This window comes from Talpa europaea (genome assembly GCF_964194135.1).
Source record: "Talpa europaea genome assembly, chromosome: 9".
NCBI lineage: Eukaryota > Metazoa > Chordata > Mammalia > Eulipotyphla > Talpidae > Talpa > Talpa europaea.
This window is the reverse complement of record NC_140076.1, coordinates 96,872,861-96,944,949: the sequence shown is the minus strand read 5'-3', so window position 1 is coordinate 96,944,949 and position 72,089 is coordinate 96,872,861. Positions and strand designations below refer to the sequence as shown.

At 37.8% G+C, this 72,089-nt stretch overlaps 1 protein-coding gene and 1 pseudogene across 3 annotated transcripts in view; both read right to left on the bottom strand.

Moving 5' to 3' along the window:
• Window positions 1–58,210: 58,210 nt before the first annotated feature.
• On the bottom strand, window positions 58,211–59,342 carry LOC311176796 (SWI/SNF-related matrix-associated actin-dependent regulator of chromatin subfamily E member 1-like; annotated as a pseudogene). Its single transcript has one exon. The product of its transcript is annotated as an SWI/SNF-related matrix-associated actin-dependent regulator of chromatin subfamily E member 1-like (transcript).
• An 11,626-nt stretch (window positions 59,343–70,968) lies between these two features.
• Window positions 70,969–72,089, bottom strand: part of RWDD3 (RWD domain containing 3) — a gene marked incomplete at both ends in the record, with an annotated part of 15,908 nt that continues 14,787 nt past the window's right edge. Inside the window, 2 exons of one of the 2 annotated variants that reach the window (XM_084243779.1) lie at window positions 70,969–71,083; window positions 71,182–71,297. In XM_084243779.1, coding sequence (XP_084099905.1) covers window positions 70,969–71,083; window positions 71,182–71,297 — 231 coding nt within the window. Of the gene's footprint in view, window positions 71,084–71,181; window positions 71,298–72,089 lie in introns of those variants that run through there. The other variant, XM_084243778.1, reaches the window with a different exon arrangement.

The following is a 72,089-nucleotide window of genomic DNA, read 5'->3' as shown; positions in this document are numbered from 1 at the left end:
AGAAAGTGTGGTACAGGTCTTGGCATGTTATCCTCCAGGCTTGCCCAAATGAGATAATAAAATGGACAAGACTGATGCTGGAATCAGTGCTGATGTTGATGTGTTTCCAGTCAATCTCAATGTCCTGGATTCCAACCCAGAGGATGATGTAGCAAGACATAAACAGTTCATAGGTGGTCCAGCCCAAGGCAGAAACAATGAGATTGTACTCCCCTCCCCCACCATGATCTTGTAGGCATTTCCGGAAATGACAATGTTTCATCCTATCCAGATGACCACATCTACAATGACATTTAGGAATTCCGCAATGAAATTGATGCCAACTGCCCAGATAGGAAAGAAAGTGGCCGTGAAGAGCCTCTTCTACAGCTGCGGGAAGTTAAGTGACCCTGACCTGGAGGCACTGCCTGAAGGCCCTATTCTTTTTTTTTTTTAAGCACTTTCACATAATTTTACTTATATGATACCACTGAGGAACAGATACAAATCCAAAATGCACTGGAAACCTGTTACAGGCAGAGAAAGGGGCACTCCAGAACCCCCACACCTGCCTGCTCTAAATAGATTCTGTCATCTGCTACATCAAGATCTTTAATGGAAAGAAACTTTAATACAATTTGTGAACAATATAGAAAAGACAAAGAATATAGATTCTAAATGAAGCACCCAAGGTTACCCATCCCCTCATGGGTAAATGTCCAGCCAAACAGGATTGACCCAAAGCAAGGCCCAAAAGCCTGCTACAAGTCTAAAGCACCTTCCAGTGGGGACCCATAAAAAAGGGATTGAAGCAGTTAAACAAGTCTTGGAGGAAAAGAGCAAAATCAAGATAAAAGCTGACATTGTTAACCTCCCATGGGTCTCTCACCCACATCTGTTTCAATCAGTCCAGGACCAAGAAGCAAGAGCTGCTTCTTCACAAGTCTCTCTGCTCCATGTGCCTCTTCCAGGTCTCTTTGCTCCCCATCCTGCTTCCTTCCCTCTCCAGCGTTCTCTCCAACTTCTCCCTGCTCAGCTCCACTGAAGGCCCTATTCTTATAATCAGTGAGGTAGGGAAGTTGGCCAGCATGAAGCAGCTCTCAGTGTGGACATTTTCATGGCCCAGGTCTGGCCGGCACTGGGCTCGCTGCACAATCACCAAATGCAGGCTTCTGCCTGATCTGTCCTCTCCACCATTTTAAAGAAAATATCAAGGGATGGTAAAGCTAATGACATTAATAAGGTAGTTGATTAAGAACTTTAGTCCAATGATCTCCAGAATCAAGTCTTTGAATATTAGAATGTTTAGATTATTGAGTTTATCCTGTATTTTTCTGAATTCAAATATGCCTACATTCTTAAAATATGCCATTTGAATTATGTTAAAACTTACAGTAAATATCTGTAGTGGAAGGAGCAATCTGTTCTCCAAGAAATTCATTCAAGAAACTTAGTAGGAACTCAATAAATAATGTTAGAGGAGTAACCAAAGTGTTATTCAGTGAGCATGAATTTGTGCTCAACCTAATCCTTCATCCATGTGCATTAGCTCATCAGGTTTTGCTCTTAAAGAGTTGCCACCAACCTTCTGTGACCTTGACTGTATGTCTTAATTCTTCTTGTTCTATTTCCTGATATTAGGTTCTTGTTCTAAAATCCTATGACTCCATAAATGCATGCCACCCTGCACCTGCATTTCAGTTAAAGATCCTCTCACACAAGTGGCTGGATGAAATTCTCCCAGATGTGATGTAAAACCACGTAATTTTTCTATCGTGCAACACTCTAGTATTAGTCATGCCTTGAGTGCACTACCTCGATTTTCTAATCCATGCAAGTGCTTAATTTGTTGTATGTAATTTGTTCCCTTTCAAGTTAATATCCCTGTATTATAAAAATCAATAAACACACATTGAAAATAATTACAAAGATATAAACCTCTTACTTTGCAAAAATGCGTGGTAATGCATGCATTTTTCTACTCAGCAACATTTACTATGTGTTAAAATGATGCTCTATGCAATCTTAGGCAGAAGAAAATGTTTCCTAGGGAAATTTCAAACATCTACACGAAAAAAGAGAATACACATAATCAACATAACGATCTCAAGAATGGAATCAACAGAAATAAAATCGCCTCCTTTGGTTCTTCTGGGAGAATAGCTAGTTAAAGATAAAATCAATGTTAGCAACAGGAGTGGTTTCATAGCCAGCAAAAACTTACTGCTGTTCAGAGGGTGCATTTGTTTATGGCTTTGCTGTTAAAGCTTTGCAAGATCAATGAAGTTGTGTTGGGGACCTGGGCTTCTTACTCCACAAAACTAGTGACAACCTACATAAGGTGGTGGTGAGGCAGACATCCTGGCAACATGGGCCCACTTCTTTGCAAGTTTATTCCTAGGCCCTGACCACTGCTTCCCAAAGCAAGATTTCAAAGCAAGACTCCAGGGGACTCAGGCATCAGGATCAGCATTTTGGGAAGTGTGCTTCATGAAACAATCATTCAGGTCAATTAAATAAGTCAAAAATGTTGCATCTCTCTCCCCTTTTTGAAAATTCATGAGCCATATTAGCATATTAAAGTCTCTAAGAAGTCCTTTGTAAAAAAATATGCATAAATTGTTTTAGGTCACAATCTCCAAATTTATCTGCCCACAGAACATCCCCTCATCCTGATATCTATTTTCACTTCACAAAGCATTCCAAGGAACACTCTATTTAGCCATTTCTAGGGCAACTGATTCTCTGACTTGAAGGTTAAACAAGAGTGAGGGGAAGAGGGACCCTCATTCATGGGTCTCCTATTGGAAACCTAAATTTTTTCTCTGGGCTTCGCGTGTACAATTTTACTTCATCCTCACAAAAATCCTGTGAAATGATATCCTATTATGTCAGTTTGACAGATAAAGGAACTGAAAACCATGATCCCTATATATGAGCAGTCTGGTCCATACATACACTCAGATCTCATCTAGCAAGATACATAAAGGTCTCAAAATGCTCTAAAAAAATAGTCTGTGATTCTAGTTTACAATCAATCATATCTCCTACCCTCACAGAGCTCATATTCTAGCAGAAAACAGACAACTAAACATGGAATTTCATAAATTTCCTGGGATATGTTAAGAATATAAAGCCAAGAGATACCTTGGGAGATCAAGATACAAGCACAGAGAAGGGGTAATTTTTAAGCAGAGAACTCAAAAATTAATAGGTGGTATGTAAGAAAACAGAAAAGGAGGTAGAGTATTATAGACAGACTCTATCAATAAACATTTATTGAGCCACCTCTGTAAGCTTATTATCAATTGGGCAGACACGATAACATGCCGTCAGAAAGAACACATGACATTGATGATTGGTATTGGAGCTAATGATTTGAAAAGGATATTGAGTCCAGGAAGTGTTCTTCCATAGCAAAGTCACTCAGACTGACAAGAAGACTAAAAAATAATATAATGTGCTAATAAGAGAAGTTTAGCCCCAAGTTCACTGCAAATTCTTGTCCTTATCATGCACAAGTTCCCTGTGTCCAAACATCCCACCAGATGAGCTTGCATAGAAAGAATGTGCTAGTTGAGCATGTGTGAGGAGGTCATGGGGGGTCAAAAGCCTGGGGTGGTAGGGGATGGTAGGACATGGACATGTCAGAACTTTTAAACTCTTCCACCGATCCTGAAAAGTCATGCCCTCCAATCTTTTAGTCATGCTAGGATTTATCTTCTCAACCAAAAATAAGATTGTATTGTGTCTTTTGAGTTTATGACCTCTTAAAATGTTTCAAGAAATATGATGCCTAGAAATAGACATAGACAGACATTAACATATAATCTCATAATGTAACTTAATTACAAAATAGGTAGATGAGCATCCTGGGATTGAGTTTAGGCATTCCCACCCTGAAGCTTATATCCTAAGTCAGCATTTTTCTAACTGTAGATGAAGACCCATTCCTGGATCATTATAATCCATTTAATGATTTTCAATAAGCATTTTTAAGTGAAATAAGATAAAATAGAATAAGCTATTATGCTTCACACATAGTAACATTAAATATTATTTCATGAAGTTTTTGTTGCTGATTTATATGTCTATTGGGTCCCAATGTAAAATTATTTCTTACTATATTTCATGGTTGAAAGGGTTTTAAAGTCATTGTTCCAAGATCTTATAAAGATATATAAAAAAGGAAGTCACACTTCATTTTACATTTAGAAATTGACCATTTTTTAGATAATAAAATTACCCAAAATGAGGTTTCACTGAAAAATTGGTTGATTTATGGTCACTATCTACAGGAGAATGCTGGAGATAAAGATTTAGGAATTATATTATTTAGTAGAAGGCTATGGCTTAAGCTAAACAGACATTTAGCTTAAGTTCACAAAAGTTTATATTTCAAAATCACGACATGTCCAGGTGTTCTGCAGCATATTCATCAGCTGATGGAGGCTCTCCCTAAAAAAGTATTTTCACAATCACTGAGAAGAGAGCATGGAGAATATATTGTCTCTTACACCTCCTCACTGCAGTTACACATATTGCTTCTTATATTTCACTAAGAAAGCAAGTCCCATGTCACACTTAACTTCAAAAAGCCAGCAATTCCAATACCACCGCGTGTTTAGAAAGCAAAATTCCAAAGTACAGGTTGGATAGCACTGATGACTCAGACAACTGTTATGTGGCTGAAGCCATTGACAACATCAAAATTAAAACTTCTGTGCACCAAAGGACATGATCACTACAGTAAAAAAGATAAAGACTCATGGAATGGGAGAAAATATTAACAAATTGTAAATGCAATAAGGGATTCAGATCCAGAATATATAATGACGCCTACAAGTCTCCAACAACCAACCCAAATTAGAAATAGGAAAAAGATTTTAATAGTATTTCTATTAATAGATGCAAATGACTAACTTTCAAGCTATGTATCAGTTGACAGAAATCAAAAACACAAATACCACCTCATACCCATTAGGATGACTGCCATTAAAAAAAAAAAAACCAAAAAACTGAAAATAACATTGTTGGCAAGGACAAGGAGAAATTACATCCAGTGCATGACTGAAGGGCATATAAAATGGTGAAAATGCTATGGAACCCAGTATGGCAGTTTCTCAAAAAAGGAAACTACCATATGATCCAGCAATTCTTCTTCTGGATACTTACTCAAAAGAAATGAAAACCAGGTCCGGAAGAGATATTTGTACACCCCCAATCACAGCCACATTACAACAGTCAAAAGGTAGGAGAACCCAACTGCTCATAATGGATGAAAGGATAAACAAAATGTCACAGACATACACAATTTATTCAGCTTTAAATGGAAGGAAGTGCCTCCCCTGGTGGCACAGTGGTTGAGCACTGGGCTGCGAACCTGCCCGCAGCCTCTGCAGTGCCAGTTCGATTCGCGGCCACCGGGCGAGGGTCCCAAATGGCGCGACAGACCTCTCCTGCCGCCCGCTGCTCCCCTCAGCAGTGTATTTCATCGGTCTGCCTGTTCTGTTCCCCGCTGTCTCTGGTGATTCCTCTCACCCTTCCATGCATCTGGCCTGTACCCTGGTTCTTGTATAAATAAATAAATAAATCTTTAAAAAAAATTATGGGGTGATCACAATGATATATGAACCCAGGGTATTTGACGGTATTAAAGAATTACTTTCTTTTATTTCTTAGTGTGATAATGGTACTGGCATTGTATTTTTAAGTATTCCTTCTATTCCTTTTGTTTTAGAGACACAGGCTAAAGTATTGAGTGATGAATTGACATAGTGGGTTATTACCAGTTGGAGAATTCCTTGAGGTGTAGATGAGGGTTCAACAGATCACTGTTGAAGTTAGGCAATGGGAACATGAGGTTTGGTTACATTATCCTCTCCCCTGTTGCATATTTTGAAATTTTTCCTAATAAAATTTCAGTTCCAGAAGGAGAAAAGAAGTTTAGTCCTTCTACCAGAGTTGTGCAATCCATCTTGGGCCTGGAGGAATCTCCCCTGGAGTAGTTCATTCAAGAAAGACCCTTAGTTTTTTAGGGCCTCTCTCCCTCACATCTCCTCCACTTGGGTCTTCATTCTGTGATTTCATCCCTGAATCTCAGCTCATCTTTCAATTGACTCCAGCCTGTCTCTTATGTGTTTTTTTCCTGCTTCGTGGTCTTCCTTCTTCAAAATAATTGCCTCACTGAGTAGGTTTTTATTTTAACTCATGACAAATTCCAAGGACAAGATTTTCATCTCTGTGTTGCATTTTCTATCACCTGGTTACTTTCTCTGCTCCTTTCCACATTTTTTTTTTTCACATAGGATTTGCCTTTCAAAGGCTTTTCATCACAGAAGTAGTGCCATGACCCCAAGTTAGCTATTAAAGAAGTTCTTCTACTGGAAAGGAACTGGGGTAGCCTCCCAGGTTTCATTCTTCTCTGTTACCCCAGAAATAGACTGCTCCCCCAAAAGACAGCTCCTGTTCATCTTTTCTGTTCAGCCCTCTCCTGTATTTCAGAACCCAGCCAGAAGAGGAACATTTCCACCCCTCCCTTCAGTCTTGCTAATTTGTGTTCCTGAGCGGATTTTGTTAACTTTAGCACTTCAAGTGAGCCCTTCACCTTCAGGATGAGTATTTTTGCCGGCACTTCCTGTGATCTGCAGCTTGCCATTGCTGGGCTCCCTCCCCACCATCTGTGCTGCATCTTTTTGTTTCAGACTCCGCAGCAACTCCACGATTTCAGCTTCTCTTGGCAGCTCTTACAGGTGTTGCAGCGTCTGCAGTTTATATTTGTCTCCTGGTTTTTCTGAAAATGACAGAGACGCTTCCTTTCCCTTTTTTTTTTTCCTTTTGTATGATTCCTAGGACAAGGAGGGGGGGACACGCTGTTGTGTATAGCCTGGTGCATAGCAGAGCCTGACAACATTATTAGAATACACTCTTGAGAAGCTTTATGCTTCCCATTTTATCGTGGTTGACACTGGTTTTGTTACTCTGATTTTAATGAATTTACCCTCTATAAAAAGAGTTCACTTTCTTCTCACTCAGTGTGTGTATAAAACTTGTTTAGTCCATTGGAGACTTTCTTAGCAAGAGTAAACCATCTCATCTGGGAAAGCATAAAAATAATGTAAAGGGAATGATAAGCCCAGATGCAATAGAATTCTTTTACTCAGTCAATCCTGAAATGGAAGCAGGATTATTGCAAACCAACTTATGATGCCTTACCAGCTGCTGAATTGGATCCCGCTTTAACTCTGCAAGATGACAGGATGAACTTATTTTCTTTCCTGTAATGAAACCAGGATCTTTCATGGTCAGTAAGAGTGAGGAAGCATCTGGATTCATTGACTGCAACAGACCTTAATAGTGTGTAACTCGCTGGGGGAAAATTGTGTGTATCATATTGTCATTTTGCATCTGTTACTCTGATTAGGATCATTGTAATACATTCAAATTCATTAATGGTGGCTACTTTGGATCTCTAAATAATTAATGGAATCATAGGTGTTTCCCTAAGCAACAACCTGATGGTTCTCTGTATCAGGTGGTGCTGTGAGCGCTGAATAAACAGTTCTGACACAGCTGCATCTGTTTAGCCAGGCACCTTCTCTGGCACCAGTTTTCCTTCACCACGCCTGGAAAAATAGGCAGAGCCAAGAGTAGAAAAAGGAGATAGAAAAGCCAGCTCTGTATGGCCTGGTGGTTTTATTTTATTTTTACATGGAAGAACTGGGGTCTAGGTCAGAGGTGCAGGGGGTTGAGAGGATTCACCAGAGACAGAGGGGGGAGCAGAACAGGCAGATCTACTGAAATACACTGCGGAGGGGAGCAGCAGGTGACACAGGAGAAGTCAGCTGTGCCAAATGTGGGTTACTTCCCTGGCTAGAGATACAACTCAGGCCATAGCTTGTGATAATGCTGAGACTTAACCATTAGTCTACCTAGGAGGCCCATGTCTGGTGGTTTTAAATGCAAGTAGCCAGGCAGCAACTCATCCAGTAAAACAGAATCCCTGAAATGTGGAACCTGGGAATCAAAGTCTTATAAACTACATGGTGATTCTTAGGTACCCTAAAGACCTCTTATCCAAAAAAAAAAAAAAAAAAACAGCCACAAGATGGAGAAAATATGTTGTAATGCCCATTTCATTGGATGCTTTCACAGCGTGTGAATTTTCCTTACCCCAAATGCCTAATATGTTTCCAAGGTGTTCTGCAACCATCCCAGGCCGGGTTGGTTCATGGTTGGTTCAGGTAGTTTGAAAGAGAATCTTGGAGCCCTTGGCATCATCCCCAAAGGTGAGGGGAAACAAACCAGCAGAGAGATGGCAGCTTGGGTCCCCTGCAAATCCCTATATGTTCTTTCCTCTTTAAGCTGTCCTCTAATGCTCTCCACCGCACTCCGCTGCAAGGGCCTCTGCCATGGCACCTATATGCGCATTCTCTCGGCTCAGGTGCACCCACTTGCGCACGCCCACATCATACTCCAGTGTCAGCCATCAGGAATGCATATAAGACCTCAGGTTTTGATCATTGATGCTAATGGTAGGAGGGCGGGAAAGAACTGATAACTTCCATTCACCCTACATAAGGCCTAAAGGAAATTCTTCTCTTGTTTCTGAATTATAACAAATCTCGTCCTCCCCCACTTTGTGGATGACTTGCCCATTTCAGCATGTGCTCTGTGGATGAACAGTTGACCACAAGTGAAGTAAAAATGTTAATAATAATATTTTTCTAAGAGCAAATTTAAAGAAAAAAAAAAGGAAGCCAATTTATTAGACTACGATTAAAAAAGCACACACAATTAACTGTGGAACTGCTTGTTTCCCAATATCCCGAGGACAACAATTCTTGGCAGATTTTTCAATTTATCCGCATTTCATCAAAGTAGACTATACAAATAAATGGCAGTGGTGTATCCTGGGGCGCTTGCAGAGGTCATGAAAAGATCTATAATCCACACAAATTGAAAACGTTAATAAAGATAATGCCCTAGTCAGGAAGTGTGGAGTTAATGTATATTTGTAAATGTCTCAAGAGTAGATGGAAAGTGGAGGAAGGAGGGAGAAAGGAAAATGGAAAGAAAAAGGGGTGGGGGGGCAGGAAAAAAACAAAACAAGAAACTCTAATGCAATTTATTTTTTATTTTTTTAAAGATTTATTTATACAAGAACTGGGGTACAGGCCAGATACGAGGGAGGGTGAGAGGATTCACCAGAGACAGAGTGGGGAACAGAACAGGCAGACTGATGGAATACACTGCTGAGGGGAGCAGCAGGCAAGACAGGAGAGGTCTGCTTCACCATGTGGAATTCTCGCCGGCAGGCCAGGATCGAACCCGCACTGCAGAGGCTGTGGACAGCTTTACAGTGTGGTGCTCAACCGCCTATGCCTCCAGGGAGGCCCCTCTAATGCAATTAAAATCCCAGAAATCATTCTGCTTGGGTGGAGGAAAGCCAGCCCGGGTTGGCTTTATTCCAGATTGCACCTCAGGGTGCTCGCCAGTAAGTATCCAAAGAACAACTCAGTAGCCCCACCCAAGGCTCCCATTAGAAAACCAAACAATTAACAACATACTAAAGTAATCAAAAAGAGCTAGGGGGATTCATGCAAATACCGGATGTCTAAGTTACTGTTCACACAGCAAAATGTCATGTACACACGGGGTTAATATGCAGTAGGCAAGAGACATCACTTGAAACTGACAAAGGGTATTGAAAGAAATGCAAATTTTAGCTAAATGTTGCTAGTAGCCACCTTTTGCCAGGCCTTACTAGGTGTCACAGTCATGCACCTCATAATATTTTGGTCAGCAATGGACCACAGACACAACCACAGCCCCTCCACTAGCCCAGGATGTGGCAGGCTGTGCCTTCTAGGTTTGCATAATCACACACTCCAGGATGTTCGCACAATGAAATCACCTAGTGGCACATTTCTCAGACAGTATCCCCATCATTAAGCACTGCGTGACTTATTTAAATTTAATCCTTACTGTATCCTTTCCAAATTACACTCGTTTTATTGATGAGGAAACTAAATATGCAATAAGGACACTCATTTAGTGAGGAATGGAGCCAGAATATGAATCACACACCATCTAACTCCAAAGTTCATGCTATTGACAGGTTAGACCTTGACTAAAAGATAAGGACTGGGGCCTTGGGAGACATAACAGGAGGGATAAGGACTGGGATGCCAGGAGACATGGGACCTAGGGGAGCCATAACAAGAGAGAAAAGTCAATAACAAGAAAAAAGCCCATGACAGTATCACCAGTTAATCTATGTTAGGACATTGGCCAAGGGTGACCAATCAAAAACTGCATGATCCTCACAGCTCATCTCTAGACCCAAAACATGAGCATAAACATAAACACCTGAAGTTGTCTTCAGCAGCGACAACCCATTCGGGACACCTCCAGTGTGAGCGGGATCTTCTTATCTGCCCTTGATACACCTTCTCAAGCCAGCTTGCTGCTGGCAGGACTTAGCTTGCTTCTTTAACCTTTGCAGCTTTGCTCCCAGGAGCTGGCCTGTGTCTTGAAATAAACCTCCTTCGGCTTGCTTGCTTAGTGCTATATATGTGCAGTGTTTCAATTCCTTGATACACCAGCCATGGTTCCTGGTTCACATATCAAGGCACGTCACATGATTAACTACATTCCTACTACAGAAAATGCTGCATCCCTTGAGTGGTATGGATTTTTAAAGCTGCCTTGCTGTAAGATCACAGGATACAGAGTCTGTATCTATGAGCTCACAGTTGATTTGGCTATGTGAGAGATGGAGGGAACCTTCACCTGACTTTGGACATTTGCAGCAGAGATGACTTTTCTAGATGATGGCTGACACCTCATCCAGCATCAAGAATCCCTGGTTCCAGATTGTATTTTATACATAGACAATAGATACTCACTTAATAATTTATTTAATTTTGACTCTGTCCATCTGTCCATCTGTCCATCTGCATCTGCATTCCCAATATTAGACATATTACCTGGTGTATAGTAAGTGCCCTATAAATGCATGATGGATGAGTCAATAAACTAGTGAACTGGTGAACTAGTGAATGAATGAATCCGTTTACAAAGAAATAAGTATCCCCACACTCACCTACAGGAAATCACTGCACATACACCAAAACACTAAGTCTACCATTATCAATCCTTTTTACCGGACTTGCCATGCCCCTAGCCAGGGGGTCTAGCCATTGTCATAGCTGCTCATATAACAGACTGCCCTGAACAGTTGTAAATGAGACTCAGACCATGAGTGTTCCCAGACTGATGACTCACACTCCGCCAGGATTTTATCCATGACCATTATTTTTTAGAATTTTCTTGTACTGCCCTTTTACTGCTTGAATCAATCTGGACTTTTAATCATTTGCTCTTTGACCTAAAGCATATGGATTTACAGCATACTTTTCAGGGCAATGGGATCTTTATCTTGGATTTTCCATAGTTTAAAGATCAATCTTAACTAATCGGAGCTAATTAGAGATCAACAAGACCTTCCAATCTCTGTCTAGTACCGATGAAAGCATTTAAAAACCTGTACCACTTACCAACTGAGTCGAAGTTCATTTCATGGGCAAGTATAGAAAGGACCTACATTTAGCAAATAGGGTCTTCAGTTGTGCAACTCTTAATTGACAGATTCCTTAATAATGGAAAAAACAAGGGACAAACAGAGCTTCTGGGTTGGAAATATGATTTCACCACTGTGACATGTGTGACCTTGAGCAAATCACTAAGTTTATCCTAGATCTGTTTGCCCTACTGAAAAATAAATAGTTGAACTCTGCTAGGTTTTATAAAGACATACGTCGTTTCTCACAATGCATTTTATTCTACAATTTTGACTTGTTTATCAACAAGGCTGTCAATTACTTGCACATGTACCATAAAGTTTCTTCTTTCATCTTTTCCACTGCTTCCAGAACACAGTTAAACACAAAAAAAAACCTCATCAGTGGTCAACTGGATAGAGGTAAATCAAGGGTCCCTATCAAGAATATGGAAACCTTCCCAAATTTATGTAAAGAATATGCCTGGTCATCAGAACAATACGCTGCATTTCCTGTTTTATTTCTAACATATGCATGATCCTCTATGTGGGGTGTGTGTGTGTGTGTGTGTGTGTGTGTGTGTGTGTGTGTGTGTGTGAGAGAGAGAGAGAGAGAGAGAGAGAGAGAGAGAGAAAGAAAACAATCCATGCTTCTTTTACTCTTGGTTAAAAATTCTAATGGTTTTGTACATGATTTCCCCAAGTGAAATTTCCAATGAAAATGGAAAATACTCGATTTCTGTTTGCACTAAGTGGTTTAAAGTGCATGACAATTAACAAATGAGTCACAGGCAGCCTCTTCCTGTAACTAATGCACTGCAAGCCAGATTCATCAATTACAGCAAGGATACAATATCCACTTTAGCAAGGATTCAGTTTTCCTAGACTTTTTGCTTTTTGTTTGTTTGTTTGCTTTCCCATTCTCTTTCTGTGTGTTCTATTCATAAATTGTCACCAGCAAATTATAGCAAAGGTGTCTCCCTTCTCTACTGCCACTTGGTAATCTATACTTAACTGCAGGGTAACAGCAATAGGAGCCATAACTAATACGGTCAACTCCAGCCTCCTAAATCTGCAACTACAGCTTTTGAAGAATCTTGTATCAGGGTGTTACATGCTAGATTTAATGTGGATGTTGTAGTGTGAAGCGAAAATTATTTGTACAGCTGGAATATAACATTTGCATAAGTTACAATTAAAAGGGAAAATATAATTACAAATTTTCAACTTAATTTGAATGGTTTTTAAAATGCTCATTTGGCATAGGCAACAGCTTGCAGGCAAACAGAACACACGCTCTGAGTTGCATCCCTTTGTCTGAGTCACAGTCGTGAACTCATTTTGAAGGGTTTACTTTAACCCCTGAATCCCAACAGTAACCAGCACTGAGACCCTAAGGTACAAGGCATAGTGTGTTTTCAAAATAGGATTACAACATACACAGTGATTCATAAATATTTGCATCTTTTAATTGTTTCTAAAAATGAAGTGGCAAGTGGCATCGAACAGGGATGTGATTTCTCCCGTGGAGCGAATGAGCAGCAGAATTTTAACTAGTTTCATTCCCTTTCAGCTCTCAGATCTGAGATCTTTGGTCACATCTCCTGTACAATGTTTCCTCATATCACAGTCTCTTTAATGGCTCCAGATTCTGGTTTTTTCCCCCTCCTTCATTACATGTCTTGTTCTTGTAGCTACTTCATGCTGAAGGCACGTCATCCTTCCTAGACACAGGCTCGGCTCTGCGTCCAGGCACCCAGTCCATTTGTTCATTTGTTTTCAGGCTTCCTTTTCTAAGAAGCAAAGAAATCCTTTTATCATCCTCAAATATGACAATCCAAAATTTCATAAAATACTTGGTACAGCATGTTTACATGAAAACCTGCTTCCCCAAAGTCATGGTAACTGGATATTAGGTAGCCTGAACAGCAATGCATCAATGAGTTTTGAAAAAAAAGAGAAAAATTATTTTATTCAATCTTCCCCAGAAAAAAAAATGCATAAAAAAGACACAAAAACTCAAAAAATGCTATTGTGATGAATGACACAATTAACGACACCTTTCTATTTTCCTGATCCTTCTTTTTCAGAGCTATCTCCAAATAATAACACACCAGCATATACTCTTGGGGAAAAATTAATTATAAAAACCATTCCTTTATTCTATTTACCATGGAATCTGAAAAAGAAATTCTATGGCAAACAGAAAAATATCAAATAGTAATAGAACCTTACTTTACTTTTTTCCTGAAAAACTTGATGAAAGTGAGATAAGATGAAAGATGAAGAGTATCAAGTAGCATAAGAATTTTTTAGTCACAGGTATCCTGCTTATTTACGTAGTCACAAATGCAGGACAGTGAGAGACAGCACCCCAATTCAGGAAAATGCACTATTGCTGAGAAATGACTTGCTAAACTAATAAGGAAACTATCTAAATGATGCTTTTGTGGACAATCTTTTGTGTAACAGATGTAGAATGACTTCATCACTCCAACCTGTGATATAAATTAAATACATATATGATAAGCACATATATATTGTATTTATACTGAAAAAGTGCCAAGATTTTAATAAAGTTCATCTTAGGGTCTATGGGCTCCTGCAAACCTGCTGGCCCACCACCTTTCCTATTTCTTCTCTTTGATATATTGCAGATCATTAGGATCAGACCCTAAGTTTATAAGTCAGAAGGTAAAAGAGGACCATTACTTGGAATTATTTCCCAAACAGTGGACTCTTACCACTGGTGAGATCACTTTAGTTGCCAAATAGCCAAATATATAAGGGACCAGGAAAAAGATAATTATAATAAAGAAAAAAACAAAATCAACAAGCAACTATAAACCAGAGACACACTATGGGGCATGGGGGGAGAAGAGGAAGAATTAGGGTCAAAATAAGGGGGGGGCGGAACCATATGGGGACTATAACCAAAATGAAAATGCACACATTGTACAAAAATGAAAAATGATGTAAGAATTATATAAAATAAAATATATTAATAAAATTTTTTTAATGTAGTATTTTCTTCTTGCATCCTTGTTAACTTTGGGCAACATATGATTTTTCCTCTCAATTGTGGTCACTGTAGTTCTCCCACCACCAAAGCACCCATAGTCCATCACCATATGGTGATGTGCTCCTCCTTCTTCCCTGTTTTTAATTTCTTCCCACTGCGAACCCCTCCCCTCCTCGTTGCCTCATATCCATGGTCCGCTTTCAAGGTTTGTTTTTGTCTGACCCTTTGTTTTCTCAATATTCCACATGTAAGTGAAATCATTCAATATTTATCTTTTTCTTTCTGACTTACTTCACTTAGCATCAACCCTTCTAGCTCCATCCATGTTGCCTCAAATGGCATGAGGTTATCTTTTTTGATCACTGAGTAGTAAAAATATAGCACCATATCAAACATGTGAATTCACCGATTTTGTTGCTGGAATTCCTCTCTTTTAAATTGTTTTAAAGAAAAAATATCAAAGATGGCATGCGGATAGAGCCAAGTCAAAAATGAGGTATATAAGTTACTAAACTTGAGGAAAAAGTATCTTAGAAAATCATTTCTTCATCATGGGCTGATGTCATGAGGAAATAAAACACTTGTTAAAAAAATTTTGGAAGAAAATTAAAACTTCAAAGAAGAACAAAATATTTTCAGTTTCTGCTTGTCTCCTTAATTCATGGAGAATGTGTCTCAAAAAGAGGAAAAATATAATAGCACAGGGACTTTCCTTGAATGCCAAGAGTTAAGAGCAAGCATTCTCAGAAAGGTGAGGGAATTTTTCCAGAAGGAACCTTACCACAAGCTAAGATAATAAAGAAGAGCCTTGGACAAGGCACAGCTTGTTTCTAGTGGGTCACATCCAAGCAGGTTGGAGTGATGCTGGCCATCAGGCAAGGGCTGCTCACAAATGACCCCTGATGGGGTTCCCAGAGGTGAGCAATCAAGGGGACCCACATTGACCAGCCACTACTCTCCCTGTGCCCCGTGTTACCCCACATCTCATGCTGTCTTTCCTTACCCCTCCTTTGCTTCCTTGCCTTTCTTACCTCCTACTCTCTCTCAACTGAATGGACTATAAGAACATAGAAACCTCTTTTCATTATTTAATGTTTTCACATAAAGTTTTTTTGTCTTGTCTTCAGAGTTTTAGATTTGAATGATTTCAAAGTTTTGCATTTTAGGTCCTCCAAAAAGTTAGAATTAGGTTAAAAATAGCCCTAAGTTAGTTTTCATTTGCTTGTGATTTTAGCATATTGTATGTAATTCAGTGTCTATGCACATGCCCAACATTGAAAATAGAGGAATAATTAGTGCCAAAGAAAAAAGGGTCTGGGGTGGGGGGCTCCCTGCTGGTGCAAGGGCTTAAGCATCAGCACTATGAAGCAATCCGCAGCTACTGCAGCACAAATTCAATCCCCGGCCAGGAAGGTGACCCACAAAGCATAGCAGACCTCTCCTGTCTTGCCCGCCACTCCCCTCAGCAGTGGATTTCAATCAGTCCTCCTGTTCTGCTCCCCACTCTGTCTCTGGTGAATCCTCTTACACATCCTCACCCCACACCTCTGGCCTACACCCTAGCTCTTATATGCATAAATAAATAAATCTTAAAAAAAAGAAAAGAAAAAAAAAGGGTCTTTTCCTTCTCTTGGTTGGAAGGGTAATAAATGTGATACATTATAAGACTAACTATGGGAATGAAGACAAAGAAGATCCATAGAGGGATGTTTCTAGGAAGCACCATATTGTTGGTATTCTTTGTAGTATCCAGGGGAGGTCATGCCATTTCCAACCTTGATCAAGGAAAGTTTAGAATGATTCACAATGAAGAGAAAATAAGTAATTCTTAGCATGTTTCTTTACATCCATTTTCACAGAAGTTCTACCTCCTAGAGCAAATGTCAGAATGAAGGGAATGGATAGAACAGGGGTTTTCACACCCAATTGCTCAGGGTCCTGCAGCTGCTGGTATGGGGTATGTGTGTGGGCAGAGCTATAGGGTAAGGTTAAAGGGTATGTCATGGAAATCTTTCCTGGCTCCACCCTCCTTTTCAACCAACACAGCTCCACTATAACCTGTTTCACATATGTGAAGATTTCTTTTTTTTCCAACGATCCCACTGCTTTTAAAATTTGTAAAATCATGGAAATAGTAAAATTTCTGTGGTCTGTTTTCCAATGCACCCTTGGAAAACAAAGAACAGGTTACAAGGATCATGAATGTTTCTTCAGATTCAGTTTCTTTTTAATTCCTAAACAAGTTCTTTAAAGTACATGCTGCTTTTCTGTGACCTTGAACATCATCCCCCACTTCCCATACCTTCCACTGCGGGGCATGGGGACTGTGTGGGGTGGGAGGGTGCATAGATCAGCTTCATTGGGTACTCTCCCTCTGCGTTTATATGCAAACTTGCCAAAGAACTACGATCTCTGTTCTGACAAGAGTCAGGCAAGTCTAAATATTTCTTACAGACAGAGCTGACAAAAATTCAAAAGTAGTTTGGGTAAAAGAGACTCATTAATTTCAAACAGGCATTTGATTCCCAAAGGGAAGACGTACTTCATCAGCAGGAGCACTGTGATGTCATAGAGGAGATTCATTAGTGTGCCAGTTACAAGAGAGTCAGGAGAATAACTAAAAAGAGATGTAAATAACTGCCTAATGGGTGTCCGTGAAAAGAGGAGTGTGTCCAGCTATGTTAGAGATGACCACATTTGACAGGCAGCTTCCTAGACCAAGGTTAATGCTTTCCAGATCTTCACAGCTGGAAGGAGGCTAAAATGTTCCACACAGGTCCCCAAAAGACTGGTCAACCTGGATGAAACTATCCGAGGCATCAGCCATGACACTCTCTTCATATCTCTCTAGAGCAATAGTTCTAGAATTTTGGGGGGCCATTTCAGGAATTTCCTCAATGCCTGTAGGGTCAGGAGTGAGAACAGGCATAGGGAGAGGAATATTTACCACAGGAAATGAGGAAAATGGAACTGATTTTGATAAAGGGAATATAAGTATTTTGTTCACATTAGAATCATGAAGCAAGCCCCATCCTGGTCTATACTATAAGAGGTAAGTCCACACATGACCCACAAACCAAGCTGACATCAAGTATAATCTAGTAGACTTTGATGCATAGATTGAAAACCTCCATTCCATAGGAATATTAGAGAGCTCTGCTACTTTCCCCACTTCCCTACCCTCATTCTTGCCTACAATATAATATCCAAATTCTTCAGTGTGCATCAAGCCCCTTCAAGACCCAGCCCATTCTCTTTTCCCAGCCTTACCTCTCAAATGTCTAATCCTGTTTCCTGTCTTAAGCCTTGAAGTTCATACTGGCCCCTGATCCAGTTATGTCCCTCTGCTAAGTCTCCGACTGGCAAAATCACATTTGTCTTTCAGAATCCAGTTCAAATTTCACTTTCTTCTCTAAAGAGTTTTGACTCTACCTCTGTGCTATAGACACTGTCCAATCATCTATTTTAACACCTTATTCAGGGAGGGTATGGAGAGAGTAGTTTTTTCACTTGAACTCAAAGTCAAACATATCTACAAAACCAGTGGTGTGCATTCAGAAATCTCTACTTGTGGGGCAGGGAGGTTGGTAACTGACTAGGTAGCAGATCCCAAGATGACCAAGTCAAGGAGAGGTAGATCAGTGGTAACGGTCTGTAGTCTAACCCCAGGGACACATGCCCAAGTCCTAATAGACTGGTGATTAAGAATATGAATTCAACACCCAGTGCCTGGATTCAAATCTCAATTCAGTCATTTGCTAATTGCCTTGAGTGAGTCAGTTAACCTCTCTGGATGTGATAATAATACTGTTCCCGCCTCCTGGGTCTAACATGAGGATTATGAAAGTTTCTGATAGTGTCTGGCACACACAAAAAAAAATCATAGAAGGGTCAACAATTCTACTTCGTAAGAGAAATGGTGGTAAATGAAAACTGATGATATTAATACATTAGGGCACACACAGCCTTAATTGTGGGCCACTGAAGTTAGAAAAAACAAAAAGAGGGTGTTCCTCCCAACCTTACCATTAACCAGAGGCATTTAGTGGCACTGGACGGAATGGTAGGTTTGATAGCAGTATTCTGAGAGATCAAGTCTCAGCAGAGGTGGCCACAGTGTTCAGGTGGAACAATGGCTATTATGTGTGGTCTCCATGATACCCAGAAGTGGTATCATAAGACATCCAAGGTATCCAGTGAACACAGAGCAATTCAGTGCAACTGACAGAGGAGGTTGGTGGAAGTAGGGACACACAGTAACTGTGTCAGCAAGGATTGTGGTGACAGCTTCAGGACAGTCAATACGCAATAGACACCATGCAGGGAGACATCAGCCTTGTCCACAGGCCATGGGAGATATTCTTTAAGCATCCAGGGTACAGAGGCCCTCTAGGGGTACCATATGATCAATCCCTCAAATTATCATTGCTATGATCTTGTTTTTATGGAACAGGAATATTGAGAAATCATACAAGCATAAGTTTTGGATTCAGTCAGGCTTATAATCCATTCAGCTGAGAATATTTACTGCTTATCTATTCTGTGCCACAGGCTTTGCCCTAATGGGTGGAAATGCCACAGTGAGCAAAACAAAAAGTTTCCTTCTCACATAGAGCTGACCTTATAGAAGGAATACAGACAATAAACAAGTAAGCAAACAAGTTAATGAAATCTTTCCAGTTTTAAGAGCTGTGGAGGCAACAAAATAGGTGGTATAGTGCGCAGATGGGGAGCTAGAGCTATTTAAATAAGTCTTCCTATAGAGTCTCTCATTCATAGTGAGGGCTATTGACCTGGAAAAGGCAGATCAGGGAAGAATCTGGAGACAGAGTATGGGACCCATGTCAGAAAAGCTTGGCATCTTGGAGGCACAAAAAGAAGAAAAGGAAGTCTAGGCAAGGTTCAGCAAAGTGTATGATCTGCAGGCCAAATTCAAATAAAGTTTTATTGGAACACAGTTGTGCTCATTTGTTCATGTTATTATCTATGGCTACTTTCAAACTATAATAACAGAGTTGAGGAGTTGTAGAGATTGCATGGCCTGCCAAATCTGTGATATTTAAAAACCAAATCAAAATGGATAAAAGACCTGAAACCATATAATATGTAGAAGAAAATATAGGCAAAACACTCCATGACATACATCTTGAAATATCTTTAAAGACTCATCCCCCAAAGCAAAGAAAATAAAAGAAAAGATAAACATCTGGGACGACATCAAACTAAAAAGCTTCTGTACAGCAAAAGAGACAATAACCAAGATGAAGAGACGCCCTACAGATTGTGAGAAAATATTTGCACTCCACACAACTGATAAGGGACTGATATCAAAGATCTACAAAAAGCTTACACAACTCAACCAAAACAAAGAATCCAGTCCAAAAAATGGGCAGAGGAGCTAAAAAGACACTTCTCCAAAGAGGAAATGCAGATGGCAAATAGGCATATGAAAAAATGTTCAACGATACTTATAATTGGGGAAATGCAAATCAAAACCACAATAAGATACAACCTCACACTAGTAGGAGTGGCCCACATTAAAAAAACTAACAACAAATCCTGATGAGGATGTGGAGAAAAAGGAATACTTTTACATTGCTGGTGGGATTGAAAACTGGTCCAGTCACAATGGAAAGCTGTGTGGAGGACCCTCAAATTACTGAAAATAGATCTGCCATATGACCTAGCAATTCCACTGGTAGCAATCTACCCAAAAGACACAAAATCACTAATTCAAAAGGAAACCTGCACTCCTATGTTCATTGCAGCACTATTTATAATAACTAAGATATGGAAACAACCTAAATGTCCAAAAACAGATGACTGGAGCAAGAATATTGGTATATATACACAATGGAATACTAGTGAGAAATCAAAAAGGATAAACTCATGCCATTCCCAGCAACATAGATGGAACTGGAAGGGATTATACTCGGAGAAATAAATCAGAAGGAAAGAAAAATATCAGATGGTTTCACTTAAAGGAGGTATATAGGGAAAGCAAACAAAGGGGAGGGAAAGAAAAAAATGACTAAACTAGCAGGCAAACTATAAATCAGAGACATACAGCAGGGGAGGGGGAGGAAGAAGGTTCAAAACAGGGGAGGTAAAAGCACAAGAGACTGGTGACTATGGTGACGGTTCACAAGTGACTTGGTGGTGGGAATCTTATAGGGACTACACCTGAGAAGAAAAGTAAAACAGTATACAAAAATGAACAATGATCCAATATAAATATATTTAATCAAAAAAATAAAACAAGCCTGTGATATTTACCATCTGGCCCTTTACAGAAAAAGTGATCATCTCTGGTCTAAAGCTCAGTGAATGAACAAGGATGGAAGCAGAAGGAACTAAAGTTTAAGAGGCATGACTATGGAGAGCTGTGTGGAGATTTCTTGACCTACTAAACATAGAGCTTCCATATGATCCAGCAATTCCACTCCTAGGTCTTTACCCAAAGGACACAGAAACATCAATTTCAAAGAGCACCTGCACCCCTATGTTTATAGCAGCACTATTTACAATAGCTAAGCTTTGGAAACAGCCCAAATGCCCAAAAATAGATGACTGGATCAAGAAGATGTGGTACATATACACCATGGAATATTACTCAGCATTCAAAAAAGATAAACACATGCAATTTGCAGCAACATGGATGGCACTGGAAGGGATCATGCTCAGCAAAATAAGCCAGAAAGAAAAAGAAAAATACCGGATGGTCTCACTCATAGCAGGAATCTAGAAAACTTAAATAAGGGACCAGGAAAATGAATAACTATAAGAAAGTAAAAATCAAAATCAACAAACAACTATGAACCAGAGATACTCTATGAGGGGTAGGGGGTGGGGAGGGGAGGGATTGGGGTCAAAATAAGGGGGTTGCAATTGTATGGGGAATATAAAACTAAAATTTATTTTTAAAAAAAAGTTTAAGAGGTATGGCGGGGGGTTGGTGGTTAGGGGAGGTAGGAGGGAGACAAATTCTGCAGGACATGGTAAACTATGGATAGGAGTTTGGATTTACTCTAAGTGTAATTGGAAGCCACTGAAAGTGTCCAAGGAGTGGAGACATGAGATCTCATTTATGTTATCCACTCTGGGAGCTGTGTGGAGATGCACTGTAGGAACAAAGTGGCAGCAAAGAAACCAATCAAACTGCTGCAGAGCCCAGGGAGAGATGAAGGTGACTCGGATGAGGATGGTAGCAGTGCAGATGGGGACAAGTAGTCAAAATATGTTATTTCAGGTGTAACAGGCAAAAGAAACCCAACTCAGTTGTATAACCTTAGGCAAGTTACTCAAACTCTTTAAGCCTTAGTTTCTTGTCAGTAAAACCCTTATAGCACTACTGTGTGGATTAAATTAGAAAATTCCCCTGAGGTACTTGTCAAAAAGTAAGTGTACAATAAATGTTGTCTATTATTGTTGCTGCCGTTGGTGGTGTTGGCTGGTGAGGCCTATGGAAAACCAGGTCACAGCATGCATCTTTACTGTGTTAGTCAGTGATACACTTCTCTCCCTAACTAGATGTGTGAGTTCCCTGGAGACAGGGAAGTCCTCTTTTTCATTTTTATATCCCCAAAACTGTCCCTGGCACATGGCAGATGTTTAATAAATGTTTATTGATTAAACTATTAAGGTTTTTTTTTGGTGAAAAGGAAAAGTTATTATTCATTCTGCCATTTTCGCCAGAAGTGTTATGTTTTTTGGATTGATACAGTATATTTTGATGACACAGACTGTCATGAAGATACAGAGGTAGTTGTCCCGAAGGAGTGCTAGTACCCAGCATCCTGTCCGGTGTGAAAGGAAGCTTGGATGCTGCTCCCCAGGAAACCACCAGCCGATGAAATATGCCTGTGATCTCAGTTATATGTTATACCTTGACACCATGCACAAGAAATTCAATTATATCCGATGCATCTACCTATAAAAAATTTCTGCCATAAAGTAGACCCGGCAAGAATCAAAAACCATTACTCCAAAATGTTGAGTGTTGTTTCAGACACATTCCAAAGCAGTTGAACATTCAGATCCTCTATGCAGCCATGCATATTTTGCATTGCAATCTATTTCTTTCATTGGTTCATTATTCTGCCTATAAAAGTGAAACACCTCTTCTAAAACTGAAATATCAAAATTGTTTGTCAACTCTCTTATTCTCTGATGCTACTACCACTTACCCAAAATAAAAGACAAGAAATATTTTCCTTTACAGAGGAGTTAAATTTTCTGAACAATTATTTCAAATGGAATTACATATGACCCACAGTTTTTCAAATGAAATATGTTATTTATCCGTAAGGTAAGTATCAAGTTCTATGTGACATTTGAATTTCTTAAAGGGGTCAAATGCCATAATAATAGTACAAAAATGCACCAGGTTTAGTGCCCATTGAATTCACAGTAGTTACATGGGTCCTTACTAAACACACACTGCCAAAACTAAAAAAAAAAAAAAAAAAACCTAGAATTTCTTTAAAATTAGCAAAATATGACAAAGTGATAAAATGTTTCAATCTCACTCACCAAATCATGGCAGTACTATGCAAACTTATCAATTTTGCCAACTTTAAAACTTGGGACCCTAAAAATAAGAAAATTATTTAAAATAACAGAACATTAAAGAAGAGATTCTCTTATAGTAAAGAGTAGGTAGAATCCTTGAAACATCAGAGAGAACAGCCACCAGGAGGGAGCTGTTTTTTTTTTTTTTTTTTTAACAGGAAGCCTGGCATCTCACAAATAACGTATGTTCCATATTATGTGGCAGTTGCTATGGTAACAACCTTTATTTTCTGAAACAGTACACAGATGTGTACAACATACTAACTTGCTGGTTATAAATTACGGTTTTCCCATAGTTCAATAACTTAAGAATTCTACGTCTTTGAAATCTCAGAAGTTCTGTTGTTATTAAATTTCTTTTATGAGATAATTTTCCTTGTACTTTCAAAATGAGAGTGTTCCCAAACAGGCCAAAAGAAAGGAGTGAGAAAATGGGTTAGATCTGAGAGGAGCAACAGATTGAGTACTGTTTTCTACAGAGTCTGTATGAAACTCACTGAAATGAGAAGAAAATTATTTTAATCAATTAGGCGTCATGTACAATAGTGATGAGAAATAAGTCACTAAAAAAATGATGTTGCAAACAAAGTTATGAACTGATTTTTTTATTACAAGGTGCCATATTTGCAGTTTTAAAATAAATGAAGTTTATTTCTTAGAAATGTTACAGGAATTAATATACAAAACTACAACAGTGTGGGGGAATGAATTAGCCTGGTTATTTGACTACAAATGAAATTTTTTGAATCTTGGAAAACTTTGAGTCTGGGAGAATACTTATATTACTATGCTTAGTAAGAAGTCAACACCTTTTTTCACGTTACAAAAAAACCCAGATTTTTACTGATTGGAATATTTTCCTTTTTATATTTTAATCTTAACAACTGTCAAGTGGTTCTACATTGTGTGGAGCTGACTGTCCATGCCTACAAGTATGTGTAGAATACAGATTGCAGAAAAATCGAATTCTATAGATGGTTTATTCTGATTCTGAAATTTTACAGAAAGTTTTCCATGTACTAAATACAAATATTTTCCTTAAATAACTCACATTTTAGATTTTAAAAACTTGGCAAAAGATGTTCATCTTGGCAGCATTTATCAGACTAAAGTTTATTACCTGTGAAATACATTTGAAAATAAGAATTCATATTTAGCATTTACAATTAAAAAAAAAACTTCTTTCCAAAATAAGAAAAATATTTCTAAGAAAGGTGTATCTGATATAAAAAGTAAAAAAGCACCCCTAATTTAGAAAGTCCAGAAATTACAATGCTAATGGGTTTTCCTAACAAACATAAAACACTTGGAAATGCTATTTAAAGTCACAATACAGTCACATTCAAATTCAAAATTGTCTTATAGCAGCAATGACAGAATGAGAAACAATTGAATACTGAGCAGATAAGAACAAATCATTTTGAAAAGCTTGTACCATTAAGTGGTTGTTAAAATTTTTGCTAATGCTTTCCACACACACTCCTTTCTGTATCTTTCTGAGATATATTAAAAACAGGACCATGACTAATCCATTCAAATCCTTACCTTATCAGAGAGTTAAGTTATCACCTAATGGGAGCTTAGAGGCTAGAACTCGGAACCCAATCAAAACGAAGCACTTCGTTGCTAGATGCATTTTAAAAGTATTACTTAAATTACATTTAAGTCATCAGATAATTATGAACTTTCTTCTCTCTTATATTTATATGGCATATTTATTGAATTGCACAGTATGCTTTTACAATAAAGTGCTTTTTACGTTGCCGCTTTTGTTCATCCAAAATAAAACTGACAGTTATCCTTTTATAAGCTATTCCGAGAACATTTTCTCTTCTTTGAAGCTGATTGATGCACTACTTTAAATGTTCCTGCAAATATCTTTTCAATTCAAGTTTTTGCATAATGTAATAAGAAGATAAAAGAATTCTATACTTCAACAAGAGACATTACAAAGCAAGTAGAGACATTATCAAGGGCATTAACATGCTCCTAATAGCAATAAAACCTTTTAACTGTCTGATGTAGAACATGCGCCCACCAAACCACCACATATTATGGTAATTGGCTCCAATTTCTGAATCTTGCATTGTAAAGTTACAAAGAGTTAGGTAGAACTGAAAAAACAAATCTCGAATACTCATCTTGTTAGCGTTCCCATTATACAATGTTTGCTTTCTACCTCCAAGGATGACTGGTCTGTTCTGTTGCTCCGTTCTTTACTGTGCTATCATATTTTTGCATCCAGTCTCATTTTTATTTCTACTGACTCTGATATAAATACATATTTTGCCAAATAACCCTTCCTAAGTCCCAAACATCACAGTAACACAAATGGCATTTTCCTCAGAATTTCAGTGTAACAAATGGGTTCCCTGCGCTTGCCTGTGTCACATCTCATTCACTTTATGTGTTCTCTCATCACAGGAAGATACAATAGGGGAAAATATTCCACGAGGACGCTTTTATTTTTCTTTATGACACACTACTAAATTATGTGAGTAGCCTTTCCATCTTGGCTGAAAGGAAATGTAATTTCAAACTAAAGTTGAGTCCAGATTCTGTTAAATTAAATAGGAAAAAAACCCAAAAAAACAAAACCTCAGAGAAAAGACTTCTGGCTTTCTTCCTCATAGATGGGAAGCAGGGCAGTGGGGAATTGACACAAGTCAGTCCTCAATGATTAACCTCCAGTTTATGATTGTGTTTCCAGGTGACGTGCCCTCACACAGGAAGCTTCTAGGAGGCTGTCGAGAACAGCCTGTCTGCTTTGAGAAGTGCAGATCTATCAGGATCCAGAATCGAGCTCTGAAAAAGCTGTCATTTCATGTCTCTAAAACAGCCTCTGATTTAATGTACAAGATGTCAAGAAGTAAAGGACAATAAAATAAAAGCCAAGAAGGAGAACTATTTCAATTAAGAAGCATTTCTATACCAATCCTTGGAAATCACGTAAAATAAAACCTGTCAGAATCAATCTGTCTTTAAAAGGTTGACTTTTGTGGTGCTTACATGCAACCTGCAAGACAGAAAAAAACACAAATTATTAACAGAGCAGCTGAACCTTAAAAATTCCTTTCTCACTAGGTAGATATTTTGCTATTGAAATTTCCTAATAGATGTAGGAAAAGGGTTTGTATGGAGGGTGTGGGGGCTGAAGGGAGAAGGAAAGAAAGAAATCCTCACAGAGAAAAAGTCACCAAAAAAGCTCCAACCCTATAAGAAGATGGAGTTTTGTGCACTTTCCAAGAATCTGATATTTTGATTGCCAAAAATTAAAGGCCCTATAAGGCTCTAGTTTACTTTTCATTGTCCTGAAACCCAATGTTTGAATGTCCTTTTCAGAGAATGATAAATATTTCTTCAAAGACTGCCCTATCACCCTAGCAATTGAATATCTTAAACGTGAATTGAGAAAAAAAAATCTTTATGAAATTTGAGCCAACCTTTTAGCTAGGAATATAATAATATTAAATAAAGATATAAGCATTGCCAAAAATAAATAAAAATTTTCCAAATGTGACCACTTGTTAAGAAGGACCTAACTTTCATTTTCATTTGTTTTAAAAAATATGCTATCTGTGAAACATACATTATAACTCCAACTTACTTCTGTCTTTAGAATTTTTATGATGTTAGGCTTTTTATTTCACATTTTCTATTAAGAGGGCTGTTGGGCAGGGAAAGAAGAGGTGAATTCACTTACTGTCCCTAACTGATTTATATATTTCAGGGATATGCTCCTTTCAATGGTCTGTTTCTTGTTCCTTTATTTAAAAAAAAATCAAGTTTCTCTGAAGGGAATACTTTAAAGAATAAAATTCACTCCCTCATCATCAAATCAAGAACTTTCCTTAAAGTAACCCTTCCACAAGCAGCAAGAGAAACAGCCTGACAACTGCCTCCAATCAAAAGAAGAAAACTAACAAAATCAGTTCACTCATGATTTTCTTAATATGCTTAAAAGAGATAAAATCCCACTGATGCCTCTAAAAATAAAAATGGAGGAAAGGGTGACTTTATTGATTCCCTGCAAACCAACGAATGTGTAGCTTATTGATAACACTAAACACCATCTAAGCCTTTAGTGATTTTCAACCAAAAGTCTGCCTCTGAATGAAGGTTTAAATCATTGTATTAATATATTAGGGGGAAATTGTCATGGGAGACACTTGGAAATTAATTAAAACCCCTGCACTCAGTTTGTTTGTGAGAGAAGATAAATATCACACATGGGAAAAGATGCCTGACAACCGCCATAGTTTTCAGATCCAAAATTAGACCCTGACAGCTATGTCTTTGTATGAGTCTCCTTGGGGTATGATATGTAAAGATATAGAATATGAAGATTTCTGATAGAAGTATTTATTACTGACACTTCCGGAACATTCCATTGTGGCATCAGCAAAGCCTGATCCACCTCAGACAGAAATGTCAGGTTTTCTTCCAAGATTTTTTTTTCTATTCCTCTTCCCCCATTCCCATCCCTCCTCCCCATCCACTACCACCCCCCTTCTTCTCCAAAATATGATTTTTTTCAGAAGTTCAACAGCAGCCCCTGGTGGAACTCAGCTGTTGTTTCAGCCTGAACACAGTCATTCAAGAAACTCCATTTGTTCTGTGAGGAAAATGAAAAGTATGTCCAAGTGTGTATTACCACCTCTACAGGCTGTTCCTTCAGGTCAGAGATGAGAGTATGACCCCAAATATAGAAGTGTAGTGCTCTGTGGTCATAGTGTCAAAGAATTTCAGTAGCCAGAGTTTCGAAATATATATATATGCAAATATATAAATATATATATATATATGCAACAAACAATAAACATCCGTCTCAAATGCCACATTCATTTTATGCATGGAGACTAGTAATTAACCGCTAGTGGAGAATTGCTCAGTACAGAGCATGCTGAAATGAAGTGGCTACACACATGAACACACACATACAAGTCAGCGATCATCATTTTGTTGGCTCATGTTGTGACAGATTCAGCTTTGTCACTTAGCAAATGAGCTATACAAAGTGACAATTCCATGCAAAAAAAAAAAGAGTCTGTGGATCAGAGCTCAGAAAATACCACAGAAAAACACTGTCTGGTCCCAATGAAATGGCAAGGTAGGCTTACTAAGGAAGTCCACTAAAATGTTCTTCAGAGAGACTGTGGCTATTCCTGCTTAGTTGATGGCCACAGCTTATCACATGGGGCAAAGGAGTGCAAATTCCTCTGCATTGAGGAATGTCCTCACCATGGTGCCTGGTGATATCCAATCCAAAAATCTCTTCCTGGGGGCTGTCTCACTAAAAGACAGTCACTTTTTTCTTGGCACAAAAGCATGGTCCTGCTGCTCAGCCCTGAACCTTTTAGGGCTGCATAGCAACAGAGGGGTTGTTTGTCCCTACAAGCAAAGGTGCTTTGTAGCTAGAGGTGACCCTCTAGGCAAGGAGAGTGAGAACTATCTCCTGAAGAAGTCTGCTGTCTTGATAAGAGTCTCACAATTGCCTGCACTGGGGGACACTGTGGACATTCACCCTCCACGAGGCTCATATAATGGCAAAGGAACAGTTGGAAATTTACTCAAAATACCCAAAGGTTTACTTGAATAAATTGACTTAACAGCCTACATTTGGTATTTTTGACTTTTCTTAAATAATGCCATTTGCTAAAAGGAAAAGCAAATATACTTTTAAAGCTTAAAATAGCTCTGATTTTATATGAAAGGGTGGTTTTATAATTTTGAAAGCATTGTACTTTACATTAACCCTTCACTTGCCCCTGAGGTCACTTTGATCTGATGCTTGATCTCAGGTGAAACTGAATGACTGAGTTGAGGGTCCACACTAGAGACAATGCTATGTATGACAGGTGGCTTACTGTTTGTTTAATGGGAGCCAAGCACTGTATTTGACACAGGGGAATAACCGGTATATAAAAAAAATAAGACTTGGTCTCTAAAGAGTTACAGTGTAGTGGAGGAGATAGATCTGGATAGTTTTAATAATATAATGTGGTAGCAGCATGCAGAGACCTAAAAGACACAGTGGGCACTCCGCTGGCTTCCTACAGGGATAACACATGCACTAAGTCTTAAAGATTAGAAATTAGCTACAGAAGTGAGGGAGAGTAGGTAATAGAGGTGGAGATTCACTATGACCCAAGGAATGAAAACATAAAACTACATATACCCAAAGGACTTCAGGCAGTTGATACTGTCAGAGTATAAAGCACAAGATGATAAATGACAAGGTAGAGAATGGAGAGGTAGGTAAGGCCAGTCATGGAGAGCTTTATCTGCTTCCTAATGAAATTGGGGTTGTCCTTTAGGCCTTTAGGGGAATATCAGAAAACTTTAGGGGAATATCAGAAAACTTGGGTATACAAGTTGCTCAACTGGGGGAGGAAGAGAAGAGACTGAAAATCGGAAGACCACGCAAAGTTTATTGTGATTGTCCAAGAAAAAGAATTAAGACCTGAGTCTTGGTGGTAGAAATGGAGTTGGAAAGGAAATGGTAAGTCTTGGAAATGTTCAGAGATAGAAACTGAGAGCGGTTGGTAGCTTACTGAATATGGACAAAGAGGGAGGAATCTTGGATAACTCAGGGCCCAGGTGATGGTGACGCCATCCTCTTAGAGACTACAGGTGTTAGAATAGGCTGCAGGGGATAAGATGGCACCCTGAAAAAGTAAGGACTTCTCAAAATATGCCCTCAAGTATCCTCCATTGGCCTTCAGACATCTCCTTGTAACACTGATTATTAACACTCCCCACAAATGCCATGGCTTGAGAGGACCCCACAGTTCATCAAGTCCAGTGGCTTTCAAAATGTGCTGTAGGGTACAGGGGTGACAGAGCAGATGGGGCTCCAGGATGCCTGCCCTGATTCAACCCAAGAGGGTGTACTTCTACCTATTGTGTATTTTAGAATTCTTTAGAAGATTAATTAAAAAAAAAAAAAACCCTAACCAGAGTTTAGAAACTACTCCCAAACTCTATCTTTTACTGAGACTCAGAGAGATGAGATAACTTGTTCACAGACACGAGTTGGTAGCAGAGGCAGAGCTGGATCTATGCCACTTATTTCAAGCAACTCAATTTCACCAGCCCTCCATGCTATGGCTTCCTACATGAGTGATTATTTACTTTTGCTGTCCTTTTGAGAGGTAGCATTTTAAACCTCCTCAGCCTCAACATGCAGTTAATTTCATCAGTTTCATTCTTTCAATATTTATTGAGCATCTTCCTCATGCCAACACCTCTTTTACCAAGATTACCCGAGCATTTCTGTTTGGATCTCCAGTTGCAGTGTTTGGTTCTTATGTAGAATTTCAGGGGTGCCCCCAGTTAATACTCACCTATGGCCAAATGCAACATGATCCAAGAAATAAATATACAAGGGATTATTTTAGTCCCTAGTAAATAGTATTATTATCAAAGGCATGCATTTTCTAATTCATTAGAGGATTGTTGGTAGATTATTTTTGTAATCTAATTTTTGAAAACACATTTAAAAAAAAAATCTATGAAGCCCCTAAAGTTCAATAAGGCACTATCCCTACTTTTTAAAAGAATTACTTTTCAAATATTATATTAATTTCCATAAACATTCCAGTGCTCACTGCCCCCAAACCCAATAAGCTAAACATTATGAAACTTAGAACTGATATCTGAAATAATTATAGGATAAATTGCTTTCCAAAAGTGAGAATTCAAGCCAAGAAACATGTTAAGTCCCTCCACCCCGTCAGCACCGCATGCTCCACTATTATAGCAGCTACTTGTAGGAAAAAAGTAATTCCTAAAATAGGGAGAAACAAGTCCTTATTCCACCTAGAGAACTAAATAGGGACAGGTATTAGCTATGGGGTTATGGCAGCCTGTTGATCTTTCTCAGAGATGACCCCATCTTGAGAATCTTGTCCCAGAAGATTCTCTAGAAGAAGGAAGCAATGAGTGCTACTTTGTCTGGAGTGTGAGGCAGGATGAGGAACAGGATCTAAGAGCCCTCCTGCTCTGGCCTGCCAGAGCTGACAGCCACCCAGGCCTTTCCAGGCACGTGATATGACATCTGCAGAAAAGAAAACCATTGCTGTCTCTTCTGTTAGACAAGTCATTCTTCATCTTATTTATTTATTTATTTTTTTAGTTTGTTTGTTTTTCCTTCTTACATCATTGTCAATTTTTGGACAGCATTTGGTTTCTCCCCTCAGCTGTAGTCCTTGTAATTCTCCCAACACCACAGCACACCTGATCAATCACCATAGTCCCTTGCGCTCTTCCCAACCCTGTTTTGACCCCTCTTCCTCCCCATCCCTGCTGGATGCCTCATATGTATGGTCAGCTTGCAGGTTTTGTCTTTTTCCTGACCCTTAGTTTGGTTTATCTATATTCTGCATATAAGTGAAACCATCTGTAGTTATCTTTTTTTTTTTTCTGATTCCTTTCCCTTAGCATAATCCCTTCCAGCTCCATCCATGTCGCCACAAATGGTATGCGTTTATTTTTTTTTTGATCACTGAGTAGTATTCTAATTTGTATCTATAACTCTTTAAGTGAAAGGACAGGGAATCCGTCTTTATTCAATTGCCTGTTTACACTTCACCACCCCAGTCATGTCTTCCCATTTGCTCTGAATTTTTTTTCCTTTGTATTGAAGTAGCATTCGTTTATAAGACTGTGTAGGGTTCAGGTACATAGTTCTTCACCTCAGCAACTGTATTTATCATACCACACTCACCATCAAATGTCCAGTTAATTTTTAAAATCATCAATTCTGTACATACCTACTTATGTTAAGAACTTATTTGTGGAGATGGATTTCAAGTATCAGAAGAGGAGAAAGGAAAAAAATCAAGATGGTAGCTCAAACAGATTTTAAGGTTTTCTTATAGATAAGAAATCCAAGTTAAGTGACTCATCTCTGAATATCCCACCATAATATTCCCACATAGTGGTATTATTGTGTATAGGAGGCAAATAAGAAAACAAAAAGTTTTAAAGAACAAACAAAGGTCCAATTGGCTTTACAGGTCCCCCTTTGATACCATTCTCCTCTGTATTGTAAAGTCTATTGGTGGTGGACTCACTAAATCTTGTATTAATCATCTGGTTATCACCTGGCCCCACTAGTCTTCACACTGCCCTTCTCACTTGCACAGGTAAATCCAAAGTTAACACTCTTTGAGATAATTATGTTTTTGGTATTTTGATCTGGTATCCTGAAAATCTCCCTTCATCACAATTTTGTTCATTCATTTAAAAAATTCATTAGAAGCTGACATGGTACAAGTCCTAGACAGTATGAAAAAGAGAGTTCTTTAGCTCTCTTGCTTATCTGATCCAGCTTTGTCACTGTGTGGTTCACTGTGTGAACTATCTTTCATTCCCAAATCCAATAAGACTGCCTATCAGTCTTTTCATACAGATGGGTTTCAAATGGTCTTTAAATCTCTTTAAGTTCACCCCTCTGTGGTAAATAATAATGTTGGTTTATCATATCTCTGTTCCTCCTTTGGGTGTTCTAGCTTCCTTATTTCTGTGATTTTCTTTGCCCTCTGGACTGGCGTTGTCTGAATACAGTGACAGAGTTCCAACTAATGAAATTCCTCATAGCCCATGGAGGGTCCCTGGGAGCATTTAATAGAATGAAGTACCTTGGTAAGCCTTTCAAATTCCTGAACCCAGTGATTGAAGATGTCCTAGAATAGAGAACTGACTGTGGCTTGGAAACCTGAGTAGATGGGCATAGGTTTTCTGGCAGGTCTTTGGAAGTATCTGGTGAATGCTATTTAAAAATCCAAAACCTTACATTTAACTATGAAACTCAGTATAGGGCCTCCCCTGGTGGCTCAGGGGTTGAGCACTGGGCTGCGAAGCTGCCCGCAGCCTCTGCAGTGCTGGTTAGCTCCCCAGCCACCAGCGAGGTTCCCACATGACAGACCTCTCCTGCAGTGACAGACCTCTCCTGCAGTGCCCACTGCTCCCCTCAGCAGTGTACTTCATCAGTCTGCCTGTTCTGCTTCCCGCTCTGGCTCTGGTGAATTCTCTCACCCTCCCACGCTTCTGACTGTACCCAGTGCTTGTATAAATAAATAAAAATAAATCTTAAAAAAAAAAAAAAAGAAAAAGAAAATCAGTATAGACCCACACATCTAGGACTGAAAGAAATTAATCTGGAACTAATTATACTTGGTCACCATTGAGAAAGCAAATTGTTGAATGAAAAATGGAAAATGTGACCCATCTCTGGAAGGCAGTATTCTTAGAAGTTAAGACTTGGTTCATCTATGTATTCAATAAATACTAGCTATTGTTATTACCCTTTCTCTTCTGCAGCCTTTTAACTTACCCCTTATTACTGTGGTTAAAAATATTACACAATTCCTCTAAGTCTGTGAAAATTTGCTTTAATTGCCGTATTTAGATGTAATTTCTTTTTTGGAAAAACAACGCCTTTATATTTTAAAAAATTATTCTTATTAATGCTGTCCCTGCTTCTCAGTTCTTTTATTAAATTTAAGTAGGATGGGGTCAAAAGCCAAAGAAAAACATCCTGTTAGCTAATAGCATCCTACTGACACCAGGAAAGTCCCATTGGTACGAGAAATCAACTGCCAAGTAAAATTGCCTAGAGATTCCTTAAAACACATCCTGAAACAATCCATCTTTTTCTAAACTATCAGGAAGCTGAGTGAGAAGTATTTTTCCAAGCAATATGTTTAATTACACATTTACTGAAAATATTATGCAGGTTGCTGTTACAGGTTAGGTGAACCATGTCCCTATCTTCTGGCATCTTGCTGCTGTGTAGAAAAAGTCATTCCTCAGAAGGCTTTGGGGTTTTTTTGTTTGTTTGTTTAAAGATTATTTTTATTTGTTTTTTTAAAGATTTATTTATTTATGCATACAAGAAATGAGGTACGGGCCAGAAGTGTGGGGGGGTGAGAGGATTCCCCAGGGACAGAGTAGAAAACAGAACAGACTGCCTAGTCTGACTGAAATACACTGCTGAGGGGAGCAGTGGGCGAGACAGGAGAGGTCTGCTGTGCCATGTGGGTGGCTCCCTGGCTGGGGATCGAACTGGTGCTGCAGAGGCTGGGGAATAACTTCATAGTGCTATGCTTAACCCCTTGCTCCACCTCAGAATGTTTTGCGCTCCATACTTGGCTCCATACTTCTCCCAGACTGTTCTGAGTAAAGATGAGGAAAACAGAATTTCTTCCCATACTAAGAAATCTTTGATTAAATCAATGTCTTATCCTATAGCTTAAAGACTATATTTTTCCATTGTGCATTTTGATTGAAAATAATGAATTCAAAACTTATGGGGGAAAGCAGGTCTGTAATTGACCACCTAGGAAATTACATAAAATCCCTTTAAAATTCCCACCAGGAATAGAAGTGGATTCAAACCTGCAATCGGAAACCTTCCCAAGCTCTCTCCACTGGAATTCTAATTAGTAAGACCCCTTTAAGCAATTTTAAAGCTGCTTAATTTAAATACAGGAAGTGTTTCCTTGGGCTCTGTAATACTTCAGCAGAGCTGATCCTATTTCCTCAGATTAAATAAAATTCTTTCCTCGGGAAATTGAACCACACACAATAAGATAATTCATTAGGATGTTCATATAAATTCAAAATATACCATGGGAAGAGTAAAGGCCTTCTCCATAAAAAGCAGCACCCTAGAAATGCTAAGTGGAGTCACGACTGGTTTTACTCTTGAGTTTTGGCCTTTGTGGGATACAAGTTCTCCAGGAAGAACTCTGAGGAGGTAATTCATTTTGACAGTGAAACCAAGGACACAATAACTAGAAAAAATTAAATCCTTTTTCCATTATTAAAAACATCTGTCAATATGATTTGCTTCCCTGAAGTTTTGCCTCCATTCATGAAAATAAAGCTTACTTCTGTGATCTAATTCTTACTCTACTTTGTACTATATAAGACTCAGCAACAGGAAAATCTCAGCAGCTTAGTCCCAAAATCTGCTACTCCAAAATATCTGATTGGCAAGGGGGTTGGGGAAGGCTATGCTCCTAAAACTTTTTTATTGTCCAAGAAAACAAAGGGGAACTCTTTTCAATCTCTTGCCATCCTTCTGTAAATTTACATCATCTCACTAAATTTGAGAGCTAAATCGTGTGCTGACAGTGTTGTTGAGACTTGGGTGTCAGATTCAGAAATGTTATTGTGGAAGCTTACTTTGATGGGGAGATTTTAGAAGCCTATTTCCCTGCTAAACAAATGTATTATAGAGTGATGGATAACAGAGATTCAAAGGATTACAATGAGAGATCAAGGAGTTCACCTGTAATATCTATTGCATTGACAGCCGACTTTATTGAAGTTTCACAATATTAACTGCCTCTCTGTGGACTGGCTTAGCCGGCTAGGTGATTATCAATTTATCACCAGTCAAAACACAGATTGCTTCATGTACAGCGTCTGTGGCATAATCATGTAGCCTGAATCCGATCAAACTGGAATGATCCAACTAGGAAGATTCTTGTAAGAGTGAGGAAGAAACATTAGTTGGGAACTTCTCTAATGAAATTGTGTCTAATTCTTGATTTGATAGAACATCTTTCCTGGAACCTAGTTCAAGAATGCACACCTCTAAATGAGTAAAGACAAATCCTGAGAGAGAGAACAGAGGGAATATTAGGGACAATTTACTCCCTCTTCTTGAGCCCTGCCTCCATTAAGCTCTTCTCACTCCCAATCCAGAGACAGCATGTAGCAAACTGAATAGTCCTTGAAATCTCTTCTGCAGGAGGAACTGCACCTTGAAACTCTTCCTTGCATTTGGGAATTGACTGAATTACATGTAAGAAATTATCCAGGATGGGCCTCCCCGGTGGCGCAGTGGTTGGGCGCTGGGTTGTGAGGCTGCCAGCAGCCTCTGCAGTGCCGGTTCGATCCCCGGCCACTGGGCAAGGGTACCACATGGCGTGACAGGCCTCTCCTGCTGCCCGCTGCTCCCCTCAGCAGTGCATTTCATCGGTCTGCCTGCTCTGCTCTCCCCTCTGGCTCTAGTGAATCCTCTCACCCTCCCACGCTTCTGGCTGTACCCAGTGCTTGTATAAATAAATAAATAAATCTTTAAAAAAAAAAAGAAATTATCCAGGATAGCCACAGACCAACACTGGGATGTTTACATTACCGCTTTGACCCTTTTATCAACATGGCAAAAGTTTTTAATTGGTTTACGATTCCACCCTATTTCTTGAACCTACCCTCTAACAAGATCTTATCTTTATTCACATAATGAGCTCCATCCACAGCCACTCAATTGATATTTGTTAGATGTATTATAGTTGTGATAGATAGTAGCAGATCTATATTGGAAGGAGAAAATGTGGGCCTTAGGTTTTTATCTGATCAGGGCAAGAATTAATAACTACACTTATTGACAACTTGTTCTATGTCACATGCTAGTATTAGTATTTTTCATATATTAATTCATTTCTTCTTCTTAACCACGCAGTGAAATTTTGTTATTTTTATTTTCTGTGTGCTATCAACAAGAAAATTGATAAACAGAAATTTTAAGAGACTTGTCCAAGATATTCCAGGCTGCAATGAGCCCAGGCAGATGACTCTAGAATCTTGTAAATTCTGAGGTCCACTTTCAGTCACACACAAATTGCATCAAGTTGTTCTGTACCTATTCTAACTGTCTACCATTGTATAAAGTAAACCTTCTCTAGAGAAAAAGAGCTTCTATACTTTTTAATACGAAATATCTGGCACTCAATATAAAATATTACCAGATATACCAAGAAATTAGACAAAAAAGCACAATAAAAATGGGTCACAGATGATCCAGATAGTAATCAAACATGGATTAATATGTTTAAATAATAGATGATAAAGTAGCTTCAACAGAGAAATAGGATCCATAAAAAAAATACCAAGTGGAAGTTTTAGGACTGAAAAATACAATACTTAAAAGTAAGAATTCAGCAGATAAGTTTGATAGAAAATTAAACACAGGCAAGAAAAGGATTAATATTGTAAGGTGGCTTAGTATAAAATATTCAGATCAAAGAACAGCACCAAAAAAAAAAAAGCGAAAATATACAAAACTTTAAGTATAGCTAGAACTCAAGAAATTAGAGTGGAAATGAGGGTAAAAGTAATGCTTGAAGAGATAATGCCTGAGGATTTTTCAAAAGGAGATGAAAAATATCAAACTTTAAGCGGGATAAGTATACTGCTAATCACGTCATAGCAAAGCTGCCAAATAACAAAGACAGAGAACAAATCGTAAGAATAGTTAGGAAAAAGAGCATATTACCTTCAATGGAGCTATAGCAATGATGAGTAATTTATCAACAGAAACTATGGAAGCTGGAAGAAAATAGAATGACATCTTGGAGTGCTAGCAGAAATGGTTGACAACATGGTAGTCAATATACAGTGAAAATATCCCTCAAACATAAAGGTATGCAAAAAATCATCATTTAATGTCAGTAGATCCATACCAAAAGAAATACAGAAAGCATTTCTTAAGACAGAAGGAAAGTGATCCCATGTGAAAAGACAAAAATGCTGGAAGGAATAAATAGCAATAAAAAGGTAAATATGAGTATAAGTATTGATTACAAAGCATTAATAATGTGTTGCAGAATTAAAAATACATGTATAATTAAAAAACACAGCAGCAATAAATCAAATAGCCAAAAGAGGATAGACTTAATGTGTCCTTAAATCCTAGCATTGTCTGCAAAGTAGAGAATCTACTAATTTATATCAGACTTTAATAATTAAATGATTCCAGCATATATAGTCCCAAAGGTATTAGTAATCATATTAAGTATAAATGGACTAAATACTTCAAATGAACAACAGTTTGCCCAAATAGATGAAGAAATTAATTCAGTCATATGTTACCCAAACAAGCAAATCTTAACTGTAAGGATCAGAAAGGTTGATAGTAAAAGAGGAGCCTCCCTGGTGGCATAAGGGGTTAAGACACAACCCATGAAGCTATCCGCAGCCACTGCAGCATGAATTCAATCCCCAGCCAGGAAGCTACCCACATGGTGCTGCAGACCTCTCCTGTCTCACCCGCTGCTCCCCTCAGCAGTGTATTTCAGTCAATCTGCCTGTTCTGTTCCCCACTATGACTCTGGTGAATCCTCTCACCCCCCACACCTCTGGGCTGTACCCCAGTTGTAGTATGCATAAATAAATAAATATTTTAAAAAAGAAATGTTGATAGTAAAAGAATAGAGAGATCATGTAAACAATATTATTAAACATAAAAAGACACTTTATAATGATGTCCAAAAGTTAATATAGTACAAATGGAGATGAAAACTTGTCAAAACTAAACAATAATTTAGGGATGCTTTTAATTATAAGACTATCTTTAAAAGCAAGGATGATTAAGTTAAAAAAAATACAGGATAGTGGTGTAAAAGTGGACTAAGTATGAATGTAAATGAGGAGATTAAGAGGAGGTTCTGTATCTTGCACTATGTGGTAGACTCACAGATTTTCACTTTTTCATTATTTTTTATACTGTACATATATATGATCCACTTTGTGTGCATGCCTTATTTGACAATAAAGGCATGTTTTATTTTTAATTGATTTACTTATTTATGTTTATTATCATATTTCATTATTTATTTTTATGTATTATACCTTACATTATATTTTATTTTATTATATTTAATTATTACATGTGATTTATTTTATATGATTATTATTATATATAATATATTTAATTATTATTTATTGTTATTGAAGTACCATTATTTTATATCTTTGCTAGTGTTTTGACAATATAGGATTCCCCCCTCACCCAGTATAGTCACTGTAGCCCTTCCTCCACCAAAGCACTCCAGTATTTCACCATAGTCCATTGTGTTCTCCTCCCTATTCCCCTGTTTTAAAGACATTTTATAATAGTAAAAGCAAGTTAACTTGCCAGAAAAATATAACAATTTTAAAATCATAGTGTCTCAAAAAGTACAAGCAGAAAGATTATTCACAATGATAGCAGGAGGCATTCACAAATTTTACTTACTCATGAATAATCTAAGTGATATATCAACGTGCTTGACTTAGGTGACATATATAAAATTCTCCATCTAATAAGAGAACATAAGACACTTACCAAAACTGACCATATCCTGAGCCCTATAACAAAGCTCCCAAAGCCCCCCCACCACATTTTCCAAATATTTAAGTGACTGATGTATTCTCTGACCCCAGTTGTTAAAACTAAGCTAGAAATCAGACCAAATGATAACTTGAACATCTCCTAAATATCTAGAAATTGGTCAAAGAAGTAATCCAAATAGAAATTAGAAAATATTTTTAGCCAAATGATAATGAAAACATGACATCAGAACTTGTGAATACATGTTAAGCTGTGGTTAGCGGGGGAGGTCAGAACATAAACACATAGTTAATGTGTTTACCTTAAGAAGGAGGGATGTGACTGAGAAACAGGATAGAAGCTGGACTCTGGGAAGGTGGTAACATCTTGTATTTGGCTGGAAGATGTGATTACATGAGTGTTGTCCCTTTGTGAAAAATTCACCAAGCAGTACATTTAGGATTTGGGCATTTTTTCTGAATGTATGATTTTACTTTTTTAAATGTTTATTTTGCTTAAAAATAAAAGACCAGAAATTACTCCTGACTCCTCTTTTTTTCATATCTCACATCCAGATCATCAACAGTTACCGGTTTTCATCAAAAATGTATCCATAATCTGCCATTTCTCACTCCTTCCCAGTGGTTAATTTTGTCTAGACCAATCAATAGCATCTCTTTATTCATGTGAGGACGTCATATCTGGTCTTCCTGTTTCTGCCAGTGTTCCTTGTATTTTATTGTCCATGGAGACACGGGGTGAGCTGCTGAAGCCAAATCAGATCATGGCATCACTGTCCACAGATTGTCCTTCTCATTTCACTTACAATAAAAATCAAATAATTGTTATAACTTTTGTTTCTACATGATCTGGACTCCACACCCTCACCTACATCATCTCTTATTCACTCTGCTCCAGACTTACTGCCTCCTTGCTTTTCACAGAATTCTGCTGGCACATTCCTACCCCACAACCTTTGCACTCACTGCTCCCTTTGCCTGGAAATTTCTTCACTTTCCAGGTTTACACAGGTTCACCTAAGTTCACACAGTTGATTTCCTCTCTTCTTTCAGTTTCTGCATAAATGTCACCTTTCACTCTGACTATTACCATTGCAGTTCCCTCCACAAACAGTAACTTCCAGTCCCTCTTGAATTCAATTCACCAAATATTTTCACAGGGCCAAGATAAGCCACACCTGTTTTAGGTGCTCAGGACAAATCAGTAAACAAAACAAAGATTTCTTTCTTCACAGGGTTTACCTTCTAGCAGAAGGAGAAAAATAAGCATAGATACCTTAATTCGCAGTCTGTCAGAAGAAAGTGACTGCTATGGAAATAAAACTACGGCAGGTTAGAGAGTGATAGACTTTAGAAGAGAAGAAAAGGGAGTTCTTATAAGCAGGGTGTTTGGAGCAATAAATCTTGGACCAAGATTTATTGAGAAGAATGACAAGGTAGAAGGGAATTAGCTATGCAGATTTAGGGAGCAGGAGACTAGCATTCCAGGCAAGAATAGGTCCCAAGTCAAGGGAGGAAGCATGCAAGGGGAGTGGTGGGAAAGCACGTGTGACCAGAATGGTGTGCAGAGTGAGCAAACACCCACCTCTGCCAGGGGCACAGGTGTTTCCTGGTATTTGTGACTTTTCGTGCTAAAACCAGAAGCACTGCAGGCAATCAGAACAACTCAGTCACCATAGAGAAAAAGAGTTGTAGGAGGTGTGGTGAGAGGAGTAATAGGGCCAGATGATACAGGACTGTGAGGGTCATTTCAAAGACCTTGACTTTTAGAGTGAGGAAATAGAGTCTTTAGAATATTTTGAAGACAGATCTGGTATGATCTGCTTTACAATTTAGAACACTCATTCTGCTTCCACGTTGAAAATGGGGTGTAAAAGGACAAGGGTGGAAGTTAGGGACATCATCATGGATGCTATAATCTAGGTGAAAGTTGGTGGTGCCTTACACCAATGACTTATCCACAGAGATGGCAAGTATTCAGATTCGAGATGTATTCTGAAAGTAGAACAAATATTTCCTAACAGATTAGACGAGGAGTGTAAGAGAGAAAAGGATGACTTCCAATGTTTTAATCCAAACAACTAGACATGAGGTAGAATGATACAGAGAACATTTGAAGAGAAAAAAAATCAGTCATGTTAGCTGTGTTATATCCCCTTTTCTGCTTTATTTTCCTTCATAGTTGTTATCCATATTGACTTACTATCTATTTTACTTATTGTCTATATTCACCTTCAAGAATATAATCTCAAAGGAGGCAAAGGCTTCTGTTTATTTTGTTCACTGCTCTATCACCAGCAGACAGAATAAACTCATCCACCCCACAACATTTATGGAGTGTCTTCTAGATGAGGCACTGTGTTAGGCTCTGGGAATACCTAAAGACATGGCATGCTCTGAGGATTGCCAAATAAAAATACAGATGGTCAGTTGCATATAAATGGCATATAATGAATAATTCCTAGTATATGTATGTTCCATATTCAAATATTTAACTATGGAATATAATTAAATTTAAAGTTGTTGTTTATCTGAAAATCAAATTTAATGGGGTGTCCTACATATTTACCTACTAAATTTCACTATCTTACATGCTCTTTGCCTGCAAGAGTGTGGAGCAAAATGAAATAAACAAATAAACCATCTGTCTATAATAATAACCCCAGGAATCCAGGACACCATGGGAGCACACATAAGGGGTATCACACATTGACTCTGAAGGGGAATTGGAGAATCTTCCTAAAAGAAACAAAACTGTAATGAAAGTAAAGTTACCTGCTTGAAAAGGAGAAGAGCATTGTAAGTTGAGCTCAGGGGCCAGAGAGATCTGTTGCAACTTGCCCTGGTGTCCTAGATGCACCCTGGAGAACACAGCTATGTGAAATGGAAATTGAAAGATTTATATCACCAAGAAGCACACTTGGCTGCACAATTACTCTACCAGAGATCTAGGCCAAGAGCAACAGTCATAGGCCCCTGCGGCCAACAGCAAGAGCAATGGCAGCAGCCATTTCCATCCACCAGGCAGCTGTGGTGGCAGCAGCACCAGAGTTCTAAGACTCACTACTGCCAAGGAGCACTTTGTGGGGTTTGCCCATCATACCCAAGGGCAACACGAAGGACAACTCTTATCCAACTCATTCTGGAAGGTAACTGTTCCCACTTCCCTTATGGGTAGAAACAGGCAGACAGAACAAAGGTTAATTTCAATACAAAAACAGGTAGCCACACCTGAGGAGTCTGAGCAAGGAAGAAATCTCATAGAAAATACTGGCGTTTCTAATAGCTACGTGCACTGAGGCTGGTGCCCTTTGTCACCTTGTTTGAACCCACAGTCTGGGAAAGTTTCAAAGACATTTAAGTTGTAAAAGAGCACATGTTCTCAGGAGGGCTGATCTAACTCCCATGGAGGTAAAATTGGTTCTTTAGAGTCAAAATATCTTAGATACTGTTTTTCTTGGCCTTCAAAAGTACATAAACAGTCTACCTATAGTTGTAAAGTTACACGAAACAATGGGAAAATTGACTACTTGAAGGAGGTTGGCAAGAATGAAAAAGAAAATTAAAAATCACTGAACAACAACAAAGTTCTGCTTGGGAGATGGAGGCCAGGAAGATTTAAGAGATGAGTTCTTGGGACTCCCCAGTGGCACAACAGGTTGAGCACAGTGCTATGAAGCTGTCCACAGCCTCTGCAGTGCGGGTTCGATTCCCCGCCGGCCAGGGAGATTCCCACATGGCGCGTCAGACCTCTCTTACCTCACCTGCTGCTCCCCTCAGCAGTGTATATCAGTCTGCCTGCCTGTTCTGCTCCCCATTCTGTCTCTGGTGAATCCTCCCACCCTCCCACGAGTCTGGCCTTACCCCAGCTATTGAATAAATAAAAAATAATCTAAAAAAAAAAAGAGAGAGAGAGATGAGTTCTTCAAGGGGCAAGAAAGGAAGGTATTGTTGGGGTCAGAAGCAGCATGTCCAGAGACTTTAGGAAAAATGGTTAACAGCATAAATGCAATTGAGTGGTCAAGTAAGATAAGGTCTGGGAAGGCTTTATTGGATTTAGCAATTAGGAGGTCACTGATCATTTAACCTCTTTGTGCTTCAGTTTCAATACTTGTTAAATTAAATTGGAAAATAATCTCCAAGGCAACTTCTAAGGACTCTCTCATCCAGCCTGGTTCACTGTCCACACAGAGTCACACACAAAAACACATCCACATACTTATATACACACCCAACACATATGCTAATCCTTTCCCTTGATCTAATTTTCCTGTATCTCTGCCTTGGAGAATTCCAATTCTCTTTGTTTAATTATAACAATGTTTTTTTAAAAAATCACTTATGAGAGCCTGCATTACCTTGAGAAGCTGAGCGGGTGGACAATACACGGGCTAATATCCGTTCCTGCAAACATTCCTAAATACTTTGTAAATAACTTTTATAATGCAATAAACTCTTTAGAATGAGGATATCAAATGTATTTTTTAATTATTTTAAAAACCAGATACATCTACAAGGGGCAAAAAAAAATGTTTCCTCTTAAACTATCATTTGCTCATTAAATATTTACTAAATGCTTATTGTGTGTCAAACAACATTATGTGCTTGGGAAATTATCAGTGACTAAGACAAGTAAACCCAGCTTCAAAGAGCCTAGGGGGAGGAAAGTAGAGGAGTAATTGAGGAGTTGATAATGTCCAGTCCCTGCTGTCATCTGACCAATCGGTAGATATCTGAACCTTGGACTCACTCCTGAAAGTAGAGTCCTTAGGGACACGTAACATGGCTACTTACCAAAGGGAACGACAGTCACTCTAGATAGGGGGCTTCTGGGGCCATAGACCACTTCTCAGAGTATTGTTTTTAAGTGTCTAAAATAGGAATACAAATGAAAACCAATTACATTGAAATATAGCTATAATTTTCTTAATTTGTGATACAGTAATAAATATACTTCTTCACTAGCACATTAAATAAACAGATCAAGCAGCTGTCCTAGTAACAACTGTAATTTTGAAGAAATGATGAGCATAAATGACATGTTAAGGTACTTGCATCTTTATAATGTGCTATGAAAATATCTGTGATTTCTGTTGGTGACTAAGTCACAGATACTATTAGTACCACTGTGGTCTGTTGCCTCCACTGATAATTAAACAGAATGTTAAGTTTCAGTTAGAGGTTAATGAAAGTCAAATTTATTTTTTTACTATCTAAATTCACAGACTCCCCCTAAATTCTATCCAGAGACTCCTTGGAGTCTGTGGCTCCCTGTCCTAGGACGGAAAGCTAAAGCAGGATTTCCTCTTTCAGTAACATAGCTCCATGGTCACTTCTGGAGCCACAGCTCCACCGCTGAGATTTCCTGAAGATGTCGCTGGCCCATTATTTGGGGCACACTGCCATCCCATGGCCCCTCCTGAAGAGTTTAGCATTAATAACATCGACAACAAAGCAGTCTTTTAGGGCATTAGACCAAACCTGCAAATTAATGCACTGGCTCATCACAATTCATTAATCAAACTCAGAGTGGATTTAACAACAGATTATTAAAGACTCAAAATTATAACCAGAGAAAAAAAAAAAGGAGCTCCCAGAGGGTCAAATGTAATGTGAATGATTTTGCATAAAACTATAAACCTGCTATTAAATTAAAAACGGAAAAATTATGTCCACTGCTTATCTCCAGTCATTTTTGTTAAAGGAACGTTAACGCTAATTTATTTCTTTGCTGTTCCCAGCTACACAGTGAAAGACTAAAAGGTTACAATGCAGTGTTTCTTTTGATGTTTGGTTGAACAACTTACACTAACATGTGCTGACTGAGGTAAAGAAATTAATGAAATTACTCCCATAATTCATTACTAATGGAACACTGCCGAAGCTTTCAACTGACAGTTCCCACAAATCCTCCTCAGACACCGAGACACGGTGATGACTGACTGCGGGCTCGCGCCTTCTGCTCAACAAAGCAGAACTTGCTGCCTTGTCCTACAATTTCCTGATCGCTCACTTCCATGCCTCTGCTCTTGATGAACAGGTCTGTTTTCTTGTGCATAAAAGCAAAACAGGGCAAACAATGAAACTTTCTGTCTCTTCGGGGAATGTAGATAGATCCACTGGGGGTTCTGAAAGACATAAACATTCAGGATGCTGTGATTTGGCAGATCACAGTGCTGTGACCAACTGTGCAATGAATTTTTTTAAAGGTTAATATTTTAGAGTAGCAATCAGAGATAAAGAGCAAAACAATAATAAGAAATACGGAAAAAAACTAAAGAACTATGTGATTTGTGACATCTTTGCTTTTTTCCCCATTAGGACTGAATCATTAGTTCTCTCTGTTTTTGCAGAAATAGAAGCAAAAATTACTAGCACACATGCTGATTAAGGTAGGTAAGTGACATTTCTGGAAATACAAAATGTTTTATTCAATGTAGGGCCCTGTTTGATATGTACAGGGTGTTTTGATTTTTGTACTGCCTATTTTAAAACCTAAACTTCCCTAAAGGGAAGGGACTATGTCTTTGTTATGTATCTAAAGATAATAACTTCTTTCTCAAGAGATGTTCCTATACATTAATGACACCAGGGTGATGAAAAATGATGTTATGGTTGAGACAAAATAAACAAATGATTATATAATATATGCATAATGCATTATATGTTTATATATGTGTGTATATATATATACACACTGGAGAAAATATATATACTGGATATGTGTGTATATGTGTATACTGTAATCACTGAAGGAAGACTCGGGCCTCTGCATATCTTTGTAGTGGTAATAATACCAACATAGTAGGGCTACAGTGGTAATTAAATGAGTACCGAAAGACCGGTGCTCAGTCTCTGACACAAAAAGTGCTGAATATATGCTGTATATACATATGTATATACATATATGTATACATATACGTATATGTATATATATATATATATACTGTAGAAAAGTCCAAAAGAGTCAACATATTCAAAATGCTTTATAAAAACATGGAAAGTCTAATATAACACAACTTAGGTTGAGGTTGTTCTTGTATTGTAGCTACATCATAAACAGCAAGTACACAGTCCAATTTTACCATTCCCCTCTCTGCACCCCTGGCACTCTTTTCTGCCGACTCAGGATCACAACCCATCTTAACACAGCATTGTAAACAGCATCCATCAATTGCTCAGCAATCACTTAAAATTACACATATTCACTCCACCCAGACACAATGCCCGACACATGGTAAGTGCTCCATAAATATTTATTGAAGAGAAAAACTGAAACTTCTCTTCTTCTTCCGAACGAAAACATACAATACTAGGACTGTCCTTCCAAAATTGATTTAATCACTACTAATTCCCACAAAATGTTATGGAAATGAACTGTAAACAAGTTCCTTATATAAAAATATCTTGGATTTTTGCAGTAAGCCTCCAATCTCATACAGCTGCTTATTACTCTCTCTTGTGGGAAAATGGATACACCAGGAGAGATAGTTATATTTATTTGAAAACACAATTATAAAACCCATATCATAGAAGCGAGAGATGTTGCAGGCCACCAAGACTAGAAAAATTAAACAAACCTTAACTTTTGAATGTAGTATTGTGAACAAAAGAGTACTATTGAGATTCCTTACTTCTCTAAGTTGCAATAAATGAGCAAAGTATAATAATAGTTAGTGTATAAAGTGCTTGCTCATAACCCAGTATCCACTATATGGTGATGAGAAGCAATAACCCCCATAGGTAGCTGTTAGCACCACCACTTCACTGAGCAGGAAAATTCAAAGGGGTTTGACAGCTCACCTAAGGTCATGCTAGGGAGCTGCTGAGCCAAGCAAGAAGTCCCACCTGCCTGTCTCCAAAGCCCCTGTGACACAACCACTCTGTTCTCCTATTCGTCTCTCAATCCCTTTCCCATGGGTGCCCTCCACTAGGGCTACCCCAAACCTAAACTATAATCACTGAAGGAAGACTTGGGCCCCTGCATATCTTTATAGTGGTAATAATACCAACATAGTAGGGCTATAGTGGTAATTAAATGAGTAACGGAACAGGGGTGCTCAGTCTCTGACACATAGAAAGTGCTGAATATATGCTGCATCCTTTTGTTAGCCCCGATGGCTGTAATGGCATGGGGATTTGGGCACCCACAGTTCAGCATATTTATTAACCAAATTCTAATTGCCAGGTTTCATTGAGCATTTAATATAAATCAACCTGAACAATGAAATAGCCTGAAAGCAGTCCTTACTTACGTTAGGTTATAAAGTCTTGGACATAATGGACAAGTTGGCAATTCCTTACTAGGGCCCAATGGTATGCTCCCCCCCCACAGCAGGACCACCGGATTCATCTTGATGATTGAGAGACCAGTGTTGTTGACCTGGATCTACCACTCGTTTTTATTTTTAAAGTAGTTAGTGTTTTACTCAAAGCAATCTTTTTTCTTCTGGACTTTGCTTTTCAATTCAAATAATAGTGAGATGTAGAGATGGGTAAGTGTAATGAAAATAGGATGGAAAGGATAGTCATCACTAGCAGTTTCAAATTAATATGTTCTTTCAAAGTTGAAGAAAGAGAACTAATACCTAACTTTGCAACTGATATAAATTAGTCCTTTTAATATGACACTATCTGTAGGAGACAATGACCTTGGTAGATGAGGCAGCACACACTCTTCTGATCCTTTCCTCTTGGCTAGAAATAGCAAGGAGAGTTAGTTTTGGGAAGAAGATAATAAGAAAGATAGATTACACAGATATCTAAGGTAAACTGAATAAGTACAATTTCCGTTTTTTGAGGAATGTGTCCCTTCTTATCGTAAATCATCCATGTGACAGACTCCCACAAGTCAAAAATTCATGGGACCACAGGTGAACTGGCTATTGAGCCTTATCCAAAGCTATATTTCATAAAATCATTCTCTCTGGATCAATAATATGCAAACGCTAAAATTACCGTATTAACCATCAAAATAAAAGGAACCCTGAGAATAAAGTTGTCATTCTTAATTAAAATGGGCTTTTAATTCCTTTACTCTAACTAACTAAAGTAGATATTAATACTGTAAACACTTAACTGACTAAGGAAAGATTCCACCCATCTCCCCAATTAAAGAACACTTACTTTATATATGATGCAGCTTATAGCTATTTAGCAGTATGGTTGGGGTAAGTCTCTTTGGCCTACTTTTTAAATGATTAAATACTCTCCATCCAACTAAATAGATGTCTTCAGAGTTGCATTTTGCATGCTAAAACATTCTTTAAACACATAAGCCATCGTTCAAGATTTAAGAGGGAAAAATATCTTGGTGACAGTACATTCATTATGTCTTTATTAAAGCTGGACTTTTCCATAGGGTTATGAGCAGCTGAAAATGAGGCTCGATTTAATAACAAAGCAAGCTTTCCTAGTAATACAAAAATTATAAAATTTTATGTTTAATGCATTCCTTAATTATAGAAAACTCTGCAAAGAATAACATCCTTGAAATTTACTATGCAAATTCTCTTAATTTACGACAAATTGCTCCTTAAAACACAAGTATTAAATCTCTATTAGATTTGTTGAGGTGATATACTAATATGCACCACTAAGGTCTTAAATTTCTAAGTAGCAATGCTGTTTGTTAGATGCAAATAAGGATTACCTTAATTAAAATACACTATCCCCAGCTTCTCAGCAGATTTAGCTCAGTCTTTATATAGGACAGGTTCATTATCCACCTCAAGTTAATAAAAGTATGACCTACTGTGGTTATTTCTTTTAAAATTTAATTTTAATTACTATTTTGCTAATAGAAATAAAGCAAAAGAATTGTGAAGATGGTCCAAAAGCAATTCTGAAGCCTTAATTAAACTATCTTTTGAAAGCTTCAAAAAGAACTTAACACTTACATAGTTTGATAATTGATGGCCTTAACAATACAGAATTAGATACTAACTATAACAAAACAAAAAGTATTGAATGAAACATACTTTAGAACTATAGCACTTCTTAGTCTGCAACTTGAACTAATGATCCAACTAAAAAGGTGTAAACATAAGACTTTTAATTCAAAATTTTAACACTAGGCAAAGCTTCTTAACAAAGAAATGAGTAGTCATTACACAGTGCCTTCACAATACATAAACCTTAAATGCACTCAGTTTTTGCATAAAACCATCATGGTTTAATCCAGATAATGGCAGATGTGTTCAGTTTGTCTTTGGATCCTTCGGGACCTGAATATAAAATTAAAAGGCTGGTAAGATGTAGAAAATTCAGTACCAGAGTTTTATTAGGCAGCTTCCTCTCCAATCTAAATTTCAAAGGTTTACACATATATTATTGATCTTATCTGTGAAAATATTGGTTCAGTAAGTAGCCTTTAAACATAACACAATCCATAGATTTTATTGAGATTCACTACTCATTGAAAAAGATAAGAATATGAGAAGCAGGGTATAACAAAGAGCAAGCTCCGGGCAAGAAACTCAGGCTTTGAGATATTCCAAATATATTTAGTAGCTCTTATATTAAAACCTTGCAGTGTAACGGTTCATGATGCAATGTGTATTTCTGTACCAGACTACTTGACTACTTCCAGTAAGTAAAACCCCTGAATTCATTAGAAATAATGAATTTTTTTTCTTACACATCTATTTAATAGAAAAGACATTTTCCCAGACACCACCCCCTACTCTGTCAAATTAATAATAATAATAATCCAGAATGCCATTCCATTTAGCATAAATTCACAGATTTAGGCTTTTAAACATTAGAATTCCAACTTCAAGAATTAAGGAAATTTGATGAATAGAAAACGTGACTAAAATGATAGAACACTGCAATTTTATAATTCTATATTAATTTAGCAGTGATATAAATTCACACCCTCAAATCTGACCTAATTGAACTAGCTAAAGACGTTCTATAAAAATAGAAGAATCCACCTTTTGGTAATTTTTTTTTCATTCACCACACCGGAAATTGCCAATTTATAAGTGAGTTATTTTCCAAGAGTTTATTTATATGTCAGCTTTCTGAAATTTAAGGTATTACCCTAGAAGCAATAAATGGGGATTAAGTTTATCCATAAAAAATCTATAAAAACTTGGGCCTCCCCTGGTGGCGCAGCGGTTGAGCACTGGGTTGCGAAGCTGCCCGCAGCCTCTGAAGCGCAGGTTTGATCCCCGGCTGCTCCCCGGCCACCAGAGGAGGGTCCCACATGGCGCCCGCTGCTCACCTCAGCAGTGTATATCTCGTCAGTCTGCCTGCTCTACTCTCCGCTCTGACTCTGGTGAATTCTCTCACCCTCCCGTGCTTCTGACTGTACCCGGTGCTTGTATAAATAAATAAATAAATCTTTAAAAAAAAAATCTATAAAAGCTTAATTTCATCTTGGAAAGGCTGAAAGACTTGCAATGAAATATAGCAAAAAGCAAAACTATTTCATTACCAGTAATTAAAGAAAATGGAAAGTTAAACTGAATAAAAGATATTTTATTATTTTTTAAATGCTCTAGAAATAATAGATTTAATTGGAAAAGAAAGTGAATGTAAATGAGACATTTGTGAGATTTCTGAAGGGGACTTCTGAGCTTTTACAAGGTCTTCCAAAGTTGTCAGCAATTCTGTATTAGGGTTTAAACACTCAACAGTATGTATTATTTGTCCAGGCAAGGTAAGCTTAAAAACAAGTCCTTCCCTTTTTTGCAGGAGTTGTCTAATACTAACTTTATTTTTATCAACTAAAATGAGTAATTTTTAGCTGATAATTGGAAAAAGAGCAATGGTAGAGAAAGCCATGGGATGATATTGGAGAGAAGGAATAGAGAGTTAAGAAAGAAGCATCTCAATGTAAGAAAATGATGACAAGGTCTGTTTGGTTGGCTGTGTGTATGTGTGCGTGAGAAACAGAGAAGATGGGTAGAACAGCTGACCCCTATCCTTCCATTTAAGTTAGTGTTTTAATCTTAGATGTTTCTTTTGAAAGCAAAATGCGGCAAAGTAATGAATGATTCATGTGATCCCTTAAATACGAAATATAGTGGCTTATGTTTCTACACTAATAATCATTGAGAAGAGGCATAATAAATAAGTCTTAGAACAATTCAGAGTTTTTGCATAAAACCATAGTGTAACTCTATTATTATGAAACATTTTGATTGTATTTTAGCCCTGCAGGACCTAGGCATATTATTGAACTGATAATGTACTGCATAACATTTCAGTACCAGAACAGAATTAGGCAAAGATCAAAAAATTAAAAAAAAAAAAAAAAGAAAAAGAAAACAACCTCAGAGGCTGTATTTCGCATTGGGACTCTCAGAATTTAGTTCTTCCCACAGGAGTCTGGACTTTTTTCAAGGGTTATCTTTGTTGGGAAAAGCTGAGTTAGACTCAGGAATAAGACTGAGGTTCCTTCAGACACCCCTTTTGTCCAGTAGAGTTACAAAGGATCTGGCTAATGTAGCAAAAGAGGATAAACAAATGTGGCATAAATCAGAAGGAAAGGCAGTATTATCATGCTTTGAAAATGATATTAGAAAATCTGAGAGAATCAAATAAAATCTATTAAAATGAAACCTTTCAGAGGAATGGCAAAATATGAAAGCAATAGTTTTCACATATACTACAACAATCAGTTGGAAAATGTAATAGGAAAAAATGCTCCACTCATAATAGGAATTTAAAACAGAGAGAGATCATCCAAAAGAAAAATGGGCAAAGAATATTAACAAGCAATTAAGAGAAATATGCAAATAGCCAATTAACATATGAACAGATGTTCAAACTCAATAATAATCAAAAATATATAAATTAAAACAAGATACCATTTTCCCCTTATGAGAACTGAAATGATTAAAAACACGGGTAATACCCTATCTTGACATGAAATGTAGAGGAAAAAGACACTCTCTTACTCAGAATCCAGACAGGAAATATAGAGCACACTCAAATTGGGTAATTTGAAGCATTTAATAAGATTATTCATAAGGGTGTGGGCAGGGTGAAGGGACCCCACAAAGGGTAAGACAATCCCCAGGGCTGGGAGCAGAAAGACACTGCTGATCAGAGGCTCACCTACCAAAGGCTCACCTATGTTGTTGGGTCCAAAGACAGCCAGTCCTCAACCCTAAGGGGGAGCAGGAGAAGCAGAATTTTCCTTCTTCCTTTTCATCCCTGCCAGTGGCCCACATTACCCTGCCCTCCAATAAACCAGGAAGCAAGAGACCTGTACCCTCGGGCAGCTTCTCAGAGCATAAAACAGAGAGAAGGGGAGAGGGCCTACCCAGAAGGGTAAAAGAAAATATACAGCTTGTAAATGTTCAGGAATATATACATGGTAAAAACAAATTGGATGATAATTTCACAATATATATACAAATTTTAGTAATCGTATCTACTATATTTGTTGTTGTTTTTTTTTTAAAGAAAAGTTACTGAGAGGGCCTCCCTGATGGTACAAGGTGTTAAGACGCAACCTATGAAGCTATCCATAGCCACTGCAGCACAAGTTTGATCCCCAGCCAGGGAGCAACCCACATGGTGCAGCAGACCTCTCCTGACTCACCCACTGCTCCTCTCAGCAGTGTATTTCAGTCAATGTGCCTGTTCTGTTCCCCACTCTGACTCTGGTGGATCCTCTCACCCCCCATACCTCTGGCCTGTACCCCAGTTCTTGTATGCATAAATAAATAAATCTTTAAGAAAAAAAGAAAAGTTACTGAGAAAGATCAAACCACCAGTAGTGGCTGTCCCTCAAGAGGGTTGGGACAGAAGTTCAAGACTGTATAGTCAGCCTGATCTGGGTTTGCATCCTGATTCTAGCTGCAATAAATATTCTTTTAATTACAAACGAAACAAGGAAAATCAAAGTGCAGGACAAAAATTTTGGACATTTCAGGTGGCAAATTTTTGTCAAGGCTCACATCACCACGTCATTGGGAAACCAAAATAGTTCTGCCTTTGAACTCAAACTTCACCATATTTCTCAGGTTCTCTCTCTCTCTCTCACTTGTCCTTCCCAGAGTCAACAATCTCTGCTCTCTCTGGTTGGCTTCATTCTGGCAACTGTAACTACAAATTTAATCTATCACCACAGATTATACTAAAATCATTCTTCAAACCTCTGGGTCAGAAACACCATGTCTGTGATACTTCAACTGAAATTACCGTAGGAAATGTCACTGGTTGGCATGCTGAGTGATAGCACCAACCATGGATGAATCACATGGTAAGCAGGACATGATAGTGGCTCCTCTGCTGCTGATGTCCACACTATGGCCAGCATGCAGGAACATTTTGATTGGCCCCCACCCCAACTACATGTTTGGGTTAGCGGAAACAAAATCTCCCCAAAAGAGAAATTATCTTCTGGACAATAATCTTGGGCAAATTACTGAACATCTATGAGCCTCGATTTCCTCATCTACAAGATGAAGGTGATGGTACCTATATCAGAGGACTGTTGTGGGATTAACCCTAGGAGTTAATCTTATTCTTGCAGTCTTATTTCTTTTATCTTTTATTTCCATATTATTTTACTTTTTTTTAAAGAAGAGGTATTACTTTTAATCATGAATTAAAAAATTGTTTCCATACTGAGAAGAGGTCCATGATATTGAGAAAGAATGAATTATTAAATATTTAAATTCATATTACTTTCATATTTACTATTTATAAAGTATCTACCACTAGCAATTGTTACAGTATGTCTTACATATACCATCATATTTAATCCTGACAAGGACTTCACGAAGTAGGTGTAATGCCTATTTTATTGACGAAACTGAAACTCAGAGAAGTAAACTAAATGACCTAAGGACAAAAAGCCAGTAAATAATAGAGCTTCTATCAATATATAAACTCAGATTTGGATGAGAAATCTACCACCCATGGGTCAAATTCACTGTGTGTCCTCTTTTTCTATGACCCAAAAGCAAAGACTGGCTTTTCCACTGTTTAATTATTAAAACAAATGAAAGCGACTCTTTGTGACACATGAAAATTGCATGAAATTCAAATTTCAGTAAATTATGTTTTACTGGAATTCAGTTATATCCATTCATTTTCATCTTCCTCTTAGCTGTTTTCGCACTATAGTGGCCAAGTGGAGCAGTTGGGACAGAGATCATGTGGCACGACCTCAAAGCCTAAAATATTACTAAGTGATTCTTTACTTGATAAGTTCACAGACCCTGGTCTAAATCCTTTTGGATTTATCTTTCAAGTACTTCTCTCTACCCTTCTAGATACAGCCTACACATTATCTACTGGAAGCTGCCATTAGGAAGTTTCTGGTAGCCCAAGTGACAGTATTGCATGAATAACTTCATCTTGGGGGACTGGAGAGAGAAGAGAGGTAAACCATGTCTGTAGTCTTAACCACCCTGAGTGTACCTGATCTCAAAAGCTAAGTTAGGTCAGGTCTAGTTAATACTTGGATGGGAAAGGAGGCAAAATATGCACCAGAGAAACCAAGTTAAAGGTCAAATAAAGACAAGCTTAAAGCTAACCTTTAAAAGGTGACTGTAGATCTGAAGCATGGGGGGCAGGGGAGACAGGAAAAAGAAAGAGGCCTGTACAATGGGCTATGGTGGGGGACTCTGGGTGATTTAGTAATGGGTGCACTATGGTGTTGATATCTGATTGTGGGGGGATCCCCCTAATGGTACGACAATTAAATAAAAAAATAAAGCACCAAATGATAGCATCTGGTGAGGACAGAGTTGGGGAAGGATGGTTCCTATGTAGCACAAGTAGTGACAATTCACAAAAATAAAATATTAGCTGAGTACCTGAACTCAGTATCACACATCACTCACAACATCTAGAGCAAACGTTTCATTAAAAAAATGTTGTATTATCTTTCAAACATATACGCTTCAAAAGCAACAAAAATAAAAGGGGAGGTGCTCTACTGAGATACTTATAATGAAAACTAGAAAACGGCATACGTTTATAAATATCAGCAGATTGCCTGCTCTTCACTATACATAAAAAAATATGGATTGTTGGGTTTAAAGCAACCACAGGGGGGGGGGGTTAGTGCATTCCTTGCTTCATTAACACAATCCTAGGAAAATAATTGTCTACTATTTTCTCAAAAATCTCTGCAATCACATGTGGTCACACCTTTTCACATAACCATAAGACAAATGTTTCTGATGTAATCAGAACATCAACATTAAGAATCATTTTTAAACAGATATTAGTAACTCCATGACTTCTTTTATTTCATCATTAGTTTATTGTGTGGCCAGAAATATATGTGACTTTTATCTAGGCTCTAAGTTATTTATTTGTGGATTTAAGCTAATGAGAGATATTTTAAGAATTGGGCTTAGAAAGATTATGAATTCCCTCCTGGTCTCTGATTATAGATGTCAAGTAAGTACAAGTTTAAGATATTCTCTTGACAATAGATTTCAAGTAAATACAAGATATTCTCATCATTAGATCTTTTTCTCAAAGCAAAAATACGAGTGTCCCTAAAACAACTAAGGAGCCACTAGGGAGCCAGAGAAGTAGCATTAGTTGGAAGACAGAGCACACACTAACCACTGCTAGTTAGCAAGTTAACCACTGCTAGTTAGCAAGTTAACCACTGCTAGTTAGCTCTTAGCCTCTGTTTTCTCTACTTTTGAGTAGCTGTGTATATTATGTATATACTTTGTAAATTGCAAAATGCAATAATAAATGTGAACTTGTATCATATCCTCAATAACTACTCCTAGAATTTCAAAGATAACCAGTTTAGAAATAATATAGTCAGTCCAATTTTAAGCAGTTTCTGATGATGTCTTAGGGTTAAGAAATCATGACATATATTTCACATGCAATACTACAAGTAGGAATTAAATAGGAAAAGGTTGATGGGTTGAGAGAAATAGAGAACACCTTGTTTTAACTAACTCACATTTTCTTTGTCTCTCTGGGTTTGATAGAACTACAGTGAAGTCTTGATTGGAGATTGCATATTACCTGGCAGGTTAACCTTTCTACATATGGGATTTGGGTTCAAAAGCTGATGACAAAACCACCATGTGTCTAAAAACTGATCTTTTCAAATCTACCGTATAAGCAAGTGGAAACTGCGATGCCTGTTAATTAACCCCTGAATCCCATCAAGGTAATTGAAGCATAAACTTAAGATAAGATTTACATGGCAGACAAAGTAAAGAATTCCAGAGCACGTTTCTCCCCACCCTATGCCCTCTGCCTATCTCAGTTTGACAAAAAGCGATTCCCCAGCCTTAACCCAGATTCGCTGGAAGGAGTAAAGTGAAATAAAATTAAAATGTCACACCTCACATATTGTCAAATATGCATTTTATAGATGTCTAGATTTACAGAATTTTCTTGTTCGCTTTGTGTGGTTGTGTGTGTGTGTGTGTGTGTGTGTGTGTGTTGAGAAAGAATAAGCAGATTCCACTGTTGTCTTGTCTCATTTGGTTAAATGTTGTAGTATTAGGCCAATGATAAGCTATTCACTACATTTATTTCAAAATTATTTTAGTTATAGACAATGATCTGTTTGGTTTTGTTTAAAATCAGCTCCAGGATGATCCTTCTTATATTTCCATTAACTATGAAATTAAATAGAGGAGGCAATTTTTAAAAGAGAAATATTGCTTTTTGCCTGAAACCATAAGTGTTGAGTTTCTGCCTGCAGTGGGTTTTTTCAATTAAATTATAAACCATGGGTAATAGAGATTTATAATGGGAGTGCTGATACAATCTTAACTATAGGGAAACCATCCGACATGCTCTATGTAGTATATGGATGGATTATTTGCATTAAATTATCTTTAGGAAATGCAAACAAAACAAAGAAAAATGTAAAACTTGTCGCATTATTAGCATAAAATTAAATTCCTTGAATGCATAATTGTTTCATACCCAAAGCATTAACGGATTTTATTCTTAGAGTTCAAAGACCTCCTAATTAATATGCAAAATGGTCTCATTTTATAAGCAAGTTTGTTTTTTTTCCATCTCAGAAAAGCGACAGTTCTTTGCTGGAGGAAAATACTATGAAGTTTAGAAAACAGTAACTAATATTGATATAAAAGCCCACACATCCTTATAGCAAAAAAACAATAACAACTGCATGCTATTAGAATATTCATATTTCTGAAGTCTATGTATGACATATTTAACCAAATAATACCTGGCTTAGGAAGATTAAGTTTACGAGACATAAAAAGAAGGCATAGGATTTCTCTAGAAAGGTTCAACTGCTTGTATAATAATTTCTTAACTGTTAAAAAGAAATAAAACCCAACAGAAACAGAAATTCTGAACCTAGTAACACATAATTAAATCATGAAATTTCAGATCTAATTTTACAGAGCAAGTTCCTTCTAATTTACATGGCCCCAGTCACCAAGATTTGTAACCAAAAAAAAAAAAGTTTAAATTGCACACTTCAAAAAAAAGTGGGGCCTCCCTGGTGGCACAAGGGGTTAAGAACCGCACTATGAAGCAATCCGCAGTCTCTGCAATATGAGTTCGATCCCTGGCCGGCTAGGGAGCAACCCACATGGCGCAGCAGACCTCTCCTGTCTTGCCCGCTGCTCCCCTCAGCAGTGTATTTCAGTCAGTCTGCCTGTTCTGCTCCCCGCTCTGTCTCTGGTGAGTCCTCTCACCTCCTGCATCTCTGGCCTATACCCCAGCTCTTGTATGCATAAATAAATCTTTAAAAAAAAAAAAGTGCACCAACAATGGTGATTCTCCAGAAATATTTTGTTTCTTATATTTCTAAATAAATATCAGAATACTGTAATACTTTAGAAATGAGTTAGTGAGTTATTTTCATTAATAAATTTCTTTCCGGGGTAGACAGCACAGAGAACTAAATTTTATTCGGAATTTTTTTTTTAACTCAAAAAACATTGCTTCATTTTAAAAAGTATTTAGAATACATGAAACAAGGCGACATTTATTCTTTGTTCTCATCTTCTGCTGTGGGATCTGTTGGTGGCTCCTCCTGACGGCATTACCTTCCTCTCCCATGCTGACCTCCCCTCCTCCCTGCTCCCCTTGTCCTCAGGAATAGACACACCTTCTTCACCATTTCGTTCACTTTCAGTCGTTTCTTCAACGTGTGTCTCCTCTGCCTCCATCGGCATATTCTCATCTTTCTGTTCTTCCGTTTTGTTAGCTCCTTGCTCTTCCTCAGGAACCAGACAGCGTGCTCTGCTGCCTCTTTCCTCCTGACTTTTGCAAGCCTGTTCCTCTGCCTGTGAAATTTCAGCTACGATTTTTTCACATCATTTCTACTCTCAAACCACACAGCTTTTTCTACTCATTGTTAAGTGAATCTGCTTTTCAGGAACTTCCTCTTCTTTTCCTGGTGTCCTCCTACTTGAAGAAGTTCAGTTTTCAGTTTTCACCAATGAACCATGAAGGACTGCACCTGATGTTTGTGGACCTGCATTCTAGCTGTTGTCACTATAGACTATCTGACACCTGGCACCACACTTGCACTGAGGATTTCACTGCTGAGGCGCCGATTTCTCTGGCAACAAGCAGTGACTTATATGTTTCACTGCAAAACTATCATCATCATCACCACCTGATCTTCAGCAGGCTGTAGCTCATGTAAGGCTCTCCTTCCTCCATGAGAGACAATCTCTGTTGGCTCTTCCTCTAAAGCAGCTTCTGCGTGACCTTTTGCCCTTAAGCATGCAAGCTATGCAGGGGAATGATGACAGGCCTGCCTAGATACATTATACTCTGTTCTGCTTCGTATTCATTTAAATATTCTTGCTTTTCTTCATCAGTGAGATCTTCCCATGCCACCAATAATCTTGCCAATCTCCCACAACTTTAGGTCAGGGGTGGAAGCCTTTGCTTGATCCCCAGACCTTTCTACTCCACCTCCCATAGGCTAAGACCTATCTGGTGGTCTGGGGGGTTTGCGGATCATAGCACCAGCACAGGCCAGTACCCAGCTGTTGGTACCCAGGTTCCCTCCAGTCTGTAGCTGTGAGATAGATTGTACTCCACAAACTCTGGTGTGCTAGGCATTTGTGTTGCAGGAGCCAGAGTGGGAGGTGGGGCATAAGATGGTCTTTTTGACATTTTGGAAGATTAAGTTCTCAGTTCCTTAAGTACAAATCTGAGCCACTACAGGCAGAAAAGGCTCCCGCAGTTCTGGCCTCACTTCCTTTTATTCAGAATATTTATGTATTTTTAAACAATTTTTTCTCTCTGATGTTTTTGACACATTGCAAATCAAACTAACCACTACAATATTGTCATGTTTTAGAAAATGTGGGATTTTCTTTTGTCCAAGAAATAATGCTCCTACAAAAGAGATATGAGGTCTTAAAATACAGCGTAGTCCCAAATATGTCTCACACGTCTGAACAGTGGCACATCAATTGGTAAGATTCAACCTCTAGTTATAACACCAGGTTCACTGCCAAGTTAGGAATAATATTCCCCAAATATGCAGTATTCATATGGCAAATACTAAGACTCTACTATGTGCCAAAGAGTATGCTAGGCCTCCTATACCTGCCACTGTCCCATTCAGCCTCATATTTACATTTCACATTTATATTTATGCATATTTATATTCACCAACTATAACTGCTAGAGCTAGCTTTGAGATTATTCCATCTAGCAGCATATTAACTCCTTAGAATGTTCAGGATTTAAATTCATGCCAAGCAGGATTCTTTTCAAAAACTCTTCTAAAGTTAGTGAAGATATAAGACCAACTTATTAAGTCTTAACATGTAATCAATAGTCAATAAGCAACTGAGAGTGAAAGAATGGTTAGTTCACCACATTAAAACATATTCCCATTGTTATTCAAAATTCATGAAAATCAAAAAAGTTTAAAGTAGAAGAATTACAGATTATATAGAGTTGGATATTTTGCAGTGAAGTTGATGTACTTTATACTCAGTGAGGCACATCTGAAACATATACTATAATAATGCAATGTTGCTTCGATTTAAAAAATCTATAAAATGTAGATAAAATAAAATTACCCTTTGAATGTGAATGTGGTCTACTTTTATTTTTACTGATTTTTTTTTTTTACTACTGATTTGCCTTGTCGATGGCAGGTTCTGCTACTATCTCATTAAATAAGTATACACAGATAAAACAATGACATTTATCATATGCCTTTTTATAAGGCATGTTCCAAAACTGACTTGATCATTTAAAACTTGTTCAACTAGCACTTCAACATAATTGTTGAGACTAAAATTGCATTAAAGACCCATATTTAACATCATACATAAAAATTACTCAAAATGTATTAAAGATTTGGACATAAGGACCAAAACCAAAAGTACTTGAGAGAAAATACAAGAGACACACTACAGACATCTACCACAAAGATGCATTTTGGAATACAACCCGATGGCAAGGGAAACAAAATCGAAAATAAACAAGTGGGACTATATCAAACTTAAAAGCTTTTGTACTTTAAAAGAAATCATCACAAAAACAAAAAGGCAAGCTACAGAATGAGAAAAAAATATTTGCATATCATACGTCGGACAGGGAGTTTACCTCCAAAATTTACAAAGTACTTACACAATCCAGCAACAAAGAAAAAAACAACCCAATTAAAATATGAGCAAAGATCTCAAAAGGCATTTCTCTGAAGAAGACCTTCAGATGGCCTACAGATATATTAAAAGATATTCAACACCACTTATTACAAGAGAAATGCAAATCAAAACCATTCTGAGATACCACCTCACCCCTGTGAGAATGGCCCATATAAAAAAGAATGTAATTAACAAATGTTGGCAAGGTTAGGTGAAAGGGAACTCTCACCCAGTGTTGGTGGGAATGCAAGCTGGTACAGTCCCTGTGGAAAGAGGTATGGAAATTTCTCAAGAAAATAAAAAATGGAAATTCCAGCAATACCAATATTAGGTATTTATCCAATTAACATGAAAAATCAAATATAAAAAGATCTGTCTACATCTATGTACATAGTACTATTTACAACTGCCAAATCATGGCACCAACCCATATGACCTTTAACGGATGAATAGAGAAACTGTGAAGCATATATTAAATGGAATATTACATAGCTGTGAAGAAAGATGAAATAGTAGCATTTGAGACAAAATGGACAGCTCTTGAGGTAATTATGTTGAGTGAAATCTGTCAAAAAGTGAAATCAGTCCAAAAATCAGTCAAAAAGTGAAATACTCATCTGCAGAAAATAAATACCCCCAAACCTACACACAAATAATATTAGAAATAAAAATTTAAACTCAGCATAAAGAAGAGAATTATTACCAGAGAGAATAAGGAAAAGGGTGGAGGGGGTGAGGAAGGGAGGCAGATGGGGTTTGGGCACAGGTGGATAGGTGGGGAGAATAAAAATAGATATAAAATGAATAAATGGTAATTTAATAAATTGCTTTTATACTTTTGCCAAGGGAAAAATACCAACTTTTTGGCTAGCTGCAGACACAAAGGTTGAAATCATTGTTGTCAATAGCTGGGGATAAAACACATTCTTTGGTTATTTTTTGTATTTTAAAATCTTAAAAATTCCTGCAACAAAGTATTTCATTTATAAAGTACCTTACAGTTTACCAAGTGTTTTCATACAAGTCACCTTCTTTTAATGGACTTATGAGAAATTACTACTCACAGATCACTACCCATGACAGTTTCATTGTATTTCTAGCTAGATAAATCACATCTATAATATAAAATTCAATTCTGGGTGCCACATTTTAAAAGGGACATTGACCAATTAGAATGTGATGAAAGGAAAATGTCCAGGTGATGGGAGAAGCTATAATTTTTGATAAATTATTCAAGCAACTTGGAAAGCGAAGAATAAAGAAAGACATAATATCTGCTTTCAAATATTTGAAGGGCTGTCATGGAAAGAAGAGTATACTAATTCTGTGTTGCTCCACAGGCCAGACAAGTATAAAAAGCTGAAAGTTAAGGAAGGCAGGTACTGATTCAAAGCAAAAAATAACTTTTACTGATGTTACTTCTGTCCAGTAACAATAGCAACCAGCTCATGAGGGTGGGACCGATCAAGGAGGTTTCCAAGCAGAAGTTGGATGTCAGAGTTATAATTTTTTAAAATCACTGTATTGGTGGAGAATTGAACTTAAAGTCTCTAAGTTTCTAAGACTCAAATTCTATTTTTCCAGATAAAATGAAATACACAACTGCAGAATAAAAATAAACTTACAAGTTTACCTCCTGAAGCAAAAAACGTTTACATTTCTTAAAAATCAATATAAGATTCTGCGATACACAGAATGTTAATTCACAACTAAATAGAGGCATGTGGTCATTTAAAACATCCAACATGTATAAAACAAGAAATACAGCAAGCTTCAAACATCTGGTCCTATATGTTCTATTCAGTCATAAATAATTGCAATCATAAGAAGACAGTTTTTATTTGTAGAGAAACCTTGTGAATTTACTAGAAGTAATAAATTTGGGGGATCATTTCACAGATGACAAATAAATGATCTCTCCTCTCTAATCACCAGGACAGAATAGGGCAGATATTTCCCTAGGAGGATGTAGCTCTTAGACAATGTTTCTCTTAGTTCTCCTTGTATTATATGCAAAACCAAAGAGCTAATATAATTCTCTTCCAAATGTAGGTTGACAAACCTCTGTCCTAGTCCTGATTTTGCTACCAGATGTGTGAGTGGCCTTGAGTAAACAAATTACTTCCATATCTCATTAAAAAAAAAAAAACCAAACAGAAAATCAATTGTATTAAACCATCCTTCTAGTCATTTCTAGTTCCAAGGTCTATAACTTCTACATCTACAATGCCCCATGTATGCAGTCAAACCTTATGAACCTTCAGGAGCAAACTATCAATCTGAAAATGATTTTTAAAGCCTACAATTGTGAGAACCAGTGGAAATAATGAAAAAAAAGAAGAGACGAAGTTTAGAAGGCACATTGTGATTGGTTGACATCCTAATTGAAAGGGATGAACTCTCCTGGAATAGCTAAAAAAAAGCTGAGCTTTACTACCCTAAAGTCATAACCTTTTAAAGAAGTGACAAAGAGACAGCTAAGAAGAAAAAAGGCCAAAAGGAGGGAAGAGGAAAGAAATTAATAGTCAATCTCTGCAATGGTAGAGATTAAAAGAGTCATGAGAAATAGTGAGTGGGAAAAAAAGAGAGATAAGGGAGAGAGGAGGGGGAATTAATAGAGCAGGAAGAATATACACATTTGTCAATTAATGTTGCTTATATGGGCATGGTCCAGGGGGTTATAAAACAGTAGAAACATCAAAGATGTTACTAACAGATCACCATACAGAAGATCAAAGATCACCATAACGGGCAGAACAATGATGAAAATGTCTGAACTGTTACAAGAATTGCCAAAATGTAATCTACAGACATGAAGTGAGCACATGCTATTAGAAAAATGGCACCAGTAGTTCAATGCAGGATTGTCACAAATCCTCAATTTGTAGAGCAACACAGTATTTGTGAAGCACAATAAAGCCAAGTGCAACAAAATCAGGAATGCCAGCCTCACGCAGGGTGCAGTCACAGCTGTTAGTGCCATCCCCATGCACTGGTTTAGAATATGTTCAACCCACTCGGCTTATCAGATGAATGTAAAATATCTTTAAATGTTATCATCTTTAAATTTCCAAAAGAGCCTTGTTAATTAAGGAATTGACCTTTGGATTATGGAGTATCTCATTCATTCAAAGTTAACTGATTCCCCTGTACATGGTGTGGGCTTATGCATATATACATGGATGATTTATAAATAGATATAAATAACTTCATATTTGAGGCCTAGAACAAAGGTCTAGTCATAAAGAAATCAAATATATATTCTGCCCTTCTCTCTATTCTCTTTCTACTTGGATTTCTTGGGAATTCACACTTGGGCTGACAATGTAAATCCAGCAGTGGCCTTAATGAAAACTAAGAAGGGAGCATAAATTAAATTCACAGCAGATTTTTCTCCATGTTTTTTGTTCCCCTGTGTTATTTTCATAGGAACCTGTGTCTTCAGGAGACTTCTGAGCAAAAAACTTAATGTCATTCTAAGTTTACTGGCTATCTTAGCATCATGTAAATTTCTAATAATTAGTAGTAGGAATTCTAGGAAACAAGAAATTATAGTAATAAAAATGAAAGCATGCTGGGCCTCCCCGGTGGCGCAGCAGTTGAGCGCTGGGTTGCGAAGCTGCCCACAGCCTCTGCAGCGCTGGTTCGATCCCCAGCCACTGGGCAAGGGTCCCAGTTGGCGCGCAGACCTCTCCTGCCGCCCGCTGCTCCCCTCAGCAGTGTACTTTGGTCCTTCTGCCTGTTCTGCTCTCCCCTCTGGCTCCGGTGAATTCTCTCATCCTCCCGCGCTTCTGACTGTACCCAGCACTTGTATAAATAAATAAATAAATAAATAAATAAATAAATAAATAAATAAATAAATAAATAAATAAATAAATAAATAAAACTAAGGAATGCTAAGGTGATATTTGCCTATAAATAGTCAAAGAATATTTATCTATAGGACAAGACCTGGGATAGTATATGAAAATACTGATGTATATGTCTTTTCCCTTGCTTTTTTTGTATCCCATCCCTAAGTCAAATGAGTAGGCATCCCACCTTCACTGCAAAAGATTATGGCTGTTAAATCTGGACAAAGACTGAAAAAATAAAATTTTTAGACTGTATTTTATCTTTAATATTTTTTTCTGACTTGGCTCTCTTCCACAATATTTATTTCTTTAGACAATGTATTCTGAAAGCTTGCTTTGAATTAAGAAAAACACAGTTTGTGATAATTAATTTAGAATAATTCACAGTCACATTTTAAGTTCTATTATTTATCCTAGATATCAAACTTCATCTCCACCAGGACTAGATTTGATAGAAAACTTAAAATGTGTCTTACAGTCAGAAAGGTATGTTATTTCACATAACAAATGTTTAGAAGGTAACGCCTACATTCTACTCCTCTTTTCACCCTTAAACTGACCTCCTAATCCTAAATTGTCATTGGAGCTTCAGCCGTTATGCCCACATCCCGGGAGGTGGAGGGGGGGACCCAAAAGGTGACAGCTCCCCACAAGCTTTCAACAGCCTCCCCAGAAACCGCAAATAGCACTTCCATTTACCCAGAATTGAGGCCTATGGCCACAAGTAGCTTAAAGGAAAGCTGCAAAATGCAATTCTTATTCTTGATAGCAATGTACTTGGGCAAAAATTACTAAGAAACTACTGAGAAAGAAGGTTAGAATAGGAATAAGGTAAACACCTTTTGATCTCCACTCCCACTAGCTTTTCTCTCTCCAGAGGACATAACATTCCCTGAGATAGAGGTTAAAGAGACTTGAGAGAGAGAGAGAGAGAGAGAATGTGAAAGAGAAAGAGACTGGGTGTGTGTGAGAGAGAGAGAGAGAAATAATATGAAGAGCCTGGCATTAAGTGGAAACCACCTGAGGGAGCTTGGAGGACACAGCAGGGGTGGTATTCAAGAACATACGCCCTCCCCCAGGTGAGCCCAGGGGACACTGAAGTGAGCCCAAGGGACAAGGTGGGAGCAGTCATGCTCTTCTACTATTGTGGCTCCATGCAACTGAGCACACTATCTCCCCAGCTCCAAAGAGCTGCGTTAGGTCACCCACCCACTGGTCTCAGCAAGGGCCTCCCAGTAGCACACTGGCCTGTGAGTGGACTAGGGAAAAATGTGCTACTTTAGGTCCTGAGACTTGCATCGTCACCGGCTCAGGACATCCGGAAGTCCACTGCAGCAGAAACCGTAATCATGCCACAATCAAATCAAAACCCTAATCTAATCAAAACCCTAATCATGACACAAAACACCAAATTGGGTCTTGATACGATAAAAAAGGAAAACCCTTCACACTGGTCCACCAGCACAGAAGTGGCTCAAGTTTTCCCACAGAGCCAGCACTATGGACACCACCACCTTCTTTGTACATGTTAACTATCAGATTTAGCTTCCAAAATATTTTATTTCTAGGGAATTACTTGTTTCACACTACCAAAGAAAATGTACAGATAATATAAAATAAAATTTGTTGAAGGAAGAAGTTAGAAGTGGGTATAGGAAGTCAGTTAGGAATAGGGTACCCCAAACAGGCTGACAGAAACAATTGCAGACCAGGAAGTCCCTCTCCACCCCAATTCAGTTAAAAACAGAATGCTCAGAACACCAACATAATAGCACAGACCTAAGCCAGTTTCAGAAAAGTAGGCTGGGTAACAGGGGGAAATTCAGTGGGCCTCAGTAGTCTAGGAGACCCCCCAGGATCCAGCCAATCAGCAAGGGAAACAACAAGGAGACACCCAAAGGCCAAACCCCCACTCCTTGCCCACCGTAACTATATAAGCACCTGCTTCTTGACACCTCTCTGATCAGAGAGTTTTCCAGTCAATATTCCCACCTATCAATAAATCTCTTGCTTTTCTGTAACTTTGGTCTCCACATTGAATTCTTTTCTGGCCAAAGGCAAGAACTGAAAAAGAGGATGCCTGGGGTCTTTTTCAAATCTGTGTTTAATGTTGGTAGCAGTCAAAACATGACAGGAAACAATAGCAATGAGTTAAGCGGGTATGCACCGAAAGCCACATTCTCACCTCTGAAAGCAAAGTTACAGATTGGACATTAATCCAAAGGTGTGATGGCTAATTTTGAGTCAATTTAGTGGGACTACATTACCCAGATATTTGATTAAACATTATTCTGGATGTTTAGGGAGAGGGCGTTTTGGGGTGAAATTTACATTTAAATTGGTGGACTTAAAAGATTGCCTGCCATAATGTGGATGAACCTTTTCCCACCAATTGAAGATAATAGAACAAAGACTGACCTCCAGGAGCAGGAGGGGATTCTGCCAGCAGGTAATCTTCAGACTTCAACTGCAACATTAACTCCTTCCTGGGTCTCAAGCCTGACATTCTTGGATTTGAACATCAGCTCTTCCTGTCTCCAGCTTATTAACTCATTTTGCCAATATTAGATTTGCTGGTCTCCATAATCACCTAAGCTGATTCCTTAAAATAAATAAATTTATATGGTGTTGGCTTTGTTTCTGTGGAAACCCTAATACAAGAGAATTAAAACAACATAACTTCAGGTGATCTGAAGAAATCAAAACCTATAACCCAGGTTATTTGGGAAAAAGCTATCTAGTCAAAAGCCAAATGGAAGCAAACTGATTGAAGCATAAATTAGTTGAAATGACAACAGATCAAAAACTAAGATTCTGTTCCCCAACTATTTTCAGTTCTTGAAATGTGTCCCTATCCTTTGCAGTTTTGCAACTTTTAGACATTTTTGTCTGTTTTTTGTAAAATGGAGGAACTGTTATTTTTAATTTTTTTATTTCAAATTAATTTGTTATGTAGCTTATTAACAGCAAACACTATTTTTATTATGTTCATTCAGGTAATATTAGTTTATGGCATTTTATGTTTTATGGGGTAGGGTCCCACCTCTACAAATATATGTGATCAAGTCACTCAACACCCAAGTCCCACTAATCCACTACCATAGTCCATTGGGCCTCCTCCTACTTTTGCTCCCTCCCCCACCTCAGCCCCTTCTGGTAGCCTCAGATCAGTAGTCAGAGTCAAGGGTCTAAATGGGTTTGTTTTTTTTTTTCTATTCTTTTGCTTTCTTTCTTTTTATTCTACATATGAGTGAACTGACCCAATATTTGTCTTTCTCTTTCAACTTACCTCACTTAGCAAGATCCCCTCCAGTGGTGTCCATGCTGTCACAAATGGCCATATTTTATATATTTTTCTTTTTTTTTTTTTCTTTCTTTTTTTTTTTTTTTTTTTTTATAGAGGCATGCTTTATTTATTTGTTTGCTGGTTTGTTTGTTTTGTTTTGTTTATACATGCACTGGGTACAGTCAGAAGCGCGGGAGGGTGAGAGAATTCACCAGAGCCAGAGCGGGGAGCAGAGCAGGCAGAAGGACCGAAGTACACTGCTGAGGGGAGCAGCGGGCGGCAGGAGAGGTCTGCACGCCATGTGGGACCCTCCTCTGGTGGCCGGGGAGCAGCCGGGGATCGAACCGGCGCCGCAGAGGCCGCGCGCAGTTTCGCAACCCAGCGCTCAACCGCTGCGCCACCGGGGAGGCCCTATTTTATATATTTTTCTAATAACTGAGTATTATTCCAATGTGTATATAACGCATTTCCTTTATTCTGTCTCCAGGCACTTAGGCTGCTTCCATAAGTTGGCTATTGCAAAAAGTGCTGCAATGAATATAGGAGAACATATATCCCTTTGAAATACTGTTTTTGTATTTTTCAGGTAGGTACTTAGGAGAGGGATTTCCAGATCACATGGTAGATCTATTTTTAATGTTTTGAGAAACCTCCACACTTTTCCACAGAGGCTGGACCAGTCTGCATTCCCTAATGTATCAACTAATAAATCAGCCTATCATGTAACAATTACAAAATTTGAACAGGATCTTCATCTTATTGCTGTATTTTAACAATCAGTTGAGTGTAATTTTTCTTTGTATAAAAATAAATGGAAAAAAAACAGCAAATTAAGGGGTCAAAAATTATGCTAACAAGCAAGTCTCATAAAGTCAGCACTAATTGTGGAGGATGGAGAACATTGGCATGCTAGGAAAGATAAATATAATTTCTGTCATATTCAGTTTACTCAGCTGAATGTTCAATTATGAGACAGAGAACAAAATTAAGATAATATATGAAACAAAAGAAACATATGACCAAATACTATTCACCAGGCAAAGGGTAATTAAAAAGGAATTTTATAATATTTTTAACTTTCTGGCACTGGAACACCCCTCACAACACTTATATGTTCAATATTCAGCTTTTCATATTTGATGTCCTTACGTATTTTTAGGACCTTAGGACATGTAATTTTAAACTTTCTTTTATCCAGAGGTTCAATTAAAGTTATTAAATCTCTAAGACTGCTGAGGTTTAGTTTTGCATTCTGTTGTTATATATTCATGACTTAGATGCAAACACCCAAAAAAGCAGCAATAGCCAACACTTTATAATTTTAACAGATAGAAAATTAGATTGAAGAATAGTCACTACTAACATTCAGTTTTACCTGATACAAGCTCTTTTCCAAGGATAGAAAATCTAATTTGAAGCTGAAAGTTTGGAAGAGTACTACAAGGCATTAGTGGAAGACACTTGAACAGAGAAAAGGTAAAATAAAAGACTGCTAGTCTGATAAAATTCAGATCCAACCTCCTACTGCTGCTACCATTACAGCCTTCACGGTGATAACTTTTAATATCATTGCTCATGATCACCCTACATCCATCTCTACCATATGGCCAATATTCTCCCCGCTTCCTTTACACTAGTCTAATTTTCACTAAAACTACAGTAAACCAAATGACAAGGTAATAATTACCAGCCCATAATTTTCAAGTCTATTTTCTCCATTTTGCATGCCAATAGAGAAGCTGCCCTTTTTCATACCTTCTTCTCGTGCAACAATCTAACGACATTACTTCTCCAGAAAAAAAATTGTAAATACCCTGGATTGAGAGCAAATAACTGAAAATCCCTTCTCATTAATACAACCCATTAAAATGATCAACAGGTATTTACAACGGTGCCAGAAAATGAGAACAACAGGGTTGAACTGCCTCGATCACAGTGCAGCGCTGCCAAGAATCGCTACTTGGAGTATGGCAGCATGTCCTCACTTCTCTCCAATCTAATTATGATTTTATCATGACATCAGTGCACGTCATAGATTGCAGTGAGAGGGGTTTGCTTGGCCTTTCTCCATTTCTCAATGCCTTGTTTTAGATATGATATCAGAAGCTTCATGCACACAAATATCCTTTCTCAGACATGAATGCCTGGTTACATGTTTATTACCCATTTTAATGCAAGCTTTTATTATACGGTTTCTATTCCCCTTTAGGTCATAATAAATATACTTTAGGATTATCACACTTAAAACATTTCATAAGAAATAAAAAAATAGTCCATGTAATTTCCTCCATCCATCAAGCCAAGTTCATTTTGTGTGAAATATTTCTCCCCTTGTAAAACTAGAAGGCACATTTTTCAAAAACGAATTGTATTTTAAACCAACTCTCTAGTCCTATAGCTAGCAAGCTCCGTGCTATTTTGGGACCCCAAAGAAAGCAGTTGTAAATCAAGTTCTATAGAACTTCCTTGGTTTGTATTTAAACTAACAATTTATGTGATTCCAACAAGAAATCAGTGTTATATTTTTCTTAATGTTCAACTTAAAACACTAGACATAATAAGCTGAATAGGAGAAAATCGTGATCACATGCTAAAATGTAAACATGAAAACAGTAAACATGAAAACAAATCTCTTAAAAATCATTTAATTATAAGAAAATTAGTCAGAAAATTGCACCATTCCAAACAAATCCTCTATACAAACACAAGGGTTCACTTGCAACCGCCTTTTTATATGTACCATTCAAATAATGTTCCATCTCTTAAACCGAGCCTTTATTGGCAAAAATTAGAATACACAGGCATTTTTTACTATTTACATTCCATAAACAGAATTGGCTTTTGTTCCTGAAGTTAGAATAATGTCTATCATTTTGCTTTAAAGAAACTTTAAAATTGTTCCCTTTTGAGTATTGCAATTAGCCACTCCCAAAACCCAATGCAAACAACAACAAAAACACCGCTATTTTATGCAAAGATTCTTGTCTTCCATTTCATTTTACCAGTCCAAATACAAATTCGGTGAAAAGCTTCTTAAGTCCTGCAGTTTCAAATTCCTTTTGTAACTCATCCAACGATGAATACTCTTTGACTTCAAATGCCAAAAACCTGCATTATACAAGAGAAACTCATGAATATGCCTAGATTTGTCAGAGTATAATTATCGATTCAGTTGCTTTTCCATCTGCAATAGTACTAAATTATACCTTTTGTGTTCTGTCTGTACTTTTGTTTCAAACAGTACACTAATCATTTTCTCTTTGCATTTCTTTCCACTTGAGTCCACATCTACTTTGGAGGTTTTCTGAAGAATCAGGTACTCCTAAATGATAAATCAGCGTGTTAAACACATATCTTACTCTGAATCTCAAAGTCTTGGTTTTAAAGGAGTCATAAACCAGCATGCTTAGAGAGTACTCTCTTTCTGAATCAAGCAGTAAGAGAGTTACACAGTGTTTTTACAAACTTGGTAGCATAATGCTCTGGTGAATGCAGGAATAATGAGCAACATGATCAAACTACTCAAGTTTAAATCTGAATTGGACAGCCTACTAGACCTCATTCCTACCTGGTGTCTTAAGCCCTCTGTGGCTCAGTAGCTACTCCATTAAATGGGTCTCGTAACAGCACCTATCTGATGAGGGGTGGCGATGATTAAATGAATTAATATCTGCAAAACACTTAGATGAGTGTCTGGCACATGTGGGACACTTAGCAGTCCCTGCCACTGTCATTGTTGTTAGTACCACTTCAGTGTCTGAATGGAGTTAACAGGCACGCAGCACTTACCACTCCAAATTGATGGCATCTATAAATATGTACCTGTTATTCTCAATCCTGATACACAATCTTAGAAAAATGTGACAGATATTTACATAAAATAACAATTTAGCAATGGCTAAAAAGAAGAACTCTTTAAAAAGTACAATTTTTTACATTAGCAGCGTTCCTGTCATATGAATAAATGTGTTAATTAATTGATGGATCCAATCTGGATCACAACATCTGCAAAACAGCTGCACTTAGCCTAATATACCATAGCTGCTCAAGGAAAAATCTGAGCCTTTGGGGGGAAATATGAGCAAGGAAATTAATTTTGTATTCATTTTATCAG